General features: G+C 37.7%; 1 protein-coding gene and 1 non-coding gene across 5 annotated transcripts; both read left to right on the forward strand.

Moving 5' to 3' along the window:
- Positions 1-9,214: 9,214 nt before the first annotated feature.
- Positions 9,215-57,633, forward strand: Tsc22d2 (TSC22 domain family member 2). Of its 4 annotated transcripts, XR_006849073.2 has the most exons (5): positions 9,215-11,540; positions 22,699-22,770; positions 35,409-35,568; positions 54,303-54,354; positions 55,862-55,940. XR_006849073.2 is itself a non-coding variant. In XM_046431312.2 (4 exons), exons 1-4 carry the CDS (start codon positions 9,565-9,567, stop codon positions 56,120-56,122), a joined length of 2,361 nt encoding a protein of 786 aa, XP_046287268.1. In that variant the 5' UTR covers positions 9,223-9,564; the 3' UTR covers positions 56,123-57,633. The 4 variants fall into 4 exon arrangements, 2 of the variants coding, with proteins under 2 accessions (XP_046287268.1, XP_046287270.1); XR_006849074.2 differs by lacking the exon at positions 22,699-22,770 and having other exon boundaries at positions 9,217-11,540; XM_046431312.2 differs by lacking the exon at positions 35,409-35,568 and having other exon boundaries at positions 9,223-11,540; positions 55,862-57,633.
- LOC124084633 (U6 spliceosomal RNA) lies at positions 39,972-40,082 on the forward strand. The gene has a single exon (XR_006849173.1). It is a non-coding gene; the product is annotated as a U6 spliceosomal RNA (small nuclear RNA).
- Positions 57,634-72,089: the final 14,456 nt, after the last annotated feature.

Consider the following 72,089-nt stretch of genomic DNA (forward strand, 5'->3'; position numbering starts at 1 on the left):
CGGGCAGATAGCTCAGGGACTCAGCAGACAGCATGGCTAGCATAGAGGTTCTATGTGGGGTCCTTCAGTGGGGTGGAAGAAGAACAAGGAGACAGAGGTGGTTGGAGCAGAGGGTCATTGTCAGGGCTTAGGCCCCTACCCTAAATGAGATGGGAAAGACTGGGTATGAACAAAGTCGTGGGAATCAGAAAAATGAATCCCTTGAATGTATTATTCGCCCAGTCCTGGCAGGATATCGGAAGCACAGTTCAAAGGGGGATTTTGGACAAATTAATGAAAATAATAATCACAGAAATGTGGTCAGAGTTAGGAGATCCCACAAGGAACACTGAGGATGAACAAAAGCTGAAGCCATGGAAGGAGATCTGGTAGGAGCTGTAACTGGGCAGGGGCGTCACCCCGAGAGTCTCAGCCTGGCAGAGAAGAGGGAGGAGGGCAGGAATACCCACTGCACTGGGTGCCACTGCCCTTGATATCCTGCTAGCAGATCTCCAAAAGAACAAGAGCCCCTCAGTGATGAAGGCCATCGCCTCATTATCCCAGAATGCAGAGGAGTGCATCCAAGAGCAGGGCGAAGACAGGGAAGGGGCACCAGGCAAGGATCAGCTTCCTTCAGCTGTCACCAGGGCTGCGGCATAGGCAGTGTGTAGGCCCATTTATATGCTGACTTTCTCCTGTAAAACCAAAAATTTAAACATGTCCTTTGGGAATCTAGATTCATAAAATCATAGCACTAAAAATAGTCATCCTCTTGTTCAACCTCCTTACTTCCCAGTTAAAGAAACCAAGACCAGAGAGGTCATGACCTGTTCAAGGACATACATCCAGAAGGAAGACTGCCTACAACAGAACAAAGGTTTCCTGACATCCTATTCTTTCAACTCCACTTCTCCTATTTTAATGATTTTCTGTCCTTTATGCCCTCCTAATTCCTTGCTAAACTCTTAAAAGTTTCTCTGCATTAGTTTGATTCAACTGAAAAGGCATTAATCACCCTAATATTTATCTTTGATGGCATTCCCAAGGAGTGATTTATCCTTGGATAGCCTTTCTGAGTGCCATCTGCCACATCTCACTGAAACTGTAGTCTTGACTGTCACACCTTTACAAAATGCCTTTGATTTAGTCTAGAGTCTATAGATACATATTTTAGTATATATATATATTATATATACTATATATAATAAATAGAGTATAAAAATAGTCGAGAATTTGCAAAAATATTTTTTTTAAATAAAGCCCCAAATCTCATCACTCAGAGTTAACCATTATTAAAATTCTGGCACATTTTTGCCCACATTACTTTCTTGTGTATATGTGTACTTTTCTTTCAAAGGTGAGGCACAGTATTGTTTTCCACTTGGTATTCTTTTTTTTTTTTTTTTTGATATCTTTATTTGTTTATTTTTATGTGGTGCTGAGGATTGAACTCAGTGCCTCATACATGCGAGGCAGGTGCTCTGCCACTGAGCTACAGCCCCAGCCCCTTTCCACTTGTTATTCTACCATGTTTAACATTTTTTAAGATCTCATCAAATACTGAAAAATATTCACCTTCAAAATGGTTTTAATTTTTGAAAATAAGATTTAACTAGAAGTAAAATTCATTAATAAGGTAGACTATGAAGTTTGGGCAATGTTTGTCCATCCATAAGAAGTGCTATTGCAAGGTGATACGTTCAGTCTTTGTGAGTTTCACAATTAAGGTGCAAAACAAACCAAGAGTTTTAGAATGATACTTAACAAAAGTGCAACAAAGAAACATGTACACTTTTCAAAGAATCTGCACTGAAACTATGACACACTTCCCTTTTCATTTTCTAATCTTAATGCTGTATAATCATATGTGGAAACATCAACTTATCAAATTATAATCAACATATATTAAAAGTACTGGATGAGATAAGCAAACTTTCTTCTCCTTTCAGTTTGGAATGTATAGAGGCCTGTTACATTCCCACAGGGGACTATCGTACAGAGCATTGGGTGTCTCTTCTCCCACATTCCACTAGGAAAACAGATGAACCATGTGTGTTCCAGAGAAAATCACAGTCTATGCATCTGTCTCTACTGAAGCTCACAGACCCGTGACTCTCTTTGAGTTTTGCCTTGGTAAGAATAAACTGAACTTTTATACACTTAGGCCTGGAATTGGGAGGAGAGAAAAGGAGATGTGGACCAAGTACCCAGGTTAGTCCCTCAGAATGTGACCTCAGTCATAAAGAAATAGCCCTGAAGCCAGTGCCAACACCTGCTGCTCAGGTGTTCCTTCCAAGTGGTTTCTAAAAGAAAAGTGACCCAGTAACACCAAAACACGTCTCTGAACACTTCAAAGTGTCCCTGGACCTGTCTATATGTATTTTTATCTCATTGAAAAAAAATGGCACTTAATCCCAGCCTCCCCAAAATTAGTTCTACTTGTTGGAAGTTCTCATTAGGCGGTTCTATCACACTTATCTAATAATTACATTTATATGAAATGACTTATTATTCACTTTTTTATAAAGTAAGGCATTTTGAGGCTGGGGATATTGCTCAGTTGGAAGAGTGCTTGCCTCACATGCACAAGCCCTGGGTTCTAATCCCAGCACCACTAAAAAACCAAAAATAAATAAAGTAAGGCATTTCAGGCAGGTGTGGGTGGCACTGTAATCCTAGCTACTTAGGAGGCTGAGGTAGGAGGTTGGCAAGTTCAAGTTCAAACTGAACAATTTAGGGAGACCCTCTCTCAAAAATAAAAATGGATGGGGATATAGCTCAGTAGTACAGCACCCCTAGGTTCAATCCCTAGTACTGGGGGAAGAAAAAGCAGGACATTTTAATTTCATCTCAAGTAATCAAAATTGCTGCTTTTAACTTAGAGTTGGGGGTTTCATAGAGAAAAAGATATCTCTCCTACAGGTACTTAGTTTTGCTACAAAGTTATTGAATATTTTGATTCAAAATGTCACTTAGATTATTGAATATTCCTACCATTTTGGTATGACACAAATATTATGGCCCTATAAATATATTTAATATATTTTTAAAGATGTTTGACAAACATAATATAAAACATAGTATGTATTAGAAGATGACAAAGGATTCCTTTTAAATCCAAGTCAGATCACTTAATCCTCTGCTTATCCACCTCTGTGGCTTCCTATTATGTTTAAAATAGAGAACATGCTCCTTCTCTCCACTAACAAGTTTCACATCATTTTGCCCCTTCCTGCCTCTCCCAGTCCCTGCCCGTTATGATGGCTTCCACCAGGAGGCAATGTCCTTGCCAGTCTCCCTTTCTAAAAAGCCCCTCCCCGCCTACGGATGAGCCTGTCCTTGGATCAAAGAGCCCTTCCCAAGCCTACCTGTAGACACTCAGCCAAGGGGCAGTGCCCTTGTGTTGCTGTTCTGTTTCTTCTTAATACTTATGAATATTTGAAACTACTACATTTCTTTATGTCCTTGGCATTGATTTCCCCTCCTAAAATACTAGACCTATCAGAACAAGAACTTTTCTTGTCTAGTTCAGAACTGTTCACAACTGTTCTCACCAAGTCCAGCACATAGTAGGCTTCTACATGTATGATCAATGAATGAATAAGCAGAACTAGTATTATGTTTTACATTTGGTGCTGGTTGTTCAAGACATAAGTTTGGTGCTATCATGAGGTCTTTTTTACACCAAAATAAAATATTTCAAATGAAATATTGATAGGCAAAATTATTTTGATCACAGTGGTTAAGGAAGTTCATTGGTGAATACTTGAATAATATGAATGAATCATCTCCACATAATTTATCTTTCTTGAAAATATGTATTTTTATCAGAGGGGTTTATTTTTCTTCCTTGGAGGTTAGAACCATTGCAATATGCCAAGAAGAAAGATTAGTATCCAAATCCAGAAAAAATATGGGGCAAAAGATAAAAATTTTAAACATTAGAAGATGAAAATATATCTATATCTAGCCAACTTAGTTTAAAAATGGGAAGCTGTCACAAAGTGGGTATCAAAATAATACTATTACTATTACTCACTAGAAATTTGATGGCCCAGATTAGAATTTAAGGTTAACTTTTCATCTTGATTTTGTATTTCCCTCCAGTGTCTTCAGCTTAGTGGCTTCCTTCTCTTCTAAATATCCCAGGTTAAGGATGGGGAGGTGAGTATTAATTTGCTAAGAAGTAGCTCGTTATATGGCTATTTTAAGTAATACCCAAATCCTTATGCAAACATGGATCAGGAGTTGAGCTTTTAATGAGTATGAATGCTTTCAAAGTAGGATTTCATGTATTCTAAAGTTAGAGGCTAAAAGTGTTTTGTTTTCAGTGACTAAAGAGCTAGTTACTTTGGAATTAAAATGTAACTGGAAATACAGGGTAGTCAAGTCTATCTTTGCCTTTCAATACTTGGTACCTAATCAGCCAGGTTAGAGTGACCTTCAGATTATCAGTCAGAAATATCTGGACCCTCCTTCACATCTAAATTCAACTCATACAAGTTTCTACATTCAAACATGTTTTTTTTTTTAAAAAAAAAATCAGTGTAAGCTGATAATAATAACATACAGAAGGACTCATAACCCAGAAGTCTAGAAATTAGCAATGTCTTTCAATATTCTTCCATGAGTGCTGAAGTTACAACTTAAAATTACAGGCATACCATCATTGTAAGCAATACATAATCACACCTGTGAATACAGCAAATTGATATACAAGAATGAATACACAGTGATGCTTTGCTGTATCACAGGATATGCCATTGCAGATCTGCTAACAGCTAGCTCATCTATGACAGAACAACTTCTTCATACAACCACAAATAGCTAGTGACAGCTTTCTTTTTTAATTTAACAAACGGTGTTGAAAACGGTACTTCCATCAGCATCCCTTGGAGTTGTTATCTTTTCTTCCAAAGATAACAAAGCGCTGCCATGTGGCTTATTCCCCCCCACACACACTGTTTTGGAAGCTTTGTACTGGAATGCCTCTTCACTACAATACTATTTCTCTTTAGGAATGGGGACACTGAGGGGCTAAAAGACTCATCAGCAATCATGAAACAGATTTAGAGCAAAGCCAGAATTTGCTTACTTCTGATCTCTCCAATTAGGCCATGTAGATTTCTTTAATTTTATCCCCAGAGGTATCATACCTTATATGCAAAAGAAGAAGTACGGGAGTCATTAACAGATTTCTACTCATGTTGCCTTACAGGGAAGCATTTAGGATAGACGCTAAAGTCCTGTGGAGGACTAAGATTTTAGTTTTCTAAGATTGTAAACCAAATTTCATGATGAAATAAAACAGGCTGTAAAAGGACATTGTATTTTTTATTATTTCAAAATGCATCCTTTTCTTCCACCCAAGTGGTACATTTTGCCTGAACTTCAAAAGTCATGGGACTCAAGGAAATCTTCATCATTAAAAAAAAAAAAAGGACATCATCATTTCATAGTCTATCAAACTCTGAGTCTAACAGAAGTTTTCTTAAATGTGAAAATCTTAAACACCTCATTCTCAAGTAAGACTTTGCACACCTCCAACAGATTGCACTTTCCTCATAAAGTGGTCCTGGGGTTTCTTCAGCCTGCCTTCTCTTTCACTGCCCTTTTTTTTTTCCCCATTTTTGGATAATATCACACGATGGTCTCACTGCAAAGGTTTCTTAATATGATATTGTTCCAGAAATGGAACACCAGGAAAATCACAGAAACAGATCAAGTACTACTGATTTAGACAACTGAGATTTACTTCTAGCAATGCTTTTCAGAACCTGAAAATGACTCCTTCACTTTGTATTATTCCAACAATTTGGTGATGAAAACGTAAACTATTTCTAAACCCCAGAAAAACTTTATGGCCAAGATATAGGCCGCCCAGTTCCTGATATATGCAGGGAATGAACAGTAAATGTCACAGCGTAAGTGCTAAAGGTTGACTTCTCTTAGCCTAGCCAGTTCCTTAATTTCTACCAAAATAGTATTAGTTTCTTTTTGCTGGCTCAAGAGTGTTTAGATTAATATATCATTGTTATTTTAAATATAATAGGTATCATGGGGGCAATCAGGTTTTCTGTATCTCTATCTGTAACTCAGATTTCAGGATTTTGGGACTATAATTCACCATCTGGTACTGATATGGTTAGATAATAACCTAGTAGTGTAAGGGTATGATGTTTATGAATGATGAGAAGATCTTGCTGAAGTAGTGTTTTTTCATCAGTGAAAATAGTCCTTGGTTTTTTAGTGGGTTTTCCCCCACATTGTTCTTCCTAAATGTACTTCCCATAATCTGCTGCAATTTGAAATCTTTGAGGGAAGTACCAGATGTAGGACAAATGATCAAGCTGGGGCTCTGGAAACCATAATCAAGGATTTCCTCAGCTTCACCTAGGGTTTGTGGATGCAGGTATGAAGTCAGGGTAGCTGCATTAAGACCCTAGCCTTAGCGCTAGGGTCTTCAGGGACCTCTCCAGTTCTAGTGAGTCAGGTCCCATTGTACTTACTAACAACTATCTATACACCCAGCAAGGTACTTGTGTGTCCGTCCCACATTCTGTCATTTTGATTAGTTATTGAAGGTTTTTAGTTTGTTGTGGACCAACTATGAACTGGATGTTCTTTTGTAATTTGGATATAGCAGTACCACTTTTAGTCCTCTGTACATGATTTCAAACTTATTGTAACAATCAGAATTCTTATCAATTCTTCCTAACAGATCAGTGTAATAAATTCTCTACATTTTTTTTAAACCAGGGTTTTGTTTTGTTTTTTGGTTGGTTGGTTGGTTTTGGTTTTGTTAGTTAAGAGATAAGGTCTCAGTGTGTTGCCCAGCCTGGCCTCAAAAAGTCCTGAGTTTAAGTGATCCTCCTCTCTCAGCCTCCTGAGTTCTATATTTTTAAAGAACAAGATACAAAAGAAGGTAGGATCTTTAAACTTCTGGAAAACACTATGTTCAAAGAGAACTATTAGTTTACACACACACACACACACACACATGCACACAAATCCTTAAGTATCTATGTGAAACATTTAAATTTTATAATCCTAAAATGTCTTTTAACCTCTCTGTACCAGAATGGAGCTTACTTCTTGATCTTTCTTAAATTAGCTTTATCTTTACTTTCATTTCATAATAAATCCTATAGATAAATATTCTTTAAGGAGACATGGTCTTACAGATTACTTTTTTTCCCCTTTAAATGTGTGCTTTAAGAGTATCATGGCAAATAATCAAGAAGTTTAATAACATAATGTAATGGAACAAACAGGCATATGATATTTACTTTTCCAAAAACCTCCCAGTCAACACCACCCATTAAAAATCACTTTTAACAATCTGGTAAATCAATTCAAAATTAAATTAACTTTTTAATAATTTCATATAGGATTTAACCAGTTCATCTAATTTATTGATGAAAAATTATCTCTAACAATAAGTAAAACTGCAGATTTGGAAATGAAACATTCCATTAGCTATCTCTGCCACAATAGCAGCATAATGTTACACTTTGTCTCTTTACTCTCCTACCCCCTTAAGAAACAGGGATGTTATTATGTGGTCTTATTTCACATCCTGACCTCTGTCAGTTGGGTTTGAAGGGCATACTGAGTTAAAAACAAAAAACTATCTCTATAAATACATCTAAAGACTTTACAAATTCTGTACAAATTTAATTCTCAAAACATGTTTTGGGATAAAAAGTCTTTTTATTTTTCAAAATTATTTTTCAAAGAACTGATTAGAACAGTTGATGTACTGATTTATGTAAGTCTTGATTTGATTTCTGAAGCTACAATAGAGATGAACTCTTGATTTCCATCAAGCTTTCTTGGGTCCTACCTAAAGGAGGACTGCTTTGGTATGTCAAAGTTCAAGAGCTACCATTGTTTAAAAGGACAGCCTTACCACCTTCTTTTGCTGAAAGTAGCTATGAGATAATAGAATCACAGTACTTTCATAGCTGCTCTCTGCCAGGACAAGGAATAGTGCTGTCTGACCGTCAGGGTCAATTCGTGGCCCAATCCGGAGCCCAGGAGTTGAGAGTAAACAAAAGGCAGACCTGCGACTCTGAGCACTGCAGGTTCTGCGCCCACGAAACCCACAGCTGACTTCGTGCTGAAAGTGAAAACAGCCTCAGGAGTTGAAGTGGACTCTTCCCCCTGGAACCCAGCGGATCCGGGAACTCCCCGTCCGGGAATCCACGTCGCCCGGGCAGCGGCCCCGAAGCCACCGCGGGCGGCAGGCTTTCCAGCCCGAGGGGCCCGCTTGGGGTCGGTCTGGCGGGCTGCCGTCGGGCGACGGCCGGTGCCTCTGGCACTCACTTCTCAGGACCCTTCCGCGGAGACTGACGGGGCACACCCGGCCTCCGGCCTCAGCCTCGCCACCCACGGAGTGGGACAGCCGACGACGCGCGGGGCGCTCCTCGAGGTTGGGAATGGTAGCTGCCTCCGGCTCCTCAACTCTCAAGGAACCTGCGGCGCACGTTTTAAATTTAAAAATTTTTTAAATAAAGAAACAGCTCCCCTTTTCTAACCCCTGGCCCCGCCCACTGCCCTCCCCCGCGGCCTTCACGCGCAACTCCGCAGGAAACCGGAGGGGGCGGGGCGGTGACGTCACGACGCCGGTGCGTCACGGAACGGCGGCGGCTGCGGCGCTGGCGGCGGCTGCGGCAGCGGCGGCATTTTAGTCGGCGGCGGCGGCGGCAGCGGGCCTGCGGCTGCTCCTCCCAGCATCCCTGGCGCGGCCATTTCAGCCCCATCTTGGCCGAGGGGAGGGAGCTGCAGCCGCCGCTTCAGCAGTTTGAATTTCAGTTTCTCCGCGTTTCCGAGGCGGGCGCGCTGAGGAGGAGCCGGGAGGCACCGCCGCTCCCTCACGCAGCCCGGGCGCCTCCGCCCGCCGGCCCGCCGTCCGCCGCCGCCGCCGCCGCCCCTCTCTCTCCCGGGAGCCGCGAGGGGAGGCCGCGCCGCCGCCGCCCGCGGGTGGCTCCCCCGTCAGGGGAGGACCGCGCGGCCTCCCTCCCCCGGAGCGGGCTTCCGCCGGAGAAGGCGACATGTCTCTGGGGCCGCGCTCCGGCTGAGCCGGGAGGGCGGGCCGCGGCTCCGCGCCGCCCAGCAGCCCGCGGCTCCGCACTCTCCCGCCGACCCTCCTAAGAGCCGCCGCCGGAGCAGCCGGAGCGGGGCAGCGCCGCCCCTCGCGCCGCCGACGCCCGCGCCTCCCACTCCGCCCCCGCCGGGCCTGCGGCCGCGCCGAGTGCCGAGCGCCGAGCTGGACTGACCGCGGCGGCCCGCGCCCGGAGGAAGCCGCCGGCCCGCCCCTGCCGCCGCGCTCGCCGTCGCTGGGATTGAATTGCGGCGCCGCGGCCGCGGGACTGAAAGGAAGGCGGAGCCGCCGCAGGAGGCGAGGAGGAAGCGAGAGGAGGATGCCTCGCCCGGCGGCCGCAGCAGCCCGTGACTCGTAGGGCGGCGGGCCTCGCACCAGCGCGAAGTGGACTTTGTCTGCGGGCCCTGCGCTGCCCTCCGCGGTTTCCAGTGGGATCCCCGAGGAGCCGCGGTCCTCGCTGCTCGCCAGCCTTCTTCACCATGTCCAAGATGCCGGCCAAGAAGAAGAGCTGCTTCCAAATCACCAGTGTCACCACTGCCCAGGTGGCCACTAGCATCACAGAGGACACCGAGAGCCTGGACGACCCGGACGAGTCACGCACTGAGGACGTTTCCTCCGAGATATTCGACGTTTCCCGAGCCACGGATTACGGCCCTGAGGAGGTCTGCGAGCGCAGCTCCTCTGAAGAGACGCTCAACAATGTTGGGGACACGGAGACTCCCGGGACTGTCTCCCCGAACCTCCTCCTGGACGGGCAGCTGGCGGCCGCGGCGGCTGCGCCCGCCAACGGAGGAGGAGCCGTTTCAGCCCGGAGCGTGGCCGGTGCACTCTCCAGTTCCCTGGCGGCGGCCGCCACCTCGGCCCCCACCTCGGGGGCACCCGGCGGCCCCCCAGTGGCGGGCTCGTCCAGCGGACCAGGGACGGCCCCTCCAGCGCAGCCCCCCACCACTTGTAGTTCTCGTTTCCGTGTGATCAAGCTAGACCACGGCAGCGGGGAACCCTTCCGCCGCGGCCGATGGACGTGCATGGAGTACTACGAGCGGGACTCGGACAGCAGCGTCCTGACCCGCTCAGGGGACTGCATTCGGCATAGCAATACCTTCGACCAGACTGCTGAGCGGGACAGCGGCCTGGGAGCCACCGGAGGGTCGGTGGTGGTGGTGGTGGCCTCCATGCAGGGGGCGCACGGGCCCGACTCGGGAACTGACAGCTCCTCGACTGCTGTGTCACAGCCACCCCCGTCGGAGAAGATGAGCCAGCCCGCTCCGGCCGCGCCGCAGAGTTTCAGCGTTGGGCAGCCGCAGCCGCCGCCGCCCGTAGGTGGGGCTGTGGCTCCAAGCTCGGCTCCGCTGCCGCCGTTCGCTGGAGCCTCTGCCGGGCCGCAGCCCATGATGGCAGCCGCACCGCCGAGCCAGCTCCAGGGGGCCGGGCCGGGCGGCGCCCCTCCGGGGCCCGGGGGACAGGTCCTGCCGCCAACGAATGTAGCCCTGGCGCAGCCGGCTGTGCCCCTGCCTCCGCAGCCTGGCCCGGCCGGCGGCGCTTCTGCCGCGCAGCACCCGCAGCACTTCTCGTACCCCCAGCCTCAGATGCCGCCTGGGCACTTGCTGCCGGCACAGCCCTCCGGCCAGAGTGAGTACCTGCAGCAGCACGTGTCCGGCTTGCAGCCTCCGAGCCCCGCGCAGCCCTCATCTACCAGCGCCGGAGCGACCCCTTCCGCCGCGTCCAGCTTTCCCCTGGGCGCCGGCCAGAACCCCGCCTCGGCGGCCGCGCAGCTAGTGAGTGCGTCTCCTCAGCCCAGTGAAGCTGTGGCTCCGGGGCCGGGACCTACGCAGGGCGGGCAGGCCGCGCTTTGTCAGCCAGCTGGTGTGCCCCCGGCTGCTGTGGGAGGCGTGGTGCAGCAGGGCATGGGTCCTGCGGGGCCCGGGCAGTCCCCGTCGGTGCCTCCGCCGCAGATCGGTGGCAGTGGTCAGCTGTCAGCAGTGCCTGGTGGCCCTCACACCGTGGTGCCCGGAGTTCCAAACGTGCCTGCAGCGTTGCCCGCTCCAAGCGTGCCTAGTGTGTCTACCACTTCTGTTACTATGCCAAATGTACCCGCGCCTCTGGCCCAGTCACAGCAGCTGAGCAGCCATACGCCAGTCAGCAGGAGCAGCAGCCTCCTCCAGCATGTTGGGCTGCCCTTAGCCCAAGGCACTCACAGCGCACCAACAAGTCTACCACAGTCTGACCTAAGCCAGTTTCAGACTCAGACCCAGCCTTTAGTCGGGCAAGTTGACGATACTAGAAGAAAATCAGAACCCCTACCTCAACCACCACTTTCTCTCATTGCTGAAAATAAGCCTGTTGTGAAGCCTCCTGTTGCAGATGCCCTGGCCAACCCCCTCCAGTTAACACCTATGAACAACCTCGCCACCTCTGTGTTCAGCATAGCTATTCCTGTTGATGGTGATGAAGACAGGTATGGAACTCTTATTTTAAATATTGGATAGGAATGCTTGGCCAAACATCATAGCATAGGCTGCAGCTTTGGGAAATTTTCTTTTTTCAATTGAGGCCTCTTTATTTTTAAATATAAAATTTAGTTTAGTAAAATTGATTTAAATTGTTGAAGTAAATGCCTGTAATGAGAGAACTGGGCTTGTCATGGTTTCTTAAAAAGTTTCTTAAATGGGTAGGGATGCAACACTTTATTCAAATATGGATTTCAGTGTAACCTTAATAATTTAGGGGTGGTAGCTAGTATGCTCCCAAAGGATTGTCCTTTTGTTAGATATTAATCACACTTGAGCACTATGGCAGTTTTACCAGTGTGAATTTTGGTGCTGAAACATGAATTAAGTTTTCCATTCTGGGAAAGCAGACTGCCCCTCTAGCAAAAAAAAAAAAAAAACCAGGTAAGGAATGGTCTCCAGTGTATCTGGAAAGGCTGAAGAGAGAGTGAAGTGTCAAATTCAGCTTCAAAGATCATACTTAGTTCAACCTTTAAATAGAAGAGGGTTGTGAGACTTCCCAGTGACTTTTCTAAGATATTATTTTTTTGTTTTATTAAACAAAAAATATATTGGAAAGATGTTCTTATCTTCCATGAGTCCTTTTAATATAGAAAAGGAAAGGCCTGAAAATTCTTTCAACATAGTTAAAGAACATGTAGTTCTTGAAATTAGGAGTAATTTTATAGTGTAAATGTCAATAATTGGCTCCCTCTATGTAAGGGATGCTTTTTTAATGGTCTAAGTGAAAATTGTGTTGCTACATCATTCTACAAGAGTTGATGTTTAGTTATAGTTTAATGAGGGTTTTTAGTGGTTTTGAAGAAACATTGCAGGGAAGTTTGACATGCTACAAATACAGTAGATTTTAAAATACTTGTTACAACATTTTAAATTACATTTAAAAATTACAGAGTGAGTTCAGACATTTTACAGTTACATATTTATTTACAGAGTTTTTTGAGCCAGATTAATTTTAAACAAAACTATTTTTGTGGGTTTATGTAGAAAGATACAGTAAAATGTTAAAATTTTTTTCTACCTATGTTTCTTAGTTTCTTCACATTCTTTTCTTAACTTCCCATTTCTAATTAGCCTTGTATTTTTGCTATATACTTCTGTTGGTTTGAAAAATGCTCACTGAAATTCTTTTATCTTCACTACTTTTTGTAATTCAAAGTTCATCTTCTTTTATAGGTGACTTGCTTGTGGGGAGTCTTTCTTCCACTTGAGAACTCCACATACCCATAAGTGAGCTCAGCTAGCTAGTCTTTGAGAAATTTTACATGGGTGAGACTACCAAGTAAAGAAACTGATTCCACAAGCCACTTAGAAAAATCTTTCTCCTTTTATAGATGCTCCCATTTCCACATATAGGGGCAAACCTGAAATCAAATTGAGTCCATTTTTTTTTCGCCTTTGATAATAATTGACAGGCATCTTACCTCTTCTAGTTGCAAGACACCAATTTTTTTTTTCCTGATAAATTGGTAAATAACCTTTTAATTACCTCTGTTTCTGTGCACTGCCCCATATCTCTTCAAGAAATGACTGGTTTACCAACCACCCCTCCTTTCCATGCACAAGTATATCTATGAATGAAAAATACATCACACCTTTCTTAGTTTGTGAATATGTAATTATACTTCTCAGAACTTTAATGAGATTTTATGGACTGAAGCAGAGAGATCTGTTGACAGATCTCTGAAATTCTGAAATGTATTCTTTAGGGTATGATCTCAGAGATGCATTTGTTTGTCCTTACTGTGTTAAAAGTTGATCATCTGAAGAATCATTCACAGACTCCATGTTTGAACTACAGATACTATCATACATTCTTAGCAGTTTGCAGCAGTTAATCTTGTGCAAGGGTTTTGATATGTGTGTAGTCCTGTTTTAAACATGAGACTTCCCTCCCTCTCCCCAGTCTTTTAAAATTTGTGTTGCTTATCAAATGTGCAATTCTAATTTTTATTACAAACTTTCATTGGTTTTTAATTTAACATGCTAGTTTCCAAGATGTAATCTTACACATTTGACGTTTTATCACAGGACCAACACACCTGGTGAAGGATTGAATCCATTAAGTAGAAATAGTAATTTATTTTTTTTTTTAACCAAAAGCCTTTGTAAAAGACAGGGTATTTTAATGTTTTAAGGTTGAAATCATAGAGTTTTCCAGGCATAAATTAAATTATAAGATGACTGTTTTTAGGGATACTACAGTTTTACTAAAAAATCTCAATTTTAGTACGTTGGTTTTGGATTGCCTTATTAAATTCTACTCAGTTTTATTTGCAGTCATTCAAAGTAAAATAAATTGGAATGAGAGGTCCTGGGTAATTAAGACAAACTTTGTGACTAGTTGACAAATCCTTTAGATCCCAAGGAAATATTTGTAAATTTAAGAAATTTAGGATTTTAGTAAATGTAATAATGTAATCTTTTTTTTCTTTTTTTTTTTCCTTTTTCTTTTTCTTTCTTTCTTTTTTTTTGAGAAAAGGAGGGAAAACAAAAATTAGTGTGGGTTTTAGGCCGAAAACTCTTATTTTGTGATTTTTGGTTCCATTACCTAATATGAGACTCCATAAGTTCAATTTCAAGGTCATTTATATTGCAGGACCAGGCCTTATATTAATGTATCTTAAATGTTATACCTTTGAAAGGGCTGATGATTGTATTGCAAAAGTTCTCAAATTTCATTACTTGCTGACTATGTTATTAATTACCATGATATCTTTTTTAGACATTTTCGTTAAAAAGGCTCATGATTAGTTGTTGAGACTCTTCAAATTGATTTTATGTAAACTGGTGGATATACAATGGCTGAAAATATACTTTATAAAGAATTGTGTATCACTTTTACAGTGAATGGTACAGAATTTGTATTAAACTACTACCTATACATTGAACAGACTCCTCTAAATGGGGGAAAGTGTAAAATATTACTGGCCCTAAAAGGAACACAGTAGGAGATTGCTTTCCATAGATCATAGACCAGTGTGATCTCTATAGGCCATATTCCAGGAACTCCCATGAATGGCTGCAATTGTGAACTGTCAACTGCAGCTCAAGACTGTTAAAAACCTAATTGTAAGGATCCCTTAGTGGTGTGTGTGTGTGTGTGTGTATCTGTGTATCTGGTTAATGGTTTTTATTTTTGTAGTTTGCTAATGACTACTGATTGACAGAGTATAAATTGTGAATACTAAATGGTGTGCCCTGGTATGTGCTATAAATACAAATTTTGTTCATTTATATAAATGTGAATATGTACTTTTAATGGAATTTTTTTTCTTTCTTTTTTTTTTGAAGTTGAGAGGATTATATAGATGTATACCAAGAGGCAGAACTTTCTTTACTGTAAAACTTAAAACTTATAGGTACTTTTCAGAGTTGTATTACATGAAAATCTCACTGCACTCAAATCAAAAACATGGAAACTCCTTACTTGAATCTGTGTTTGTTGGGAGCTTTCATTTCTCTCTGTTTTTGCAGACTGGGTCTTATCCCAGGGCCTTGCACATGCTAGGCAAGCACTCCACTGCTGAGCACGTGTATGTTCCCAGCACTTCTGATTGTTTATTTTGAGTCAGTCTCTCTAAACTGTCCAGGCTGGCCTTAAACTTTAGATTCTCCCGCTTCAGCCTCCAGGTTAGTTGGGATTATAGGCTTGTGCCCACCACACTGGGCTTTACATTTCTTTATATATTGAATTTTAGAGGTAATTTTTCTCATCCAACTTTTCAGTTGATGTGTAAATCACATATTAGATGCCATCTTATGTCTACATAAGCCTTTGAGAGGGCACTTTTACCAAAGAGTAACCCAAGTATAAAATTCTGTGCATATGTGATTATATGCATATGTGTCATTGTTTAGTATAAAATGATATTTATTGGTGTATTCATCAGAAGTGCCTAATTACTAATATATATTTTAGTCATAAACATGGCTTGACGTAAAGAAAATTATAGATTTCCAGAAAGGCTGGATGATATTCTAGAGTACCTGAAATTTCTATATCAGTAGGAGTGTGACCTTTATAGTCAATGACACATATTGTTTAAAAATTTTTGTGCATTAATTAATATAGGCCAATTATTGGTTAATGTTTTTAGAAAACATAAGGGCATATCAGTGTGGGAATAAGTCATTTTATATAGGACTGGTAGTAGGGGTATGTATGTACTCCCTGATATTTATTCTTCTAGATTCTGATAGCACAAACTTGGAAATAGCATGATACTGGATTAATGGGTCTGGTACTTGGTAATTTCGAATGGAGTTTTTCTGTCTCTGCACAGAAGAAGAGAAGAGTGGAAGCAGTCATGCTCTCAGATCTTCTAGTACAGCCCCACCAAATGATAAATCAAAATAATTTCTTTCCTAACAGGAATGGTTGTTAGGAGAGTATAAAATAATTTTAACTTTCCTAAAATGATAAGGAGTTGGAGGCCAGGAAATATAAGTGATAACAGATAACCAAGATGGAAGAAAATATGGCAGAATAACATGTGACATGATCTTAGAAGGAATAGTTGTTAATAGTAAAGAATAGCGATTTAATTTTTTTCTGATTAAATGTTGCCTGAGTTCCCCAAGTAATTCCTTATGAATGGGGAAAGCAAATTTTCCAGTAAGAAATCTTAGGAAATGACAGTATTTATAGGGGATGTGCAGCAAAATTCCTAAATTGGAGTAAATCCTTTCAGTTTGTAGTTTTTCCTTATATTCAACCAGTGGGTTGTGATTTGAGGCTACTATTTTTGATGGCATAATGCTAATTACTGCATCCACAAATGTGCATACCTGAATCATTGATTTGATGTCTTTCCCACAGCAATTCTTAAAATAGTCTCAATATTTGCTATATTCTTTATCTGGCATTGTTCAGGGCCGAAACTTGGTTTGTCACGTAAAGATTTCAGAACAGAATCCAGTTTGCATCATTCCATGACACTAATAAATATACTTAAATATGTACATTTTGAACTTTTCTGGTAATATTTAAGGTATATTAGTTGGCCGCTTTATCTCTAAAAAAATGTTGGCATAATTTTTACTTTTCAGTCAGGTAAATTCAGTTTCACAAATGCTGCTCTGAACCTCTCAAAATTTAAAACCTCAAATTAGACTTAAGTATTTTATCTTTATTTCTTTGCACTTATACTAATAATTGTTTTAAAAAATTAAAAAAGAGATCTCATTCTTCTAGTTGTTTGTGTATAATAGGATGGTTAATGAAAATTTTACAGGTAATTGAGAGTAATTCTGTTAGTGGTGGCCCAGAACACACACCTACTATTAGAGAAAGCAGGACAAATAAGTGAAAATCACTTAAAATTTCCTATCCCATAGCTTTTGCTAGAATTTAGCTAGTGAATATTGCTTTGTCGGAGATAAATTTTGTGATAAATGTGTCAGTCATTTTAGTAATACTAGTGTTTGCAAATGTTATTTTAATGTTTCAGACTATCCAGCTTCATTATTTACAAGTAAATTGTTTAATCTGTGAATAAAGGATTTCCAAAGCAAATTTAAAGCTCAATAGTTACTAAAATAGAATTCAGTTTTACCAAGCAGTTTTGATTTCATATTTTAAGCCCAATAAAATAGATCTTATATATGACTTACCTTTTGAAAACAACAAAGACAGAAAAGGGGAGGGGGCTCTTGATCAAACAGAATCAATTTAATTATGTTTTAACATACCATGTAAGAGTGACCATTACAGTCAGACAGTGGAATCAGATGTAGTTGGACTGAAATCCACTGTTCTGCATATTTGAGGTATTTGACTTTAAAGTAGTTGCTTTGCCCTGTCTCTTGTTGCCCTGAATAAAACAGGATAATACCCATCTTGGAGGGTTTAAAGTATTAAATAATGGCTGCAATGATATGTTAATAATAATATAAGGCAATATGTATGGCAAGTGTTCATCACAGAAATATGAATATTTTTGCATCCAAAGTACTATCTGTCCAAATCACCTCTTGACATGCTACAATTTGTATCAGTAGTCTTCAATTTTGATTCTGCAAGTGTAATTATATGTTATGGATGTAGTCAGAGAAAGGGAGATGTTTTAGGCCAGTAAGGTCATGAGGTAGTAAGAAGTATAACAAAGTGTGGTGTTCTCATCCCCCCCCCTACCCCTTTTGGAACTGGGATTGAACCCAGGGGCACTTGACCACAGAGCTATATCCTAAGTCCTTTTCACTTTTTATTTTGAGACAAGGTCTTGCTAAGTTGCTGAGGCTAACCTTGAACTTGTGATCCTCCTGCCTCAGCCTCCCGAGTTGCTGAGATTCCAGACATTTGCAACTACATCTGGCAGCAAATTGTGTTCTAAACTTGGCCCTGCCACAACTTTGCTGGTTTCTTTGGTCAAGTTCTTTAACTTCTCTCAATTTTCCTCATTGGTAAAGCTAGACTTAAGGGCTCAGATTTTAAGATTCCTTCTAGCTCTATTGAGTTAACAAGATAAGCTTCATGAGAGAGCTGCTAGTTTAAACCTTTCTCTTATTTTAAACCTTTTTTTTTTTTTTTTGTCACAGGACCATTGTGTGATAGTAAATGAGATTTGCAAATATTCATTCAGCAGATTGAATGTCTAAGTAAACATTAAAGTAACAATATGTCAATCATTCATCTTTCATTGTATTTTCTGAATAGTAAGCACTGAGATACAAAAATAAGACTACTGTTTTCCAAGATCTCAGGCTATATGAAAGTGATTATCATATATATATATATATATATATATATATATATATATATATATATATATATATACATTGTAGACTAAATATAAGGTGCTAATGGGGACAATATAAAACATCAAGTCATTTAACAATTACGAGGTTATTAGACTAACTTCTGTTTATAAGTTATTCTTTGTATAAGTATATATTTATATAGTTCAAAATATACAAAAGGAAAAATTGAAAGCTCTCTGCCACCTCTGTTCTTCTGACATCTAGTTTGTGTTCTCAGAGTCAAATCATTATATGTGCATGCTTCTGAGACCCACTCTTGAAATCTTAAAAGGGTCATTTAGATTAGGTTACTGATAAGAGAAAGGGATACTTTTCCAAACTAAGGGAAAGGGCACCTTGTGCAATGACATGGAAGAGTAAGAATTTGTCATTTTGAAAAATGATTTGATTAACTTGACCAGAACCAGAATGAAAGGCTTAAAATCTTGATAAATTTAAATTTTTATAAGATTTTGGTTGCTATTAAATGTGTTTCTTGAAGCTTTTATTGTTCAAGTAATACTTATTTTGTAGCCATTTCAACTCTCCTTTCAGTGATCATTGTATTTTAAATTAAAATCTTGCAACAGAGTTATGTTTTGGGAGTACATGGAGATGCACTGAGTCCCCCAAATTAAAATACTCAGGGGAACGTGTTACATACTTTGGTACACCTAGTTCTAAACTTAACTATTGTTTGCCTGGGTATTACCTTGATGGAGATGAAACATTTGGTATATGTTAAGATACTCTACCAAAAGTTGTTTTTTTATACAACATAATTTGGAAACCATAGCCCTATCTTAAACACAAATCAAGCTTAATAGTGTCTGGCTCTCTGTATACATAATCTTATTTGATTTTTGCAATAACCTGTAAAGAAGTGCTTTCTTCCTCCCCTCCCCCTCGCCCTTTCCCTTAACAGATTAGGAAAGCCGAGGCTCTAGAAGTTTGAAACACATAGCTGTTAAGTGATAAAGCATAGTCTCTTGCTTGTCTTCAACCTCCACACTAGTGCTCTTGTGTGTTTCCAGAGTTGGAAGTTTTTGCTTTTATTACTTGGCAGAGGATGAGATACTGGGAGGAAGGGAAAGTTACTGTAGCCACTGAAGTGTTGTGTTGTAACCCTTTATCTAAAGGATATTTTTAACCATTTATAATCCCTAGATAGTAATATGGAAGTGGCCCTTGTTTATCATCTGCTTATTGTACTTCCCTGGTTTCTATTCAAAGAGTCTCTGAAGTTGAATTTTGACATAAATAAAAGAAAATGTTCACTGAGTTCAGGACTCACATATCCTTTGAAGCCTCATCAACTTTTGTAGCTTTGTTCTACAGTGTGGGTATATGTGTATTTTTCCCCTCCCTGTCATAGTTATCTGACAAAGATAGTGTCTTACTAAAGTGTTTTGTTTTGTGTCATTTTCTGATGCCCTATTTTCATGTACTTTGAATAGTGGTGATAGACCATGTAGTATATAAAGTCAAGGAGGAATATATTTTGTTCAGCGATTTTGAAAATGGCTCCAACTAGGAAATCAATAATTTCATTTAGGTGGTTGAAACACTGCAGTCATCCTAAGAATTGCTTGGTTGGTTCTGTATTTAGAATGGTTAGGAAACTGGTTTCAAATTTTATTTCTTGGACAGAAGACAATTTGTGACCAAACTATATAAAGTTCAATATTTTTTAAATAAATTTTTACATTTCAGTTACCTTTTGATGTTTTTGGGTTTAATAGACTGTAACTATGAAATGATTCTATTAACAGTTTTCCTTGGACTCTTAATCCCCTCATTTGGTTTTTTTTTTTTTTTTTTTTGACGTATTACCTTTATTTTATTTGTTTGTTTGTATTATGTGGTGCCGGAGATCCAACCCAGTGCCTCATGCATGCTGGGCAAGTGCTTTACTACTGAGCTACAACCCCAGCCCAAATCCCCTCAATTTTTATGCCATTTCAAAACAGAAGTCTGATGATCAGGCCTGTTAGTATTTACAAATGGTTCTTTTTCTCTCTCTTTTTCCCTTAGATTTCTTGATTAGCTAGGTCTCAGAGATTTGAAATCTTTTATCTACGCCTGTTAATATTTTGAGCTAAAGTGTTGCTACTTGCTTTAAAAATAGGAAGGGGGACACTCAGTTTATGGGTAACATTTTACTTGAAGTAGTATTCCAGGAACAACAACCAAAAAAACTTTTTTTTTTTTCTTTTTACCAGTGCCTGCTAAATTGTGCATGTTAGGCAAGCACTCTTGTCACTTAACTTCATCCCGTTCCAAAATCTCATGTCTCATTAGTAGGCACTCTAAATTTTTTATCTTTAGAATCTAGACTATTTTTAAGTTTTCTGTGGTATATAGACTGTATAACTCCAAATGCCTTCTTCATTTTGAGTATATATAGAATAAGTGTTAATTTTCAGCTTTTGCAATATTCTTGACATTTTAAAGATAAGTTCATTGATTGTATTTCATTTTGTAGGTTCTTTTCACACTGTAGATATGTTCTTTTTTTTCCACTTTACATTTAACTTATAAGAGAAATTTTACTGTTATGCTAAGAAATGCTAGAATTCCGTAATTTAAGTCATATGACTTTATTGAAACCAATTTATTTGGCAGATGAATTGGCCAAAATCTGAAGTGTTTTTTTTTTTTAAATGTCATCCTCATATTTGAGCATCTTTAAAGTTCTTGTTTGTGAATTTTTAATTCCAGACTTGGAGAGTAACTTCTAAGTTTACTTTGAAGGGAAGTATTTACTACCTAACTCTTTGAGTCATTCTGTCTAAATTTGGGGTCTCTAACAGACCTGTGAGGACATCAAACTAGTTCCCATATGGTCCTACACAGGCCTGGTTTAAAAAAGGGGGGGGGGGGGAAATCCCAGTTGAGTTTCCAGTTGTTTCAGCTGGTTTTCATTTGATTTGGCAGACTGACTTCTAAGTACAGTTACATTACACAACTTAATTAGCCTTCATCTGAGTTTTGAAATCAGAGTTCTGTTGTGCATTTGTCTTGATGATCACTGATACTTGAGTACTCTTGCAGTAGACCTTAGAAATAGTTTTCTAACTGTACCCATAATTCTGCAGACTTTCTAAATGCACATTATTAGGGCCTCAGAATTACATTTGTGTCATTTTGTATACAAAATGATAGCTGTTGAGCATTGACTGTATTCCAAGAGATTTAGGTATTGTCTCAATTCTTCAATCATCCTGAGAGGCTGTTAACAGAGATTTAAAGAAGTCAAAATTTAGTGCTGCTACATGTTTAACTTAGTGGTTTAAGAACATAAACTCTGGAACCAGATTACCTTCCTAGGTCTATGGCATCAGGCAGATTACTTCTGTTGGATCCAATTTTCTGATCTGTGAGATAGGAATATATAAATCTTAGACCTTTTAGGTAGAGCTATTGCAAAAGTTGAGCTAATAAACATAAAGCACTTAGAACGGGGTCTCTTGTGCAATAAACATTTACATTGTTAGATGCTGCTATTCTGCTGCAGCATGGATCAAGAAATGATGTGACAGATATTTGTTAGCTCCCCTAAAGTACAAGTTGGTGGTTAGAGAGACCAGAACCATGCTGAAGAGGAGGGCGAACTATTAAGAAGCTGGTTTGTCGAAGGTTTTGTTCCCTAAGAAACTAGTCCTGAAACAAGGAGAATCATACATACTGGGACTTGCCCAGGTGAGCCATCAGTTAGGATTCTGTGCTGTTAGCCAGAATGGTAAAAGTGAATGATAGTTGTTGTGAATAAGCTTTTACCTTTTAAAGGGGTGTTGTATTAATGCAAGCTAGAAAGCTGCCATTGCAACCAAAGTTTTTGCACCAGCCCAGAGAAAAACCACATGTAAATATGTGAATTCTGAAGGTAGAAATGTGTCAAGTCCAACCCAGGAAAGGACTCTTGTTCATTCTCAAATACTTCCCACTTCAGCATATTCTGAGAAATGTATGACTTAACATTTTACATGAACACTTAAGAATAGCTTTGTTGAACTGCTAGACTAGTAGATATTATATTTAAAAGGCAAATGATGGGCTGTAGACTAGTCACATTCGTATGTAAACACAATGTCACAACTGGATGCTAACATTTAAAGTTTTATCTATTACCCCTTTTAGAAAATTGATCCTGAATTATTGTTGGAGTCTATTGGATTTTTGTCTAGTTTTTAATTTCTTTCAAAGTGTTTTAACAACTTTATATGCTTTTTTCTTTTTATTTTCAACAAAGCAGTTGCACTGTATTAGAAATCTAAAATTTTCCTTCTTCTTTTTTTTTTTTTAAAGTAGTGATTTTACTGTATATTCTCAACCTCATTTCCATTTGATTCTCGGATCTCACAGGAATCCTTCAGCTGCTTTCTACCAAGCGTTCCATTTGAACACGTTTCAGGAATCAAAGAGCCTCTGGGATAGGTATGAATACTTGACATATGGAATGCATACATGCAAAAATGTATGCATGAATTGCTTTGCATAAAACTGATCTTTGCTGTTTTAAGAGGGAAAATCACATGGTATCTAGCATGGGACAAAGCAGCAAAATAAACCAAAAGGACAGTATATATATTTTATAAACATGTTTTTTTTTTTAAACTGAATTTTGTGCACTTTATATTTATTTTTTTTGAAGGATTTATATTTCTGTGTGTGAATCTTATATTAAATAACCACTTATTTTAATACAAAAACATATTCTATAGTAATTTTAATTTTGTGCTATTCTATATAATTTCTATATAAAAGCCATGATAACGTAAAACAAAATATTATTTCAAATTTTAAAATTGGAGGAAAGATAAGACCAAGGTATCAGAGTAGTCATTGTTTAATTTTTGATGAGACGTTCAGATATCCAAGTTGGTTCTATGGAGTTCATTAGATATACATTACTGATTTGCTAAGCCCCAAAACAGTTTGCTTTCTCAACAGAAATGTACATATTTTACTTTCAACATTAAAAAATACAGAATAGTTTCAGAGTTCATTTTTGAGAAAAGATACTTTGGTTTATCTTTCTGCTCAGCATATATTTTAAGTGAGTGTATGCTCTGTTCAGTTATTTTTGCTGAATATTTGTTAGCACTACATCATTCTATGTTTAATTAACAAAAGTTGAGCACAAGCAGTGTTTTTAAAATTCACACAAAGCTTGTTAGATTCTTTTAACTCTGCCTGGCAATGCATTTGTGTCTTTTGGTATAGTTTTGGATAACAATCTGCTCCCTCTCATTAGAAAAAGTATTGCTAAGTGCATGTACATATCATATTAAGACATGATCTATATTGCCTAAAAACAGTAAAACTTTCTTTTAATCCTTAGGCTTGATTTGCTTGTGTGTTATACTCTAAAGGTATTCTCTAACAAAGTACCTTTAGATGGTGTTTCCCTTAACACAAAAACACTTCACCAAAAGTGTTTTTAAACAGTTACTTTTTGAACTTTATGTTTAAAATTTGTAGCACCAAGTTTATAAAATCAGTTTTTAGGTGTTTCTGCTATAGCAGCACAAATTAATATGTAAATGTAAATTATAGCATGAAACAAGCATGAAGGTTTAATTATTCAAATATCTTACCGGGTGTAGTCAGAGTATCAATACTTTAGGATGCATCTATACTTCATCTGAAGAAAAAGGGAAAATAGCACTCTATTTTGAAATGTAGTAATAAGTTTTCAACTGTATTTCAAATATCTAATTTTGACAAGCTGCCATAGCAGCGTGAATACATACATTATTTTTTCAAAACAGCATAAAAAGATTTGAGCTTTATTTTGTATAATTCTGTTCTAATATTAAAAGGCTTCCTGTGTTTCATTGCAAAACAACAAAGAAGTTGACTGCTCATTTGTTGTTACAGCTAAATACTCCTTTATTTATTTTTGTTTTATAGATACCAGAAATTTTAAGGTGTCAGAAATGAGGCAAGTTGCTTTATCTGTAGTTTTTCATGAGTTAAAATATTTTCTCTTGTTCAAAGCCAAAGAAGCTAATGGCTACTTGTCTATGTTAATGCCAAAATATAATCAGCACTTACATTCTAGATCTTTAGATCAGCCATTTTTCACTATAAATTGGCCCATAATACCAAGGTGACAAGCCCAACCTAATGGAAATTGACTAATGGCTTCCTTTTGATTTTTCAACTAGCTTATTAAGTACTCAGTTGAGAAAAACTGTGGTTGCTAGATCCATTCAGAAGTTTAGGGGACTGAAAGTCCCTTACTTTATCTACTACATAATCTACTTATTTTAGGCATAAACTTGCCTGTCAGTATGGCCAGATATTATATTTCAGGCTTCAGTTTATGAGATCTTGGAATGCTTTTCAGTAGGGGCAGCCTTTATGCCAGTTTTCATTAAACATGCCCTAGATATCAGAAGATGTCCACTTTTGTCCTAACTTGAAAGACTGGTACTTTTGATTACTGCCCCCCCTGCCAACCCCCATCTCAAGGATTCCTTGAGTCTCTTTTTAACCAAAATATGAGTGATATATTTTTCTCATTGATTTAAAATTCCCTAATGGTCCTTCATTTCCTTTCCTATTTAAATTAGCAAGTTGAAAAGCTTTTCAACAACTCAGCTGCCTCTTCCTGTATTTAGATATTCTCTCCTGGGATATCCAGGGGTTTCCTAAATTGTACTAATATTGAAGCTCTTCTCAGCTGCCTTTTCCATCTTTCTGTATATGCCATCATAGTTTCTGACTTCCCTACTTGTCTGTTGCAGAATCCTCAGGGAATCAATCAGTAAAACTATCTTCAAGTATTCCGACAGTCAATACAGATAGCTCAAAAATAATCGACCTCTTGTTAGGAATGCCTACTTATTATAGTGAGTAATGTAGCTACATGATTAGCTTTCTAGGAGATATATCTCGTCGTAAAGTCAATTTTTTAGCAATGTTCTCGTGTGTGTTTCAGAGCAGTAACTGTAAAATATGACTTTTTTTAAACTTTGTGAATTTAATTATTAGCTCTCTTAAATCTACAGAATTAATTTAGAACCTATCCTGCTAGTCACTGAGGATCAGGCTCTCATTGGGAACCTATAAAAGCAAACAGCTCTCAAATATAAAAGCAAACAGCTCTCAAGGTCAGTAAGGCTGAAGGAGAACTAGGGAGAAGAAACTTTAAAGGAAGAAATTAGGTAGCTTGTAAGAATTTACTCTCATTGATAAGCACTTGCAATGTTTTCATGTTCATGAGGAAATTGCATAAATGTAGCAAGAGTAGCAATTGTTAGGTACACCATCCCCTTGAGTCTGCTTGTTCTTTTTTATGGTAGCACCACTATTTAAAGAGAAATTATTGGAGAGTAGAAGAACTGGGTTATTAAAATGAATGTCTTAAGTAAGTTTATAGAAAGTCTTTTAGTAAATATTTGATGGTTTTTGTTAAAATATTTAGATTATTCACTCACATCTAATTACATCTGGTTTTTAAATTACTGGCTAAAAAAAAAAAAAAAAAAAAAGTATGTCCTTAACCCAAGTATTTGTGTTAGAAAAAATTTTCATTCTTTTCATTGTACATTATGAGATTTCATTTTTGAATCTAGAAGTGAATTAGCACTAAATGTTTCTATATCAATAACATGGGTACTTTATAAAATAATTTGTTTTGTTCTGTTCATCCTCCAAGAAACTTGGGTCTATTTTTAACGAATACTTGTTATCCCATATAATAGAACATGTTTCACAATTTGGGTAATCTAATTTTTGAATGCTCAGTAATAGGAATCTTTAAAAATCTTTTTAATGAACTGCAACTTGTATCAAAAAAGTACACCATTTATAAATGTACAATTTAAACTGAAAACACATGTGTAACCAGCACCAAGATCAGGACATAGGATATTATAGCCCTCCTTCATGGCCTCTTCATACCCGCTTCTAGTCACCTTCTCCCTGTCCTAACTTCCGATATGCTATGTAATTAGTGTACTTCCTATACTATGTTAGTGCCTAGTGTTATGTTTGAGATTCATCTGTATAGTGGGATACTTGTTGGGTATTGGTACTGGTTAAATGTTCTCTCCCAATAATTATGTATAAGTACCTTAAGAATATAGAACTGACTGAACCATGTTGTAGCACCACAAATAGAGTCCCTGATAATTTGTCCTTAGTACTTAATAATTTATCTACATTTCACTTAAGGACATCTAGTAGAGGGTAGTCCAAGAAGCCAACAAGGACAGGTTTTTAATGACCCTTTAGTGTTCTTCACCTCCCTCCTTTTGATCCTTCCCCTGCCCCCCCCCATTTATTACTTTGAAATAATTTTAGATTTAAAGTTGAAAAAATAATGCTAAGGGTTCCCGTGTACTGTTTACCTAGTTTCCCCCAGTAAACATATATTCAGGGTAACATATATTGGTCTTAATTGGTGTGGAGATTCAGTTAACTAAGTATACTTCCAAATTTCCAGGTTTTCCTTCAGTACTTACTAAAGTGGCTACGCTCACAGGACTCCTTTGTATCATATTATATAAATGTTTTTGTCGCTAGCTTATTCTGTAGTTTTTATGTAAGAGGTGAGCCAAGGTAGGACAAGCAGATAATCAGTAATACTTTGAGGATCAGATGAAAGCTATACATATTCTCTTCAAAGCTCATTGTTAGATCCCAGATTTAGATAAAAACTTAAGGACATGCTTATAGAATGTTCAGATGACATTAAAGCAGGCAAGTAATAAAGTTATTATTGAATGATGACATTTATTCACTAGTCTAAGGCATGTACCGAAATTGAGAAATTGAAAGAACTGAATATGGAAATTCAGGGAAGTTGAAATCTAGGTTGAGTAAGTAGGTGGAATAAAAAATATGTACAGATGTGTTATTAGTTGACAAAATTTTTGTGGTATGAACAAGTAACAGGCATAAAATATTAATGTAATTTAGGCAGTATTTGTAGAATAAAATAGGACAAGATAATGACATTGTATTATATTTCTGTAGACTAGTAAATCTAAATAGAAAGCATACTAAAGGCATATGTTTGAAATTAAAAAAAAAATAAAAACTAGAGAAGTTACTTTCCTTATTTTCTACTTGGATAGCCAGGAAGGTGTTATGTTAACAAGCAGGCTTGGGCTTACTTAAAGAAAGTAAATGGGGCTCCTGGGAAATAGTTTTGCCCTCACTAGAAATAATAAATCTGTCTTCATGTGTGTTAATCAGGAAATTGACTTTTTTGAAATTTAGATTCAGTTACCTTTAAAATGCCTACTCCATTGAGTTTGGTCCCCCATGTAGTTCTAAATGAGAAAGGAAAAAGGTAACTGTTGGAATTAAGCTCCTTTACTTCTCTTTTGTCATTGTTGGCCTTATCAGCAGATCTTAAAGAGCTGAGTATTTGCTTAAGGAGTGGAAGGCTAGCAAACTGCTGTGCCTCATTAAGAAAGAGCCCCTTTCAGACATAGCAAGTGGGGGTCCTGAATAGGGAACCAATGGAGCCTCCTTCTGACAGTAAGCTTATTGGAAATGAGAATTGCCATGGACAGTGGTAGTAAATGAAGCCCTCACATATCACAGAGCAGCAGCATATTAAATACTACAGAATTCTTCATTTTGTGGTGCCAGACATTGGGAAAGTAACTTTGGGGTGGGGGGTACTTATGTGTTATAAAGTTAGAAGTTTAAGAAAGTTAACTTCCTTCAAGTCATGAATCATACATGCATGGACATACATGCATGAATCATACATGCAGTTCATAGTTGTAGGACATAAAAACAGCTCTTCCAGGGGCTGGAGTTGTGGCTCAGCAGTAGAGTGCTCCTCTAGCAGGTGCGAGGCCCTGGGTTTGATCCTCAAGCACCAAAAAAAATAAAAGTATTGTGTCCAGCTACCACTAAAAATAAAATACTTTAAAACAAACAAAAAACAACAGATCTTCCAAATTTTTAAAAGCCATGTACATGGTTATCAAAGTGATGCTGTCAAGATATAAGTCAAATTCTTGTTATGTAAAAATAAGAACAGTATGTAGAAAGGAAATACAGTTATATGTAAAGATGGTGAATACAGGTTTGGGGGCTTTTAGTGAAAGATGAGAGAAGACCACATAAAACTGTGAAAACCATGCTGCAGTGTTCTGAAAACAAACCTTCCTACAAATTTCAGTAAAGTATTAGATGTTTGGTCATTGCATACAGTCAGTCATCTGTATCCACGGGTTCTTCATCCTTGAATTCAGCCTACCTCAGAAAATAATTTTAATTGCATCTGTACTGAATATGTACAGACTTTTCTGTCATTACTCCCTGAACAATAGAGTATAAGAACTATTTCTAAGTATTTACATTGCATTAGTATTATTATTAATCTAGAGATGATTTAAAGTATACAAGGGAATGTATATAGATTACATGCAAATACTGCTCCATTTTACAATAGGAACTTGAGCATCTGACTTGCAGACATCAAGGAAAAACTGGCAATAAATACTTATCCCAAATTATAGACAAAAATACTTATCCCAAATTATTGACAAAAGATTTTCATGTTGCCATTTTAAGTGTCTTCTGAGAGATCACCTTTCCTAACCAGAAGACTAAAGTCTTAAAATTTCACTTTTGCATAATAGTACAGAATGAAGCTAAGGGAGAATATCAAGAGAAATTTGCAATTCTTTGACTCAGCAAAAGTTTATTGATTCCTAAAAGTAAATGCTGGGAGAGAACAAGATTAGGACAACTCAGTACTGACCTTGATTAGCTTGGTCTACTATGGAAAAAGATGGGCAAATACATTATCACATGATTAAAAGTGATCTGTCTTGTAGAATCAAGCATTTTGTCTTTCAAGAACAGCTGGAGGGATTGGTCAAAGTTGCTTCAGAAGGTGACTTTTTAATTGGAAACTTAAAGGTGGGTAGAATTTGGTCTTGGAGAACTGAGGAAAAGGGAACAGTCCAGTTAGAGGAAATACAGAACCACTGCAAAAGGACAGAAATGTGGGATAAGAATAGTTCAATTTGTTGCCTAATATATTTGAAGAGAAGCTGAATTGGATAGAGACCAAAAATACTAGAAAGGTCCCCAGATGAAGAAGGAATAATTACCAGAGAGAAGGAATTATTAGGTTTTACAACTGCTTGAATACTATAGGGAAGCACCCAAACTTGACTTCAAAATGTCAAAAACCCTAACTGGGAAATTCTGGTACTATTAGAGAGTATTAGTGAAGGAATTAGTTTGGAAAGAATAAAGTGATGAGGTTTTTGTATTTAACTATTTTATAGATAAATTGAGCTGGTGGAAATATTCAGGGTGCACACAGCTGGGTGGAGAAATTAAGACTAAAAGAATCTTTTGTTTTACTTTGTTACTTATTTTTAGAGTTCAAGTTTTAATAAAGACCAAGATTTGGAAGAAAGAAAGTAGGGTAAGAGGGTCAAGCCAGGACTTTGAGCAACACCACTGATGTTTAGAGAACAGGATCAAGTCTGAAGAGGATAAGTGATTTTAGAGACGAAAACACCCTGGGAATATGTTTTCTAGCCAAAGAAGGGAAAATATTTGAATCTTTATTTTTTAATAATTTTAGATTTACAGAAAAAAAATGTAAGAATAAAACAAAGAAATTTAATAGTCTTCATGCCAAGATTCATTATTAGCATTTTATTATATTAGCTTTGCCATCATAATATTTAGAAACCACTTAGTAAGTTGCAGTCTGGGTGTGGTTGCACATACCTGTAATAATTCTAGTGGCCCAGGAAGCCGAAGCAGGAGGATCGCAAGTTCAAAGACAGTCTTAGCAATTTAGCAAGGCACTAAGCAACTCAGTGAGACCCTGTCTCTAATAAAATACAAAATAGAGCTAAGGATGTTGATCAGTGGTTCAGTCCCTGGTACCCCCACTCCAAAAAAGAGTGAGTTTCAGATATCATAATCATTTGATCTCAAATACTTCAGCATATGTTTCCTAAGATTATTCTCTTACATACCAACAGAATTATTACCAAATTTAGGACACTTGACATTACTATGCAGTTTCTATTCAGTTTCTAACAATTGCTCCCAAAATATTCATAATCATTTTTACCTGATCCCAAAGCCAATACAGAACTATAGATTACATTTAATTATAAAGTCCTGTGTAACAGGTATTTCAATTCTGTTGTCTCTTATAGGATTATTTGAAGTGTAAATATTGATCCAAAAAAGACAGTGCTACTGTTCTGGATAAAATACTAGGGGAAAAAATGTATCTGCCTAGCTAGTTCATATTATTTGGGGAATGGAAGACAAGTGAATACTGCCAGAAATCTAGATGGAACAACTAGGATTAGAGAAGTTTTATAAGGAAAGTTCTATTCTCAAATTTGGGGGAGAAATTTCAGAGAAGGAGAGTATGTAGATGTTAAAATGAATGTATCCTTTAGAATAGCAATAGGTATATTCATGTACTTTAATTTCCTGTACATGGTGACTTTCTTGCATATGTATTAAGTTGGTAATTTTAATTATCTTGAATTGGAAAAAGAAGTATAATTAGAAGACATTTTTTACATCATTACTTGGGTTTACAAATTATTAACTATCATTTGTATTCTGTCCTGTCCTCTTAGTTTAATACTGATACTTAGGTGGTTTGTCTGCTGCCAGATTGTTAACCATAGATCTTACGTCTTAAATAATGAGATCTTATCTCACTATTTGAACTGGTATTATATTGGTTCCTTGACATTTCTTCTCTTAGTTTTTCTGTAACTAAGTGAACTGGTACACCCAACACACTGACAATCGACTTCCAGCCCATTATTAAACTTCAGAACTGACAGTGAGAAATTATTCCTTTACTGTTTCCCCATCATTACATGTTTCTGTGTATTTGCTTACCACCATCACTATTTAATAAATATCTCTACCTGAGTCACCCCAATCTACTCTGAGAGGTCATTACAGTTATTTTCAGGGTGAAATTTAGATCAGATGAGAAGGTGGTAAAATTTTTGTTTTCATTAAGATTTGGAGTTTCAAGTAGTTCAGGAGAAAAATGCCTCATTTTCTAGTATAGCTCACATTCTGTAGGTATATGTGTGTGCTCATGCTCCTAGAAATATCCCAAATGACTCAAATGAGGGAATATCTTAGATTTTTATGATGGGTATAAACCTTTTAAATTAGAAATTAGCTTCTGTGTTTAGGCTTTACTTGACTACTTCTAAAATATTTTTCATATTGGACAGAAATAAATTTAAATGATAATAATTTAGAATGTATACCCAATGCTAAATATCCTCAAGAAAGAGCATTTTTTATGCCAGTTTATTTCTTTATTACTTTCAAAGTTTAAAGGTTATTGATTACAAATACTAAAAGATTTGGAAGATGCCTTTATATTTTTCGGTTTTTAATTTGTAATATTTGGGCCAGAAATAATGGTGTCCTCAGTATGTTACAAAATGTGTTCAGGCAGCGTGACTCTCATCTGTTCACAGTTACTAAAGTCCACAGACTGAGGATTTTTTTTTTTTCCAACTTCAGTATCAAGACTAATAGTACAGTTCACAGTGTGTATTTTTTACCTATAGTAAGCTGTTCTCTATGTACACACACAACACACATTTAGGAATACAAATAGAACTTGTCCTAAAAACCAAAAACATCTTTCTGTATGTACAACTAGTAATTAGGAAAAAAAAAAGGAATATTCTCTCTAGTCCTACACACTATTGGAAGTGGAATAAGAAATAAGGAAAAGAGTTGTAACTAATCCTTGTTCTGTTTACAGTGATTGTTAACCCTTGGTCATCACAAAATTTCTATGTTTATTTGCAGCAGATGTTTCTACTTTCCATGTGCCAAGTCCAGGAAATATTGCTAAGTATATATCTAGGATGGTCATAACATACTTTGTCTCAAGAAATTAGATACCACTTCTCAAAAGCATAATGTGTGATATTTCTTAATTTTTTTTTTCCTACATTTCTTTTCCTTTATGTTGACTATTACTAATAAGCTCTAAGTTTTTCTGTTAACAAAGTATGCAGGTCCTAAGTGCATATTGAGAAATATGTATATGTTTTGTATGTGTTTCTACTACTTTTGAAAGGACCAGCAGTATAATTCATTTGTCAATAAACATGAACTGTTAATAACAAATAGCTTAGAGCTTAATGAAATTGTATTTTGCATATCTTTCACCAGTAGGTGCATTTGATATGCAGCCTAACACTGTGCGTGTGTGCACACTCCCAGACAGATATAGCTCCGTCAAAGAGCCCCTGCTAGCATACCCAAAGCCCTGGTTTTGATAACCATTACCACAAACACCAAGAAAAGATGCATGTTTTTAGTTTTTTTTAGTATAGCTAATAGTTGTCTCTTACATTAGATCTTGGCTCAACCACAGATAACATGAGCTTTACAGTTGTGTGTCTTTTTATACATTTACTTCATGGAGTATAACTTTCTTTCCAGTGTTGTTATTTTATCATGTACATGTGGACTGATTTTTTTAAAATAAGTTCTATCTTTGATATTTCTTCTACAGTGATTTCCCAGTACATAATTTATGGAACAACTATGTTTAATGTATTTGGGGCATACAGAAAATGCCACACTTTCCCCCTTTCTCCACTAAAAAGTAAGCATTTCAGACCTTCAAGAGCAAGCATTTACTATGGTTAGGCTTTTTTTTTTTTTTTTTTTTTTTTAACCCCAAAACAGTGTAGTGAACTTTCTTGAACAGCAGGGTGAAATGTGGCAAAATATTAATAGATTGTGTTAGATAATTTTTAGAATATTTTTAAAGAAATATAGCTTACCAGGGAGCTGGGGATGAAGCTCAATTGGTAGAGTGCTTGCTTTGCATGTACAAGGCCCTTGGTTCAATCCCCAGCACCTCAAAAAGAAAGAAAGAAATGTTGTTTACACTTGAAAGTAAAATTTGATATTCAACTAAGCTAAACACATTCTGGTAGAATGTTTGCCCAACGCGTGTGATGCCTTGGGTTAAATCCCTACTATGGCACCAATAAAAGGTTGGGGGTAGGGAGGATACTTTTAGGAACTCTTAGCAATTTGATTTTGCATATCACTCACTTTTCAGATAATCACTTGGAAATGGCAAATCATTCATCTTTTTGCCCTCCTGCTTACTATTTTGTCCTATTGATATAGATTTTCCATGAAAGAAAGCTAGCTAAGTGATGACAAACATAAGCCTAGTTCTTACTGAACTATAAGAACGTTTAATGGCACATTGTCAGTTAAATGGGATTTTTCTTCCTCAAAAATGGAAAAAGAATGAAAACATTTCAGTTACCCAGTTTCATTTCAGATTTTTAATAAGAATTTTCTTCAATTTGGAATTTAGTGATTAAAACTCTTCAAATATGACCCCTGTACTTGGTAACAACTAATTTTAATAATAAATATTCAGGAAAATTTTGATATAAAAGTTTTGTGTCTTTTTAAATAAGCTCATAAGCCATGTTCGTATAATGCACACACCTTTAAATTTTCTTCTATAAGTTTCATTGTAAAATAACTGAATGCTTTCATTCTGGTGTAATTCTGTCTTCCAAAGGCTTTCCAGGCATTTATGATAACAATGCATGTTTGTTGGCAAGCCCTTTAACAGAGGGTCAAACATTCTGCCCTTTAAATTACCAATTCATCAAAGCCTTGCACACAAGGAAATGACCAGTATTATTGACAGACATTTCAGGAAGAACTGATTTTACTAAATGTGACTGCATACCGGATCTTCTCATGGAATTTGCCCCACAAATAATAAATCATCAAAAATAAACATTTTAAAAAAAGTTTTTGGTAATATTTTGGTTGAGAGGAAGTAAGAGCTGCATAAAACCTTTCTACAAATATTTGGTAAAATGTTAATGAAATGACCAGAACTTTAAGCTGTTGTTTATCCTCATAAATATGGATTTTTGCCTTCACCAGGTGATTTCATTATAAAACTGTGCTTTGAAAAAAGACAAAATGTGTTTGTATGATTCTGTTGAAGTCAAATGTGTTGTGAGATTACATTTGGAAAGATCATATTTGTAAATAACCAAGTGTGACAGAAGAGTTCCCTTGGAAGTTCAGGTCTGCAACAGCATAACCCAGTCCATACATGTGGGTCAAATCTATCTTGAGATAGCTGCGGAATTTACTTTATAATACTCTTGAAGTTTTCTATAACTTTGTACATACTGATCTTCCTCAATAATGGCCTCTTTCTTTCCCCTTTCCCTGTTGCCCCATTATATATCATTTTATTTAGGGGGCTAATTTAGGTAAAATATGCCCACAAATATGGGTTGTCTTTTCCATGAATTACTGGCAACTAAAAGTGTAAATGTGCATTCATATCAAACAGTGTTTTTAATGATATTATTCTTCAGGGATTAAAAAATATGCGCAGTTGAAAACTTTCTGGTGAAAATTTAATATAATTTAGGATGATATTCTTAACAAGGTAGTATTTGTCATTATTAAATCTTTGTATCCCCAATTCTCCATTGCCCGTACTCGGGACCACTACTGAGTAGAATACATTATTATGTCTACTACATAAAGTACTTAAAAATTTATTCATATTAACATGTTGTCTATTTTAATAATTGGGCAGTGAAGACAGATTCAGATTTAAGAATAAAAATCAAATGCTATTGTAAGCATTTAATGATTCACATATATCATAACTGATCCAGCTCTAATTCTAAAATCTCTTCTGTGGATGTGGACCCAAAGTATAACTCAAATGCCATTCTATAGGACCACAAAACTTTCTACATCAGATTATGTGGTATTAAATCATAATTTCTGGATCATGATCTTAAACCTTTAATTGGTTCCATTTCTAGTTGAGTCTTCACTAACAAGTATTCCTGATGGCCTTGAAAGTCCATGTTGAAATTTAAAGTTCAGAGTAACCAAATCAAATACGAAATTACTTTACATTTAAAAATATTAAGTACAAAATATCAGTTGTGTAATCATGGTAAAACATAAAATTTTGCTATAAAAGATTTTTAAAGGCTATTTTATTAAAACACTTATTTACTTAAACTCTTTGCTAGAATTTTTTTTAGAATTCAGCATCGGAGGAGGAATGTGACATAATAAATGATCGAAAGCCGAAAGTTTAAAAGTTGTGATGCCCTCACATGGTTGGAGGGTTATTCTAGCTTCTAAGGACTGAATGTTGTCCACAAGAGTGTCTCATCAGGTCATAAATTGGTAAGACTTAACGGATTAGATTTTATGTATTATACCTGATGTTATTGTATTAACATGACTATTTATGAACAAAATGAGCACATTGTATTACTAAGAGTATAGTATTAAATATAAGTTAAAATTTGAAATTTTAAATACTTGGAGTATGTAATCTTTATTATATGAGGCTTAAGGCCATATCTTTGCAGTGGTGTTCAATAAATACATCAGTTTTTAAAAGAAAGTGAAATCCTGAATTACATAAAAATTTTTAAATGTTGTTGTTGGATCTGTTGTAGATGCTTACAGCATAGTGAAGAGCCCAAAATACTTCGAATTATTATTCCAGGAGATATTTGATAAATAATACCATTTTTCTTTTAAAAAGTCCATTTCTTCATAAAATATAGCTTAGATTAATTTTATTAATGCTTTTGGGGATTTTACTTTCTTGATAAAAAGACAATTTTCTTCTAAATGTTTCTAAAATAAACCCAAAATTTTTACATCAAGAACACCTAAGATACCAGTGTCACCTGAAAATGATATATTAGAAGTCAATACACTTTTTTTCGTATACCCTAAAAATTAATTCCTCTCAGAATTGTACTCTGCCTAGAAAAAAAATAAATTTTAACTTGTTTTGTGTACATTTTTATTTTGCTTTTGTTTACACAGCTGTATGAGGGGGGTGCTCTTAGAATAATAGAATTTAGCTCAAGATTTAAAATTTTAAACTGAAAATCACCATATTTTGCAAATGAAGAAAAAGAATATGGGTTAAATTTTATGTCCAATTATTATATATGTAGAATTAATATTACTAAAATGTGGTTACCATAAAAAATTATTTGAAGTTCTTTATTTTCCAAAAAAAGCCAAAAAGTTCCCACCATTATGTATATTTGTAATGAACCAGTAAAAAAATAGGGGTGGGGGGCAAAAGGCCTGCCCAGCTAAACAGGCAGTATGTATTTCAAACTTTATCCTTAACCAGAGATGGGTTATTTTCTTCCTTATATGCAGTCATACCCATTCTATCTTTTGAATAATATTCTAAATTATTTCTGATATAGTATTCCATAGCTTCATGTTTATCATATTCTCTAAACTAAAGTTTCTTAAATTAGTATTTGGATCAATTGAAGTCTGGAAGGAAATACAACAAACCAATAAGTTGTTTCTTATCCTTATACTTTTCTGTTTTCTTTATTTTCTATAACAAATCTACATAAATGATTATAAGGAGAATAATTTCTCTAGGATATCCATATTTAATAGGGCTTCAGGATTGGAAACTCTGGAATATGCGGCAGCATTTTTGATGTGTTTAGGTTTCTGTGAAGGGTTCAGAGCATTTGTCAGATTTTCAAAACACTTAATATTGCTAGGGAATATTTTGTGCCTAAAAGGACAAGCCTGATTAGGCACTCACGTAAGTGGTATATGAGAGAAATTTTCAACAATTATAATGATTCTTAGTGATATTTATCCAAGACTAGCTTATTTTAAGTAACCATAAGAATGATGGGACAGATCAGAGCCTAGCTGCTTCTGGCTTAGGAATTTCATAGTTTCAGTCCCTGTGCTCAAGTGTTGATTGGATTTCTCCACAAAGGAGTTTCGGTTTTGCTACTGAGTGGTTATTATGTGTCAGGCACTGTGCTAAGTATTTTTGGCACATTTTCTCATTTAACTTTTAGATACTATCAATATCTTCAGTTTAACAGAAAAGGAAATCAAAAGCTTAGATAGGTTAGGTAACTTGCTCAAGTCACGTGGCCATTGAGTGGGAGCTAGGATTCGGGTCTGACTTTCTGACTGGAGCATAGACTCTCAGAGTGCTTATATGCAGAGTGACCCTGGCTTACTTGAAGTGATAAGACAAAGGATTTTATATTTTATGAAGGTGTGAATAAATTTGATTTACCTTGAACTTAAATAGCAATGAGTCATCCTCTACTAAAATGTCATCTTTTAGAGTGTTGGCCAAAAATACATGTTGTAAGTTGCTTACTATTCAAAATCATTTTGTGCATTAGAAAATATGTTCAGAATTAATATTTATGGTTATAAGCACAAATGTGTACTAGATATATACATATTTTTAAGGTCTAGTACTTACTAGAATAGTACTATAGTATTAAGTATTATATTAATATTATATATTAATGTTATTAGTATTAAGTATAACCATTAAGGAACTCACCCCTTAATATTCAGAATTTTTAAATAGCAAACGCTAGTTGGCATTTTAAAAAACTTCCTTGAGCTGCCAATGTTCCATGTAGAAGTTGAAAATATTATTAGATATAAAACTCCTTACTGAATTCTTCATGAGAATTTCTCATTTGTCCTTAGTTTTGAATAATTATATTGAGAAACCTCTTTTATGCCTATTTTAAGAATTTGAGGGGGGAAAAGAAAGAATCACTATTGATACATGAGGTTTTCTTACGAGAATCTTTGTACATACCCTTTGGGTTGTTTAATTTTTCTCTCATATGAGCTCCAAACCTTATAACCTGTTACCTATATTTAAGTATTTGTAATAAGGTTCCTGTGTGTTCAAATAGGGTTTAAAGTTAAATCTACAGTAATAATACTGCTTAAAATAAGTACAAGTGAAAACCGTAAGAATTTGTTTGCTTTTCAGTTAAATTGAATTTGTTTGCTGATAAGTAGAAACTCAATTTTTTCAGTGCCATGATTAAGAATATACAAATAATTTCATAAGTCCCATCAGAATATGAAAATCATAGTTTTATTCTTCTTGATAATGCATTTGTATCCTAACTTCTTTAGTAGTAATATATCTGACTTTTCAAGATTAAAACTATGGAAAGTTTGGACAATAAGACCAAGTTTTCAACACAGTTACTATCTCAGCATTTGTATCCTCCTTTCCTGACTTTGTAAACATATATAATGTTCATAGTTGGAGTTGTGGTTGATAAGTAGCTTTTCAATAGTTTTAAAAATGCTTAATTAAAAACTAAAGTTAATACTGATAGGTGAATGGTTTGTAATTTGGACTGATGTGTGATACTTTGACATCTGTGATACTGTCCCTTCATATTTTTCTTCCTGCACCTTGTTGGTAGTTTCTACTCAGACTCCTTGGCAGGCTTTTTTTCTGTTTGTCCTTCTAAATAGTTTTGGAGTCCTCAGGATGCTGTCCATACCTTCTTCTAGCATTGTTCCTTATTCCAAGAGCACATTAGTGCCTGTGTTTATCTTCATGCTGTAGGCAGATGTGTGTTCTAGGCACTCACACCTGTTCCCTGCAGCCTAGGGCTCTCCTTGAATTTTCATTTCCCTGATCTCCCACAGCTCTCTGAACAAAGTGCTGCCAGTCTGCCAGTCTGATGAGTGTTTCTTCATCCTGTCCTATTTCCCATCCCCCTGTTCTTTCTACTTGGAACAATTTTTTAAATGTTCTTTTTTCTCCACGCAGCTATGACACTTTCTCTATTAAACATTTTTTCCTGACTCTAGATATTATTTGTTCCCCAAACATCCTCTAAAATCTTGCCCTATCTTAGCATTTGCCATATCTATAATTTGTATGTCTTCTGTATGTAAAATGTAAGCTCTAACCCTAGGGTTATATTTAGTTGATATTATAACTGCAGTGTCTGGTAAATATTTAAATATATTAAAATCCCTCTGAATGTAGCATCCCATAATTCAGTATCTGTAAAGAATATCAGAAATTAAATACAATTAGAAGCAAGAAACAAATGTAGAAATTGATCACCTATTCTAAGTCAGTTCATGATGTTTAAATTTTGGCCACTGTAATTTACCACTACAAATTATATAGGTAACATATTAAGTGTTTACCATGAGCCAGACACTAATGCATTATCTCCCTGAGTCCCATTACCTAGTCTTGTTTTTATCTCCTGAGAGGCCGAATAGCTTGCCTGAAGTCAGTATCTTTAAAGTGATGGAGTTGAGATTCAAGCCTAGATGTGACTCCAGATAAAAAGCCCTTTTATTCATTACCACCTCTCACAGCTTACCTTGAGTCTAGAATTATACATTTGTGTTGGAAGGGAATTTAGTGGCCCACTTGGATCATGTCAACAGTGTACCTTGCAACTTGTCATCTTTGAACACCACGTTTACCTTGGTCTCATGGTCATTTTTTAAAAATATCAGTTTCATGTTTAAACCTTTTATAAACTCTTCCTGTACGACAGAGAAGTTTAAAATGTGAAGCAGAAAACTCAGATGATTGCCATCATTTGAAGTACATTAAAGAATGTTAGCTGCACTACAAATTCTGTGGAAGGGTTGAAATGGTACATTGTCTAGTTACTTCTGTGTTTTTAGAGCTGCCCTAATAAGTAATATGGATTCCAGTTATTGGCCATGTAAGTCAACAATAAAAGTTATTTTTCAAAAATAGATGAGGAGTGCTCGCTTCCGCAGCACATTTACAAAAATTGGAACAATACAGAGAGAGAAGATTAGCATGGCCCCTGCACAAAGATAATAGGTGCATTAGTGAAGCATTCCATATTAAAAACAAAAATGGATAAAGAGAGCTGGGTGCAGTAGTGCATGCCTGTAACCTCGGGGGCCTGGGAGGCTGAGGCAGGAAGATCATGAGTTCAAAGCCAGCTTCAGCAACAGTGAGGCACCAAGCAACTGTCTCTAAATAAAATGCAAGATTCTGGTGAGAACAAGGCTCAGTGGTTAAGTGTCCCTGAGCTCAGTCCCCGGTAACCCTCCCCATCCCCCCCCAAAATAAGGAGACATTGTTTAATATCTTAGTGATCATGAGGATATCTTCTTCACTTCTTAATTATTGTAACGATGTAATGTCCTCATGGGAGGTCTTTATTTGTGCCCCTATCCACCAAATAAAAAGTGAAGTATATCAGAATTTCTTCAGACTCCCATCTAGTACACCGAGAACTTCTACTTTTTTGCTGAAACACGTGCCAATTTGAATTATCTTCTTTATTAGACTAAACCTGCAAGCCTTTTTGGCCTTTGGTTCCTTTCACTTTCTCCTTTTAGATTGAAATTGGTCCACTCAGAGAACTCATAGATAGATTTACAGATGACTCTTCTCTAAATCAGTGATTCTTATGTGAAAAAGTCTTTGTCACTGTTTTTATCCAGAACATCAGTAGAATTTTTTTTAAACTCCACTTTATTTTCCATGAAGTTTTCCACTACTTTTACTGTGTTCCAATGGTAACTCTTCTGTCAGTTTCTAATAGTTTAAATCACTGTTAATTTCTTAGATCATTGTCCTGCCATCATAAGCCCAACATAACATCAAATCATGTCAAACTTACTAGATGCAACTAGGTAATAAAATATTATTACCTGTATTAAATATAAAATATTTCCAAATATTATGTCATATTCAATATTTTTCTTATGAGTTGATATTGAGTAATATATTTGATATTAACTCATATCAAACATGTAACTCATGCACAGTGTTATAATGTAGACCCTTGAGTCTTTAAGGTTTAATTCAAGAGAGAACATCTGATAAAAACAACAAAAATGTGGAAGACTCAGAGAGGTGATGCCTATTGGCAAGAAAGGAAGAGGGCCAAGAGAGCAAATGAGGCATACCATTTCAGATGACAGTCTCCATCTGGCCTCTAAATTGATTTTAACAAACTCCAGGTCATGATAAAAATTAAGACTTAATCATAAAAGATTTTACACAGACATATGCACATCATTGTAAAATTCAGTCATGTCTAAACTGTATAGTTGTTATTCCTATAAGAAATCAAGGACATGGATCTAAATTGAAATGAGAAAAGGTTGTTAGCTGTTAAAAACTTTTTGTCACTGATAGTATATTTATTACAGTTCTTATTGAGTGAAAAACTATTATAGTAGTCCTATTTTATACTTTATTGTTTACACCATAATCCCTTTTTGACATAGGTAATTGTAAAGCAGTGATTGACAAGGACAGGAAGTGGTTTAAAAGCAAAACAATGCTTTATCCCACAGTTTTTTATTTGCTTTCAGTTGGAATTTGTTGAAATTTCACATGAAAGTATTACCTGGGATATTTTAGTTACACAATTTTTTGGAAACTTTTATGTTGAATTAAATTAATCCAGATATGTTTCAGCAACCTATGAAAAAATTTCCCCAAGTAAGTTAAGAATATTTTATTCTAAACAATGCAACTTTGAGACTCTAGAGGATCAGTAAGAGCTTTATTAATGTTCAGTCCACATGAATTTTGTGTTTACTAAGTCATGTTATTAATTTAAATCTCAGGTTGAACAAATTTTATTAGCATGCATTCTGTGACTGTATTAAGTCTTTAACATTAGACTAATTGAGTACAAAATATCAAGTAAATTTATTACAGCATAACTTGGATTGTTTAAATCTTTTGGTGAGACATAACTATAAAACCTTTTTCTCAGTACTGATTGATTTGTATTTATACCTTGCTGCCTCGGGAGCTTGACTTTTATTTAACTTATAATTTAAGATACACTGGGGAAGTAGCCCTTATAAAGTGTCAGAGCTCAAATTGATACAAACAATAGAAGAAACCAGTTGAGGTTTGTTTCCCATGGTAACGGCCTCACTAGTCCTTAACAGCAGTCCTTCAGGTATATAAAACTGTGACCCCATTGTATATATAGAAACTTGTTAGGATCACCCCACTAGTGAGTGGGTAGGGTTTGGATTTTAAAGCAGCTTGTCTTCTTTCAAAGCCTGTGCTTTGAAATACTTCTTGGAGAATTCAGCTTTTTTACTTAGGCAACTTCTGAGCGGTTTTATCTCCCAGAATGTGTGACCCCAGCATGAAATAGAGAACAAAGGGGACTTCAACCAAGTGGTAGTAAGCTGATGACCTAGATAGCTTTATGCGTTTCAAGGCATACATTCACCACCAAGGCATACATTCACCATGCTCTCTTTATGTTTTTTGGAAGTGATTCTTTGCTGAGAGCTCTAAGTTGGTAAGATTTTCTTTTAAACATTCCAAATGCAAAACATTCATGGATTTATTAAAAGTAAAGGTCAGATTTTTCCCCAATACAGTATTCTCATTGTATTAAGGAGCAATGACCATGCTTGATGCTGTGCCTTAGTCTAAACGAGAATCAAGCAACTGTCTCTTTAAAAACCTCTTGTTACTGTCTTATTCTGGGTTTAACTGTTTTGAAACAAATCCCTTGACAACCTTCATTTTATTTATTGCCATCCCTGGACAGTGAGGACAGATTAGAAAGGAATATAAAATAGCAAAGAAAAAACAAATTAACTTTGGAACCAAAAATGGGCTTTGGTTATTAATCCTAATGGCTAGTCTTAATATAATTTTACTTTCTCATATATATTGTCCATAAAATTCGAGGTTTTTTTTTTTTTTTTGGTACCAGGGATTGAACCCACAGGCTACTGAGCCACATCCACAGCCCTTTTTTTTTTTTTTTTTTTTAGTTGTTAATGGACTTTTATTTTATTCATTTATTTATATGTGGTGCTGAGAATCAAACCCAGTGCCTCACACATGTGAGACAAGCACTCTACCACTGAGCTACAATCACAGCCCCTCCACAGCCCTTTTAAATTTGAGACAAGGTCTTTCTGAGTTGCTCAGGGCCTTGCTAAATTGCTAAGGCTGGTTCTGATCCTCCTGCCCCAGCCTCCTGAGCTGCTGGGATTGCAGGCATGAGGCACCACACCTGGCTAGACTTTTTCTTTAAAGCTATTTTAAATGCCATCCCTGTACCTTCAAGAAATAGGCATAAAGGAAATTGTTAGCTAAAAAATGACCAGAAGCTATTGATATGCTCTTCATTGGTATTTGGATTTTGGTATACAGTGGAATAGTCTTATATTCACTTCATTCAAGTGTCATTATATAAATGTAATTGAGAGGATTTCTTTGGAAATGGCTGCTTAGTTGAAAAATGCTACGACTATGTAGAATGCTTAAGAAAGAGGAGGCAAATACGAGATATTAGATCATTAGCTTTCCAAAGAAGGGCAGTTTCTTCCTAACCCCGTGTTTTCTGTATTTCTTCTTCACATGTTGGTTTTTTCCAGTGGCCCTACTTATCTTCTCCTATGGTTTTAGCCACCTGCCAAATCTAGTCTTTTAGGTTGAGGACAAGTGCTAGATACCTGTTTCTTATAGCTTCTTTCGGTAGTCCTCCACCTGGATCTCTATTTCAGATGGAACATAAACGTCGTGTTCTTATCGGTAAGATTCCCAGGTTTCTCCACTATGCACTCCCCCCTTATCCCACCCATATCTGGCTGCCTCCATATTAGGACACACTGACCATCTCCCTGCTGGTCATTGCTCCAGCTCAGAAACCCCAGTCCTCCTTGGCATTTTCTTCATCCATAGGTGAATCCCTTTCCTCCACCATCTCTCTAACCTCACAGATTCACCATACTTCTGTTGTTTAAAAAAAAAAAAAAAAAAACTATTCTCCTTGACCTCAGTATAGCACTTTCCCAAACTGTGATCATGCATTTTTCAGTGTTCTGCTATCCGCAGTTCTGCTTTCCCCTTGTTTACTTCAATAACTTTTTCCCAAGACTTATCTTGAATATGACTACTAACTTTCCTCTGTCCAACTCTAACCCTGAAAAAAAAGGAATGAAAAATAAACTATTTATATGACTCCATTAAGTTCCATAAAACTCTGAAACTAAATGATTAAAAAAAAGTCCATACAAAAACAAAGACGTTGTGTCCGCCAAAAACTAAAAAATAAATATTTTTAAAAAAAATTCTCTCTCTCTCTCTCTCTCTCTCTCTCTCTCTCTCTCACTCTCACTCTCACTCTTTAAAAGAAAAAAATTTTTTTTTTTTTTAAAAAAGGACATATTACTTGAGGTGAGGCCAAGCTGTAATGTGGATTTACTAATTCCACATCTAGTGATCTTTCACTAATGGTTACTGCCCAACTTAATATTCTTGCAGCCAGTATTTGTTGAATGTCAGTCATTGTGTAGAGAATACTGAGTGGCATCTGTCATTTTTTTTTAAGATATTTATTTTTTAGCTGTAGTTGGATACAATACCTTTATTTATTTTTATGTGTTGCTGAGGATCAAACCCAGGGTCCCGCACATACTAGGCAAGCACTTTACCTCTGAGCCACAAACCCAGCTCCAAATCTGTTATTTTTATAGGAGTGTCACCCAGAAAGATAAATGCTACTGAGATTTGGCTATATAGGAGATAGGAAGTGAAGTTTGTGTACAATCTAGTCCACCGTGGTGGTGCAGATTTGTAATCCCAGCAGCGTGGGAGGCTGAGGCAGGAGGATCGTGAGTTCAAAGCCAGCCTCAGCAACTTCAGGGTCCTAAGCAACTCAGTGATACCTTGTGTCTAAATAAAATAGAAAATAGGGCTGGAGTTGTGGCTCAGTGGCCTAGTGCCTAGTTCAATCCCTGGTACCCACCACCCAAAAAAGGAAATAAACATTTAAATAAATAAGTGTAAAGCTAGTTACTGATGGGGGCTATTTTTATGTCATTACTAAAGAATTTTGAGTTTTAGAAAGGTTAAGTGGATTTGGATATATCTAAGGGTGAAAGATTATCCAATGCTTGTTGGTTTCTGAAGTGAAATATAAATCTTAATATAGTTTCACTTTTTCGTTTTATTTTCCTTGACATTCTTTTCTATCATGTTCTTTCTCTAATTTTGTTCATTTTTATACAATTACATCATGAAAATTTCCCATGTTTTTCAGGTGATTTAAATGTTATTTTTCCCTTTAGTTAAGGAAAGGAATACTGTAATTAACCTTTTAAAGGAAAATTAACGTTAACTACAAACTATAAAATGGTTGTTAATCATAGTCCTTTCATTGGAAGTCTATCTTTATCCTTTTCCTAAACCACCTAAAATAATTTGACCTCTTATATTCATGCAAACTAAGAATTTTTGTTGGATTTATCTCCCTTTTTTAATTTAAATTTTGTATTTTCAAGGAAAGAGTCCCTTAAAATCAGTATTGAAAAATGCTTTATTACATTAAGGTTTACTTTAATCACTAAATTCTGATCTGAATTTTTAGAAGCTTGGTTAGCTATCAGCTTCTACCCCAGCAGACTAAAGGAATGGTTTTAGAATATCTAGAATGAATGTATGGAACTGTGTTCTACTTGTTCCTTTTCTATATAATTATAGTCAGTTGCTGTGAGCTAGATGTAATTCAGCAGAATTTAAAACCCTCTCTAATTCCTTTCCCGTTTTTCTCTGAGCTACCAATGTACCTCTAAGTCTAGGTGACTGTCAGTTGTGTTATTTTCTCCATCTCCAGGGAATGTTTTACAGTGCTCAGCAATGTGGTGTTGGATTCTTAATTTGACTTTAAACCTTTGTTATGTTTCCTTTGCTCCTCAGTAATTGAAATGATTCAAACCCTTTAGTATGTATCCATTACTCTCTAGTAATTGAAATGATTCTCTCAAAATATCATAACTTAGAAATGTAGAAATATAAACAGACGTGGAAAAATAAGGTTATGTTAATCTCATCCTTACCTTCTTTGGAAAGCATTTTTTAGTGTAACATCTAAGTTTATGTAGCCTGTTATATCATAGATGCTTACCTTAAATTTTGTCTATTTACTTATCATGTTGAATTTGAATAAATAGACATAACTGAGCCAGAGGCACAGTGGCACATACCTGTATTCCCAGTGACTTAGGAGGCTGAGGCAGGAGGATTGCAATTGGAGGACAGCCTCAGCAACTTGGTCTCACTAAATTGCTTAGGTTCTAGCTATCTCAAAATTAAAAAGAAAAAGGGGTAGGAAAAGGTGGTAAAACACCCCTGGCTTAAATCCCTAGTCCCAAAAGAAAGAAAGTGAGGAGAGCCATAGTGGGAATAATAAACATGATTGGTGTATTTTTAGGCAGCTATAAATCACCCTAAACCAAGGACCTGAATTTTACAAATCACAATATCACTTCTTGATCATTGTTTCCAGTGGTAAATATAGTACCTTATCTTACAGAATGAAGTAGCTCCTGGAGAAAGAGTTTATATCTCTTCCCTCCTTTTCCCTTGCTTCTGTTTCCTGTTGTTACTTTTCCTGTCTGCCATTTGTTCATGTCTTGAATATATGCTGCATAGAGTAATGACTCCTTCATGAGTTATTTTCATTTTGAATATATTTTTCAGTATTTCCCAAAAATGTGATACAATTAGTCTGTCTTCTCTATTCTGTCCTCCATTTGTCCACCTTCCCAACAGGTAAACACTTAGCTCATGTGTGTTATTTCACAGTTTATGCACATAAACGCAAATACGATATATATTATCCCTTCATGTAACTGACAATATATTGAGCATATCTCTGTACCTTTACTTAAAGATCTCCAGGTGTGCTGCTGCTCCCATCTCAATACATAGAAAAACATCTTCATGTTTTCAATAGGTATATACTCTTAAACCCAGTAGATGGCTGAGCCATGATTTATTTAACCAGCTTCCTGTTGACAGAAACCTTGCTGTTCTAAACAATGCTGCAATGAGTGTCCTTATAAATATGGTGTTTCCTGTGTATGTAAATATCTGTAGGATAAATTCTCAGATGTAGGATTGTTGGTTTAAGGGCGGATGAGAGTTGGGTGGGGAATATGTATTGGAAGTAGTATTGAATTATAGTTTTGATCTGTATTTTTATCATGTTTGAAATTATTTTTTCATGTGTTTCTTGTGGACTGTCAGTATGAATTCTCCAAATTTTTTGTTGGGCTCCTGGTCTTAGACTTCTAGAAGCACTTTATATTTTAGGAAAATTGCTGAAGAAGGTTTTTATTTTTCTATATTTTCAGGAGTATATAGAGACTCTGAAGTATTAATGAAATGCTCCTTAATATGAACAATATAGTTGGATTTGGACCAAGGGGATCTGAGGTAGAAAAGCGACTTTGTGTTGATGCATACTTTTTAAAGTATACTCTTTGATGTATTTTTTACCATGAGAATGTTCTTTTTTGAAAAAAATTTTATTTTGAAGTAATTGTAGACTCACAAGAAATTGTAAAAAAGACAACAATGGGGTAGAGTTTTTGTACACTCTTCTCCCAGTTCCTCTCACTGATAACATCTTGCCTGACCACGGCACAGGGCCAGACCAGGAAGCTGATATTAATGCAGTCCACTGCATGTGTCCTCTTTTCACGTGTTTCTTATTTCCACCTCCTGACCAGAAATTTGGCCTAAAATTGACTGGATGAATATAAAATATGCTGAAGGCATCGGTGACCAGTGTTTTTGTAGAAATGATGACACTATCCATCATTGCATAAATATTTAGCCTTTGTTTGTTTGTGGTGCTGGGGGTCAAACCTAGGGCCTCGAACATGCTAAGCAAGTGCTCTGCCACTGAGCTACACCCCAGCCCCCCAGCTTGGTTTTTAATCACTTTTTGGTAAACACTTTTCATCATACCACTGTAAGAGTGGCTACTTAAGAAAATACTAATGTAAGGTTTGTAAATAGCCATTTACCTGCTTGCTCAGGGTGAATAATTTCTTTAAAATCACTTATCTTGTGTTACTAATAAAAATCATGGGGCATTTTTGTGGGGGTTTTTTAATCACAAAATTAAGCAGATTGTTTTACATTAGTAGAATTTATCTTCAGAAATCAGAGTACATAAATTTTTTAAGTTCTTGGCTTAATTTACTGTTAATTTCATCTAGTAATTTATTCTTAATAATAGAAGTTTGTGTTTTGCCAGAGGTTAATTCTGTATGAATTAAAATTAATCTAGATGCTTTAGAAATAAGAATTTCTATTTTCTCTTATATTAAACTGTAAATATTCTGTAGTCCTCTCTTACAGAAGAGGGGTGAATTTTTTTAAATTATGTTTAACTTTCACAACCTTGCTGAACTATACATTCATTAGATTTACTTTTTATAATCTGCAACTTATGACTTTTTCCCCATGGATTTTTTTTTTTTTTTTTTTTTTTGGAGAACAGGCAAACTGTTACTCAGGTTAGAATTACTGTTTGCCATTTGGTAGTAATGATGTATTATTATGATTGTGATTCATAGAAAGTTTAGAAGGGTCTTTGAGTGAAGCAGGATAAATTTTTTACAGTTTTATATTTATCTGTCTCTAGCTTTCTGACAAACCAGAACAACAGTTTGCTTCTTAATGAATAGGTAAACTACACTGGCTGTGCAAAGACCATTGAGCAAGAGCCTTTTCTAAGAAGTTTCCTCCCTTATCCTCAGAGCTGAACCTCTTCTGGGAATGTGCTAGATAAGATAAATGGTATTACAAATGTGGTTTGATCTTTGGATCTATGCTTATGGCATCACAGTTCATATTTGGTGTTTAGTTAAAGCATTCTTCATAGTATGTGTGACTTGGGGTCTATTCTAGGTCACAGAGCGCTGCTTTCCTTCTTGATAGCCTTACTGTTTTAGAAGGAAACCTATTTTGACATTAGATCTAGGTTTGAATTCTGTTCTTAGCAGTGTGTCTTTGAGCAAGTTACTTGGCTTATTTGTAAAACAAGAATGTTGCTCAGGCTTAATCATAAGAATTAAATAATTTGTGCCTGCCATAAAATGTACAGTGATTAATTATTATTTTCCTCTACCGTATTGCTTTGTTAATTAGCATTTGTATAGAGAAGAGGACAGAAGACAAAGTAGTCAAAATATGTCCACTTGGGGAAAATTTTGCATTGGTCTTATTTTAGACAAATAACTATGATTATCTGTCCACATCACTACAGATAAAGATAAAAGTTGATTTCTCATGAAGAGTTTTTTTTTTTTTTTTTTAAATGTGAAATCAAGTTAGATTATCCTTGCCTTCACTGATTTTAACTTGTGAAGTAGAGGTTCTTACCTACCCAGCCGCATTTCTTAGTGAGGTTGCAAGGGCTCTCCTAAATATTAAGGAGATCTCAGAAACAAATCTATGGTGGGAGCCAGTGGGATAAGTTAGAAGAGCACAGGAAGCTATGCTGTCTTCTCCCAGCATTGATACCTTCAGTTTGACTTCTCCTGTAAATGTGTTGGCAGTTGGCTTTATTTACTAAATTCAAGCTCATTTGGTTCTTATAGGGCAGTTCTCGTAAGTAAAAAATTATCATATAAAAGGTAATACATTCATTCTTACTATCTTTGCACAGTTCTGTTTTTCTGTTCATTTCTTCCATATCTGCAAATTTTAATTTATGTGTAAATGCTATCAAGGTCCATAGTAAACAGAAAGTTTCTTTTTTAAAATTATCCTTTGGCTTTATTCAGCACTTACAGTGTACATAATAGTAGTTTAAAAGGGAAGATTCTAAACTCTTCATGTTCCCCATGCTTCTGAGGCAGTAATTATAGCACTTGGTTTGAAATTTATTTGTTTCAATTTGAGTATGGCTGTACATATGCACACCATTTCATCTAAAGCATACGGTTTATTCTTAACTGCCTTTGGGGTACCTAATTGTATACTTGGTATATGTACACTCTGATGAGAGTACTAAAAAGAAAGACAGGAAGCCTTCCCTTAGGTACCTTAACCATCAAAATATGAAACTGCTTAACCATCAAAATATGATGTGATGAATACAATAATAAAAGTTGTGATACTATAACATTAGGTGAGGAAAAGAAACTTGAAAAGGAGTTATTCATTTAGTTTTATTAATCTTTCTCATATTAAAAACTAAATCACTATTAACTTTGAACACCATAGAATACACCTTTCTACCCTCATTGATAAGGTATTTTTAAACCTTACTCTTGGATATTGAAATATAATAGTACCCTCTTTTTGCTAAAGAGTGCCATATTGATATCCTTATTATAAATCTTCTGTTTAAAGCAATGGTTCTCAAACATTAGTTTATCAGAATCACAAGGAGGGTTCCTATCAGTAGCCCCATCCCAAGAGTACCCAACTCGGTAGGTCTAGAGTAGATCCAGGTATCTCCATTTCTAGTGAGTTCCTAGGTGATGCTGATCCTCTGATCTAGGAGCTTCACTTTGAAAACTATGGATTGATCAAAATTCAAAAAATTGGCTAGACCTGGTGGTGTGCATCTGTAATCCTGGAGACTTGGGAGGCTGAGGCAGGAGGATCACAAGTCTGTGGGACCCTCAGCAATTTAGACCCTGTCTCAAAATTTAAAAGCGGAGTTAGGGGGCTTGGATGTAGCTCAGTGGTAAAGTGCCCCTGGAGTCAGTCCCCATAACCCAAACTAATAAATGTTTTTGGATGGCTTCCCAGTGTCATCCAGTGTTTGTTTCAGATCTGATCACTACCATTTCTAATTACAGCCAGTATACATTTGAGCTCTTATGTGCCAAGCACTGTATTCACATCTTCACAGAAGTGAAGATATGGAACCTCCTGAAGAATTTAGCCAAAGGAACCACACATGATAGCACATATCTATAATCCCAGCAACTCAGAAGGATGAGGCAGGAGGATTGCAAGTTTAGGACCAGCCTTGGCAATTTAGCAAGGCCCTTACGCAACATAACAAGATCCTGTCTCAAAATAATAATAGAAAGGGATATGGTTCAGGGTTCAGTGATATAGTGCCCTGAGTTAAATCTCCAATACAAAAAAAAAAAAAAAAAAGGTGTGTGTGGGGGGGAGATCAGCCTAACAGGATCAACGGTGGCAGTATTATAGTGGTAAAAATAATCATTATTATGTATTGAATGCTCAGTGTGCTAGGAACTATTTCAAGTACTACTAAAACTCATTTAATCCTCACAAGATTTTCATGAATTAGTGCATATAATCCTTATTTTAGATGAAAAAAATTGTAAATGTTAAATAATTTCTAAAAATTCACACAGTGAGTATATGGAGGAGCCAGAATTTGCTTTTCTACCTTCCTGCATTGCAAAAAAAAAAAAAAAAATGTGAATATTGGTGGACTGCAGGAGGAATGGAATAATTGACTCTGCTTAGAAAAGGTATCAGAGATGGCACTGGAGAATCTTAAGGAATAAGTGGAAGACAGTTGCACTTCCAAATGAGGGAGCATTTTCTTCAAAGCCAAAGAAACCTGAGAGAGCTTGTATTCCTCAGATTGTAGGTAGTTATATAAGACCATAATGCAGTAGGCCAGATGGAGTGTAAGAACTAAAAAGAGACCATATAAGGCATAGGTCAAGGTCATGAAGAATTTTGTATACCAACCTTGAAATTTTTATATTAGAATTAGGGATATTTTTCCTCCCCCCCCCTTTTATTTTTCCTTCTATAACTGTCATCTCTGTAAGCCAGTGGTTCTCAAATATGGTCAGGTAGCAGAATCAGCATCATCTAGAGCTTGTTAGAAATGCATATTGGCTGGGGATATAGCTTAGTTGGTAGAGTGCTTGCCTCGAATGCATAGGTCCTGGGTTCAATCCCCAGCATCCCAAAAAAAGAAAGAAAGAAATGCATATTGCTTGGTCTACCCTATTCCTGCTGAATCAGAAACTGGTGGGTGGGCGGAGCCCACTAGTCTGTTTTTACCAAACCTCCAGATGACTGTATGCTAGCTTGAGACCACTGCATTAGGTTACTGAGTAAAGTAACAGCAATCAGAGTAGTCACAGGTCATTATAGTATTAATAATCATGTCTGTGACTGATTTAATTCTATTAAGAGTACAGCACTCAACAGACTAGAACTACTAACCCATAAAGTCCCGAGTTTTCAATTCTGTAAATATTTCCACAGAATTACACATGTACATTAAAAAAAAGTGGCAGTAATATTCTAGAGCTTATAAATATTATATTAATATTATAATCATAATTACATTTTTAGTAGCAGAATATATGATCACCTATCATATACTTAAATATATACAGCATTTAAGTTTTTGAGGTTTTCCACATCTAGTACAATGGGACAGAATGGGTTAGTACCTTTCAAGGGATATGTACCTATAATATTATGCATAAATTAGGATATGCATCTATATACCTACAACATTATTCATATCTTGTAAGCCAGTTTCTAATGTGAAAGAAATCAAGGACAAGAGTTTTTAAATTAACATTCAAAGAATAGCATGGTAACTATTCCTTTGCTACAGGATTTTAATCATTTAAAAAGAAGCAATAAACCATTTTTAAGAGTTTTTTGAGTTGTTTAAAACTGATATTAAGCTTAACATATCGAAGTATTTAAATAAAATATGTCAAAGGAATAGAATTAATCGAATCTTTCCTGGTAGAAATAAAAATATGGAAAGTATAATTAGAATTCTCAAGCAAATGCTCATCTAAATCCCTGTCACCATCTTTTTTTTGCCCAAGTATGGTTGGTTCTGGCACTGAATGTTACACTATATCCTCATAGTGTATATACTTCTGTAATTTATAGTTGCATATAGTCTTATTTTACTTTGTACAGCCCTCTACAAGCATTTAAAGCCCACTATGTATAAAGTATTTGTTAACGATCTGTATATCCTTTCCAGTTATTAGGTATACAAAACCCTTTTCATCTTAGAAATGGCAACAGCAATGAGTGAAACATTATGCTGTAATCAATGTGGTTAATGCTCAAATAAACAAAACATAGTGTTTTCCGTGTATTAATTCAATTTCTAAATCCGAGAGTTTCAGGGATTTAGAAGTGGAAAGTTCATTAAAGTTTTGACACCAACACCTTCATTTTATGAATGGGGATACTGAGGTCCAAGGAAGTTAAGTAGATGATTTGCTAATGGTCACAGGGGTGGGTAAGTGAGTAGCAAAACCAAATTATAACCAGATCTTCTTTGATCACAATCTAAAAGATACAACTACTTTGAACAATATATTTCTGAGGCTTAATCTGATATAACCATTTAAAGTAAAATAGTATTCTGGTATTTTAGTACCAAATTCTTCTGACTTTGTATATTTAGAAATGTTTTGTATAAAAATTATTTTAAAGACCTTTATATTTACATAATAAAGTTATCAGATGTTCTTTTACAAGAGTGATTTTTTTAAAACCTACTACTGTTTTTCAAAATTAATAAAAATACCAATAAGAAAATATAGAGTCTTCCTACTTTTATTACTTAGTACATGGGAGACTATAAACCACCAAAGAGGACAAATATTCAGCCTTCTAAGTCATTAGCAAACAAGTGCTGAAATAGCATTTGAATTTGGGATGTGTACGTCCTGGCTAGACTGCTTTCAGTTGCTTCCAGGAAAAACTGGTCTAACCCACATGCCTTATTAGGTGATTTTTGCCAGCAGGTAACCTATAATCAAAGCATGTAGGTCTACCAGAATGTTGAGTTCCTTGTTAACCAGCTGTGCCCCCAAAGCCCTCTGTATTGTTTTTAGAGGCCATCTCTAAATCATCATCTGAGTTTTAACACAACAAGTAATCACTGGGATTTCCACACGAGAGGGATGAGACTGATTGTAGAGTGAAGTGTAAGAGATAAAAGGGTACTACTCATTCAGACTATCCTTTGAAGACCACTGAAATGAGATCTTCTGAATAAAATTGAGAGTTACTTTTAAGGCAGCATATGCATATTGTAGGCAAATTATAAATGTTGGAACTACAAAGGAATTTGAGAAGTCATCCATTTACTGAGATCCTCTCTTTAATAGAACTCTGGAGTTTTGAAATTGGGAGAATAGACTTATTAATAAGCTATTTTAAGCAATCATATTTGGTTTTAAATAAAACAAATGTCTTTTACATTATTAAGAGTTGGAAGGGAGATTAAATTTTTTAGAATAATTTAATGAAATATTCTAATTTTTTCCAGTGCATCTGGGGGAGGTGTTGTAGCCATTGACAACAAAATAGAACAAGCAATGGTAAGTAAAAGTTTATAGTCCTCTAATTTCATAGATTGTGTGTCCTGTGAAACACTTTGTACTTATCAATTCTAGATAACAAAGATCTAATTTCTTAAAAGTTGACTAGATTATATTTTTTGGTAATGAGATTTAATTGAAAATGTTAGAACATTGAGAATTTTTAGTCTAAAGATACAAGCTGAGTAAATATTTCTCCCATTTGGACATGTTACATTTCATGCATCACGGTTGAGGAAGGGCCATTGGAAGGGACCAGTGAAATCACGCAGCTGAGCATGGTGATTTCATCAAAGGCCATGTCTCCATGAGCTTCAATGAGTGGACTGGTTTCAGGTTCTGGTTTCTGCTATTGCCATCATTTTTTTGGAGGGGGAGGGTGTTCCCTTAAAATACATTGATTCAAGAATATTTAAAGTAGCCAGGCATGGTGGCCCATGCCTGTAATCCTAGCAACTTGGTAGGTTGAGGTAGGAGGATCACAAGTTCAAAGCCAGTCTAAGCAACTTAATGAGATTGTCTCAGAAAATACAAAGGGATAGGATATATTTCAGTGATAAAGCACCCCCTGACTTCAATCCCAGCACCACAAGGAAAAAACAAAAAAAAATCATTATAAGTATAGATGAGCTATAAATAAGGACTCTTGATCTCAGACTGTTAGGAAAAATAAATTCTAAGATTTTAAAGTTGGAAATTACATTATCCATATCTTGTAAGCCTGTTTCTTCTGTAAAAGAAATCAAAGACAAGTGTTTGTTAGATTAAAAAATAGCATGGTATCTATTCCTTTGCTACAGGATTTTAATCATAAAAGAAGCAATAAACAATTTTTTTGAGTTTTTTCAGTTGTTTAAAACTGATATTAAAGCTTAACATTTTGAAGTAGTTAAATATGTTTAAGAATAGAGTTAACTCAATCTTGCCTGGTAGAAATAAAAATATAGAAAGTATAATCAGAATTCTCAAGTAAATGCCAGTCTAAATCCCTGTCACTTTATCTCTCTCTGAAGTAGTTCTGCGGCTGATTTAATATCATTTTTTCATTGGAGCATTACTCCAACATGTAAGCATGTGGTTTTTTTTAAACATTTTTTTTTTAATTCTAAGCTTAAATTGATTTGGTGGAGTGAATATTATTGGAAATCACCCAAAATTATGAAAAGAAGACTTTGATGGTGCATACATGTAATCGCAGCTACTTAGGCTGAGGCAGCAGGAGGATTGTAAATTTAAGGCTAGCCTGGGCAACATATCAAGAACTTGTCTCAAAAAGAAAAAAAACTGGGGACTTGCTGCTCTAGTTGAGAACTAGATTTTACTCAACCCATCACCCATAGGCCTAGTCATGATATAGCAGGAACATTAAAAGCAAGAGCAGTAAAACATATAAAAACACTGTGTTTATAAAAAACACTTTGTGTTTACAGGGCACCAAGTAGTCTAGAACCAAAAAGCAATGCCTTTTCCTTTCTATTTTTGATATTCCTAATTTTGTTTTTCACAGGATCTGGTGAAAAGCCATTTGATGTATGCAGTAAGAGAAGAAGTGGAAGTTCTAAAGGAACAAATAAAAGAATTAGTTGAAAGAAACTCTTTACTTGAACGAGAAAATGCACTGTTAAAATCTCTTTCAAACAATGATCAGTTATCCCAGCTCCCAGCCCAACAGGCCAATCCTGGTAGCAGTTCTCAGCAGCAAGCAGTGCTAGCACAGCCTCCACCGCCTGCGCAGCCTCCACAGCAGCCGAATGTCTCCTCAGCATAAGCTTTCTTAAGCCTCACTAAGGAAAACACTGACAGCAATCCATCTGTGTGCCACTGCTGTTCTTCCCACTTTATACGAAAGCAAGTAGCCATGCTTTGGTTGTGTGTTTGGCCTTTTCAGTATTAGACAATCATTCTACAAGAGCTTTTCCTCTCTAAGATGTCATGCAGCGCTTTCGATGTCCAGTTCTATGTCATCAGTACACACGGAGAATAATAGATGGGGTTTTCTAAAGCAAGCAGAAGTCTGCATTTCACCTGGTGCGCATGAGTAGGGTCTTTAAGAGTTTTGGTGGCTCTCCATGTTTCCTGTTACCATGGATTTACCTTGAGCCTTCTTACCACATTATAAGTAACAGTTCATCTAAAGAGCCACTTTTCTTTCAACATCAGTAACATTTGCCTACATAAGTTTTCATTTATTTGTGTTTTATTTATTACAGGGCTGCTATTTTCATAATGTACATGAACAATGTCACAGAACTTTTTTAATTTTTTTGAATAATTATAAATATCAGTAAAGGAATTGAAAGACAGGATTGCATTTAATAGATAAAACGTTTAGGCAATAATTGAACAAAAGAATCCTGGCATATTTCTAACACTAATGGCAATTTAGCTTTGGTATTTATTTTCAGTAGTAAAGACCCAGCTTGAATGTAAATTTTGTATAGTGTAAGTATGAAGAACGTAGTGCAGCTGTACAGGTAGTCACCAGTTATTGTGATATAATAAATAATTGGGCTATTTTGATGAAGAAAACTTTGTTCATTTGTTTCTACTTTCTAATAGAGAAATTGCCACGATTCCTCTGCTTTCTGACATTTCGTATGACTTTTCTTTTGGTTGGGAATAAAAAGCTGTGAAATTGTTCAACCTACTTTGTAACCAAAGAAGCAAAGCTGTGTAATGGAGTTTTGTTTTTTGATTTTTTTGTTTTTTGGGGTTTTTTTTGTTTTGTTTTTTGTTTTTTTTTTTTTTTATATATATATATATAATGCACATTCTTTATGTATTTTTATTTAGTGTTTTCTCGGTCACAATTTTCTTTGCTGTCTAGCATGATCTGCATGACCTATAATCTTTGAACCACTTTCGTACCTCATGTTTTTATCCAGCACTCTTATTGTAATATGTACTAGTCTGTGAACAATGTCAAATAAAAAAAGAACGAACAGGTGGTTTGGTGGAGCTGAGCTAGTGTGCAAAACGCTAGTTGTACAAAAACAAAAATGAAGTGAGCCATCTTTTGTTCATTTAAAATGGTGTTTTGAATTTCGTATGCAGAAAACGTTTTGTTACATTGCAGATTTTAATGTATTTAATAAATGCAACATGCAGATTAAGTGCAGTGTATACTGAGTATTTAAATTAAAATGTACATTTCATAAATACAGTTTCAAGAGAAAGCATCATTTTGTGTATACTAACACATTAAGTGTATGTCAGAAATTGATGTATAAATATATATTTTAACACATTTTCTGAAATTAAACTGCAGTTTTGTTGAAATATGTGGCTCTATATGTGTTCAAAATTTGACTAGATTTGTATTTTCACAGTTCAGAGTATTCCTTAAATGTGAAAACCTGTGTTGTTAATGATTTAATGATAGTTCTTAAATTTTCAAAGTAAATAATTTGAAGATTGCTAGAATGGTGAGCAATATTTGTACTCAATAATCATATTACATTAAGTAGGAAATCCTTGTCTACCAAAACTTTTACTTGAATTCAGAAAGGTGCCTGTAGAAATTAACGTGCTCTATCTATAGCCAGTGAACTAATCAGGAATTAATGAGAAATGGTAGTTACCTCTCCATGTTAAAGAGGATAAGTGTTCTTTATTTGAAATAAAAGCTTAATCAGATTATCCACAAACAAAAGGCATAAAATTGAGATGTACATGGGATTACCAAATATTTTATATTCTAGTTGTGCTGCAGGATGTATTTTCAGCGAACACATTTTTAATGTTAGTTCCTTCAAATATTTCTAGTTATTATCTATATAGGCTTGATAGTCACCCTAAGAACGTGAAGTAGAGCCACAGTGGGTGAGATAGAATGCGAAGCTTTGCTGTGGAAGTGTTAACCAAAAGATGTGCTGCGTGCACCCTTCAGTGCTAACAGTGAGTGCTTCACTCAGTCAAAGAAAAATATGCAAGAAAAGCTTGGAGAGCTGGGAATGTTGTCAGTGGGAGAGCACTTGCCTGGCACGTTCAGGGCCCTGCAGTTGTTGATCCCCAGCACTGGGAAGGAAAAAAAAAAAAGTTGCAATTTTCGTGAAAGTAAGAGATAAATTTTTGGTTCTGGGGACAGAAATATTTTATAAAGGATAGTAGCTGTGATCAAGAAAATTAATATGTTAAAGTTTAAAATGGTAACAGCAGTCACTACTAATGTTAAAAAGGAGAGGAAACCATTCACAGGAGAAATAAAGTGGTTTCTGAAGTTTCAACCTCTAGTAACCTAAGAAATACAAGTTAATATTTTTAACCAGTTGTTGTGTCTTTTAAATAACAGGGCTTAATGTAGTAAGTCAGGCTTTTCTGTGTACTTGAGAAAGAAATTTGGCAATAAGTATCAAGAGCCTTAAATACTAATAGTCTTTTCAGTTCAGTGATGTGAGAACTCATGGTGCAATGTCAGAAATACAAAATTATTGTGCCTGCCCTCTGCTTACTTTCTCCTTCCATCAGGACTCAAAATTCTCCCTTTAGCCCGGCACCTCCCACCCCCACTAAAAAAAAAGCTGCAAAGAGAAGTCCCTACATCCACACCTCCCGTGAGGCACACTCCGAACTCTAAAGTTGGGGATAAAGTGGAAAAGCTATTAGACTTGTATTTGGAAGTGCTGAGCATTCCCCCCAATGGGTTAGTTTGTTTAGGATCTTGAGTAACTTTCAGTTTTACCTTGAAGCTTTGGGTCTCTTGCTCCAAATAGAATATTAACTGGTTGAAATTCCAATTTGGGGGCAGTCTTATAGGTATGTCGTGTATCTCTAATTTCTCAATGCAGTGTCTACAGACTTGGGTGCTACATAAGTGTTCTGTTGGTTTATTTAGCCAACCAGGAATTCATAAAGTAGAAATTTTTCTAATACAGTTATATGTGTATAATTCAAATCTGATCTTCCCCAAAGAAAATTCATCTTATGTAATTCCAGTGTGATGTTGGAACTTGCAACATCTCAAAAAGACAACACGCCAAAAAAAAAAAAGTAGGGAGCTGAGATTAAATATTTAGTTATTTTAACTCATAATTAAGTTATAAATGAAGCTATTTAGCCCAGTGGTTGATATGATTGAGTTCTCTTCAATAATACTGTTAAAAAGACAAAGCTTAGTCCTCAAGATTTACAGTTTAAGGTTACAGACAACAGATACAAAGCAACAGTTGGGGGGAAAAACCTTACTTGGTACTTGTACAAAAGATGGCTTTGTCAGAGTAGGTTTCCTAAGAAGTGATATCTGAGTTTTAGGTTACAAGAGCCAAGTGGAAAGGCATTCCAAGCACAAGAAAACAGTGCTCAGGGGTTTAAAGCAGAGAGCATGAATAAGAGTCTTAAGTGAGCCCCAGAATTTCCTGGGAGACAGAGTGGCAGTGATGACCCCACTAGCCCTGGTGGTCTTGGCACCTATTCGAAAGCAAGAATAATTTATTGAATGGTTTTAAGCAGTATGATATGCTCAGATAGAGTGGCAGATGGGAAGTCGATTGCGGGCTGAAACTGGAAGCTAGGAAATAATTTTGGAGGGACAACAGGAATCCAGAGAAGAAATGATGAAAAGGCAGAGTTGCACAGGCAGTTCCTGTGAAGCTGGTGGAGGAAGTTTGTGTCGGGCCTTTCTGTGCCATTTTTCAATGGATGTTCCATTCCCAACATCAGATGTCTTGTTTCCTTGCCCTTTCAAGGAAAATCAAAGAGCCCCAACTCATACTTGAAAGTTTGAGTCCGTCTTTTATGTCCAACAGCCATATATTTCATATATCTATGAAATCAAAGTCTTTGTTTCCTGTTAAAAGAAATTTCAAGAATCTAATAAAAGAGTGGGGGACATGGAGGAACCTTGATGATCAATTTCTGCCTCTGTCAATTCAGCCCTAAAGGTTAATAAAATTTAATCCTTTTATGGTGACTAGGATTAGCATAATTTCAAAGCCTTTCCCTAAAGAGATGTTTCTTGCTCTCTGAAAGGATGAATGGCTTCTGGCTCCACTGCAGGTCCTGGTAACACTAGTCAGACTAGATTTTGCCAAGTTTTAGCCTTTTGTCCTTTGAGGGAGATCAATCCAGCAGACTTCTAGATCAGTCCCCAGCTCAGGCAGCAGCCCCCTACCACTGCCCTTCTCCAGCCTCCTAGTAATCCATGTTTTATTTTCTAGCAATACTACTCGTTTATTATTCTGTGAGGTACATTTGCACCAGCTTACCTTTTTTTGACATTCCAGAATATATCCTTGTCTCATTAATTCTGTACCAGGTCACAGAAATCCATACCGAGATCTGCTCTTCAAGTACATATATTCTCTTTGTAGGTGGAAGGATCACCTATATAAGTGCTATGGTTACTATTTCCTGAGTGGGGTACAATTGGTATGGCAGAGAGAAAAAATGCTACGTGAGGCACTGTATAAAGCAGGTTCAAGTTCACAGACATCTGCACTCCCCCTCCACCCCCGCCCCTTAATGGAATCATCAGATAAAGAAACTAAGACAGCTTTTCAAGATTACTGATGGCAAAGCAAAGTAAGAAGCTGGTGTTTTGCACTGGCACAGTCCACTTGGTCAATGAACCTTGTTCATTGGTTTAACATACCTGGAGGGTGAGTTAGCTTTATTTTTCTTTCTCTGCACAGGGAAACTGATAGATTAGGCTGTTTGAAGAATTTTCCTGCAGCCTAATGTCTCAGATCCAGAGATTTACAGACTTAAGACATTGTCTACAGAAGCCATAGTTACCCCTCAAAAAAGGGAAGGCAAAGGTATGCTAACTTGGAAAAAGAACTGAATTTTAAAACAAGACAAATGCAACTCTTCAACTCTCCCATGAAAAAAATCGAGGCTACCTTCTCATTCCAGCCTCCAGCATGCCTGCAATGTTCCCATGTAACAACAAAGTGCTCTTGCCCGCTGCCATCCAGAATGTTTTCTAGATCACAGTTCTGCTGTCATTCACAGGCAAGCAACGTATCTATAGGTAGATCAAACCAGAGCAAGTCCATACATGTGCACGAGGTACTATCAGGTCAGTGTCTAGTTCTAGTATTACTACTAGAAATAAATATACAGTATCACTTAATCAGGTGGCAGACTTGCATAGACAAGAAAAAAATGTATAAATTATGAAGCAGCCAAAAGTGAAGTTCAGGAGGAATTTGGGTTACATTGTTTTGTTTTACAAAAACATTGTAGAAATGTGATTCCATTCTCTTTTAGTGTAGGTGCTGTGCCCTGTACGAGACATTTGGGGATAAAAAGATGAAAAGGACATGATCCGTGCCCTCCCAGAGCTCAGGATCCATGGACAGGCCAAAGCTGGAGCAGCACAGTGCCAGTTTCAGGTTCAGTGTCATGGTGTGTGGACCTCAGACTTTATTAGATGAAAGGTTCATGTATATAACAGTGACATTGCCATGTCATGTGAAACCCTGTGCCTTTGCCAGGAAACAACTTCAAATCACCTAAGGAGCTCTAACATTAAACAATGCTTTTAGAAAGAGGAACTGGTTAAAAAAAAAAAAAAAAAAGCCTCCCACCTCTACTTGGAGGCTATGAGATACTCCCGCAAAAGAGAAATTAGCCTGTGATAGAAGTTTACACATTTTTTAATACCCTAAGTTTTTAGTAGATAATGAAACTGATTTAAATCTAACTTGGCTAGAACAGGATTTGTGTGTCATGAATTATATTGTCTATTGTCTCACAAAAAAACATATCTTGGCTGACAAAAGCAGCTACCATTCAGGAACCAAGTTAAGAATAACTCAGGTGCCTGATGCCAAAAACAAGTCTCTATTAAGAGCTGAGAATCCATAAAGAAACACAAAGGTATACTGAGTAAATGACAAAAGTGGCATTTCAAGTCAGTAGGGAAAAGAAGGAATTAGTCAACTAGTACTGAGACAGCAAAGCCATTTGGGAAGAAAGCAGAAGGTTTAGATCTCTCACAAAAACGGATTCCACCAGAACTAGCAGGAAGCCTTCTGCTCTTTCAGTCACATATCCTTTGTAGAAATTGAACCATGGAAAAGCAAATAATTACAGGAAGAGAGAGTTGACCTCAGCAAAATAAGGAAAATGCAGGTGAAAATACAAGAAACCATCTCAGATCCAATGGGGCAAATATTAAAAAGAATATAAATCTGTAAATCAAGAGCTGGCAGGGTGTGGAAAGCAGGAATCCCACCTTGCTGGTGGGTGACAGGTTGTTGGCCCAGTTATGTTTCAAAGCAATTGGGTTGCACGATTAAACCTTAAGATTCACATGCCCTGTGACCCGGCAACTCCAGTTTTTAATATATACACAAAAGAAATGCACGTGCTCACAAGGCGGCTTACACAGTAATGTCATTTGCACCTTTGCTTGTCATAGTATAAAACTGGAAAACCCAAACACCCATCAAGGGAGTAGAATACAGTACACATCATAAAGTACCAAGTACCAACGAAAAACGAGAGACCTAGTGCACCATCACAGAAAGATCTGGGATACAAAGTTAAGTTGTGAAAAGTTGTGGGAGTAAAAACTGAAGAGCAATACATGTAACCCATGTGACACCATTGTCAACACACAGCCCCATGTTCCCACGCGCGGATGCCGCACAGTGTACTTCCAATGTGTGCACTAGTGTGCCGGGCACACACTCAAGGCCCCGCAGGATACCACCGGACTGCCAGCAGGAGTTTGGTGGCGTGCGTTAGCTTTAACTGTAATGTTTCATGTTGATGAATATGCATTCATGTACTGTTTGTGTAATGGCAAATTAATAAATTAGAAACAAAATAAAATAGAAGGCGTTTTTTTCTTCTTGTCCACTCTCTCTGCCCCCACCCCAGTGCTCTGGGTCTTGCATCTTCAGTCTTCTCTCCCCAGAAAGGTTTCTGTCTCCACCATATTTTCTACTTCTGCCTTTCCTCTGCATCTTCACATAGAAATTCCTTCAGGTTCCACACATAGATCAAGACAGACGGGTGGCCCTCGTGGCCTGCTAACACACATGCCCCGTGCCTGCTTTTCCTGGAGACGAAGCCCGGCTATGGCTCCCACTGCAGCCTGAAGCTGCCCCTCACAACACCACTGGTCATTTGCTGCTAATCCTACTTCACATATTTCAGTTCTTACCTGTTTGAGCTCTTTGAACCTCATTTCTGTTTATTGCCATGTAATTTTCATAGTAGATGTTTTCTATGCCTTTATTTTCCTTTTTAATTTTTTAAAAGTTCTCTGTTCAAAGTATAACTGAATGTTTTTTATTTTTAGCCCGATCTGTATTTTAATAGACAAATTTTGTCCATTCCTATTTATTATTATTACTAGAATCTGACTTCATGTTCTCTCCTTAAAATGCTTCCCAGGCCCTTCCCATTTCTCCCCTCCTACCTTGTTCAATTGAGGGCTTTGTTCATTTTGGGCCTCTCTTATGGTGAGGAGGTTGTACCTTCCACATCCTTTCTTCTGGTGGCTATATTAAATTCTTATATTAATTTTTGGACATTTTTAACCCTATGCAAAAGTGAAGTGTAATGAATTCCTGTGTCCCATCATCCCCCCAGCATAAACAGTCATCTATGGCTGAGCTTACACTCCTGCCCATTTCCCCTATGATCCTCTGGATTCTTTTGAAGGAAATCCAACATATCGTAAACTTATATTCGTATATATGTGTATTTCAGCATATATCTAAAATATAAGAATTTTTTAGAAAAAAAGACCATAACTATTTTCCACCCCTAAAGTAATAGTAATCCTTTAGTGTCACCAAACGCCCAATGTCCACGTTTCCCTGCTTGTCATAAAATTCTTAGCATATTGGTTAAAGTAAGGGCCCCATATTGGATTGGCTGGCACGCCTCTGAATGTTTTATCCATAGGTTCCCAACCCTGCCCCGCTTTTCCCCTTGATATTCTTCAAGAATCTGGGTGGTCTGTCCTGCTGCTTTTCCTGAAGTCTGTGTTTTCTGGACTGCAGTCCTGTAGAGTCCTCCGTGCCTTGTATTTTCTATAAATTAGATCTCTAGCCTAATCAAATTCGGGTTCCCATTTTGTCAAGATCAATTCGTAAGTAGTGATCTACACTCTGTCACGTGATGTCTGGCTGCCCCTGTCTGATGATGTGGGCAGCACTGATGGTCATTACCCAGACCCTTCAGACTCCTAATGCTGTTATTCCTTTTCACTCGTTGCCGCAGTCCGGCTGCAGCAAACTAAACGGGGGGGGGGGGTGATGAACAACTTGTGTACGTTGATACAGCAGGAGTGGGAGCCGTGTATTGCAGGACAACAGAGGTATTTATACATTCCACACAGCTTATCTAATTAACATAAACTAGATACATCAGTCAACCAATCAGGAGTCTCCACACTTAATGGCTCACTTTTGTTACTTCTCAAGCCACTCCCTCTGACATTTTGCCAGCACCATCCAGACTTGTTTACGAACTCTAACATTCCCCTGGCAAAATGCCAGGTGTTATTTTGACTTGTTTACAGACTCTAACAACTTGTTAGCAAAACACTGCTCTAAAGAGAAACGTGTCCTTTTCAACTGTCTAGTTACCTTGTGGTTTGGTTCCTATAAGGAAGGCAGGGACCTGATTCTCCCCGTTTATTTCCAGTCTTCAAGTAACAAGTTGAGTACCCACAAAGGAATCCATGTGGAGTGATGAGGCAAACGGACTCTGATAGTTCACTCTGGGAAGAAGGAACGGAGAAGGCAGGGAGTTGGGGAGCACACTCAACCCCAGGTGTCTGGAGGGAGGGGCCAGGGAACAGCACCGAAGCCACAGTCTGCAAGGTGGCCTGCACCTGGGAGCAGGGGAGGAAGCCCATGCTGCAGGAGCCACAGCTGTTTCACAAGAGCCAGGAAAACACAGCCTGAGTGGCCTGAGGACCTATGGAGTGGAGTTACACAGGTGAGGAGGCCTCACCAGTGCATGTCCACCCTGAGGGGACTGGACGGGTGTCCTCGGAGTTACACAGGAGAGTAGACACAGTCCTCGGAGTTACACAGGTGAGAGGCATTGCCAGCGCACGTCCACCCTTCAGGGACTGGACAGGTGTCCTGTCCTCGGAGTTACACAGGGGGACTGGACGCAGTCCTCAGAGTTACACAGGGGACTGGACGCAGTCCTCGGAGTTACACAGGTGAGAGGCACCACCAGCGCATGTCCCACCCAGTGGAGACTGGACGGGTGTCCTTAGAGTTGCACAGGTGAGGAGGCCCTGCCAGCACACGCATCGCCAGCGCACACAGGGACTGGATGCTGTCCTCAAAGTTATATAGGTGAGAGGCATCACGAGTTCATGTCCCACCCTTGAGGACTGGACGGGTGTCCTCGGAGTTACACAGGGGACTGGATGCAGTCCTCAGAGTTACACAGGTGAGAGGCATCACCAGCACACGTCCCACCCTGGGGGGACTGGACAGGTGTCCTCCGAGTTACACAGGTGAGAGGCATAGCCAGTACAGGTCCCACCCATGGGGACTGGATGCAGTCCTCAGAGTTACACAGGTGAGAGGCATCACCAGCACACGTCCCCCTGCGGGGACTGAACCCGGTCCTTACAAACTCACAAGGCAGAAAGCTTCCTCAGAGAGAGATGGCCTGGTGGATGACCTCTAGGGAGCAGCATTCCTCCTGGGCGAGGCACCCCTGGCATCCCATGCGAGATGGCTGTCAGCCACCGGGACTCTGTGAAGACACCCCCTTCACCCTCCATGCTGTCCCTGACACAGGAAGTTTCAGTGATGGGACATTCGCTGGGGACCATGAACTGTGGGGCACACCTGAAATCCCAGTTGCTTTGGGGGCTGAGGCAGGAGAATGGCACAGACAGGGCCAACCTGGGCCACCTAGGGATACCCTGTCTCCATAAGGAAATCACAAAGGGCTGGGAGGTGGCCCCATGTAAAGGGCCTTGGGCTCAACCCCTAGGGATCCCAGCAGAGGGGGTCTGGCGTTGGCACAGGGGGCTGGGTCTCAGTGGCCCTCTGACAGACCACTCCTTTCACCGTCTTCTGGAGCAGCACTGCCTCCCTCCCCCCGCCCCCACCCTGCCCCTGTGGCCCATCCTTGCTAACGCACTCACTGAGAAAGACCGAAAAGGAGTCCCCAGAAATATCAGCCTTGGTAAAACGGGACTCTTACCACTGCCCCGTCCTGCTCCCCAGAGGATGACCAAGCGGAGACTTGGCAGCAGTGGTGGAAACCTGGCCAGCCCCTAGCTTGAAGCTGAGTTCCAACCCTGTGAGTCTTGGCTCCTCTGCTGACTGCAGCTTCCATGACGGTCCTGGGTCAGCACTAGGTAATGACGGCTGCCTGACTCATCTGGGAAAGGGCTCTCCTGCAGGCCTCCTCCAGGATCACACCCTGGGAGGAGACACTGGTGGAAACAAGCTTCCACGCTGGCCGCTTGAGCCTGTGGGGCCGAGGGTGGGGAGGCCAGGGCAGGAGAAGGAAGGGCATCGGTGTCCCTGGACTGTATGGGGAGCGGCCTAGGAGACCAGGGCCCCAGCGTGCCAACACTTGGCGCAGAAGCTGAGTGCCAAAACAGGGTGAGAGTTCCCCTTCGCCCTCTGGAGCCAGGAAACTTCCCACCAGGCCCCTGAGTGAGGTACCTCTGTGAGAGCAGGGACTCCTAGTGTACTGCTGGACTTCCTGGCAACTAGGACTTATTCAATGAAAGAACAAATGAGAGAAGATTCACCTCGATCTCCATTTTTTTAATTCATGAGTTTTCCCATCAGTAAACTGTAGCCTGAGACAAATACACCATAGGATTGTTGGGAGGATTAAATGAGACAAAATATGTCAGTTAACAGGGACCAGGCCAGCGTGAGCACACTGGGTGCCCGCTCTCACTTTCCACGTGACCTCTTTGGTGGCATCTGGTGAAAGCCAGGCTCTCTCTCCTCACTACTTTTTGAACAGAAGCTCTGGAAAAAAGAAAGGGATATTTTCTAGGCCCTGCAAATAGCACCTCTGATAAATCAGGCCAGCTAGATAAATTCCGCACCTTCTCCAAGTAATAACACACCCACATTTTACAGTATTTCCCACAAAACCTGCCCTGCCCCACATCCCCACCCCGTCTCTGTAGAACCTCACAAGTGCACTAGGGAGACCTGGGAGGGCAAGTGTGTGCTCACTGGACAGGTGTGGAAACAGGCTCAGAGAATCCAAGGAGCTTGAGACCTGCTCAAGATCTCCGTCTCCTGGTGGGAGAGCTGCACTGTGGCCAGGGCGGGTGCGCTCCACTTCTTCCATCCTGATGAGATGGGTCATAGGTCACAGGAGGAGGCACTCCTTTGCTGGAACAAACTGTTGAAGCTACACATGGTTCATTCCCAGTGATTTTTCTGTGTGATCTCATTGAGGTGGCTCTGTGAGTCAAGAGATGGCCACATGGGATGGGCCAAGTGAGAGCAGATGGCTCCTGGGAAGGGTGACAGGTAAGTCTGCCTCCAAAGGAACCTCAGTCCATGCCCGGAAACCAGTGCAAGGAAGGTTCCGAGTGTGAGAAGCATGTGTTTTCTTAATAATAGTATTCATTGGAAATGAATAGTATTCATTGGAAAAATCTAATGAAGAAGGTGTTGTTTTGTTCATTTTAAAACAAAATCTGAGTCTGGGGATGTAGCTCAGTGGGAAAACGCATGCTCAGCATGCATGAGCTCCGAGTTTGATCCCCAGTACTGCAAAAACAGATTTTTTTTTAGAAAGAAAGCAAAATTTCTCCTCCTCACTCACCCTCAGTCCTACTCTATAGAGTTAATCTGTGCTAACAATTCTCTGTGTTTAATTAAGATACACATACATTTTGTACGTTTTTTTAACATAACTGGGTCATACTAAACATATTCCCCTTCAACTTACATTCTACAAATCCACAGTAACTGTGGGCATCCTTCCATATTGTGACTGGGAGACTGTCTTTAGCTTTTTAAATGGCTGTGTGTTACTGTACAAAAAGCCACCAGCACGTGGCATTCCCATTTGTGGGCATCTAGATGGCACTCTGTTTTTCCTATAAGGGAAACTGTTTCTCTGTGCATCTTTGCCTAGTCATATAGGAATTTCTTTAGGATGAAATGGCCAACGTTTCTTGTAGTCCTTTGGCTTCGCCTCCGTGGCTAAGAGGAGAAGCTGGCAGAGCCATGAGGCCATTTCCCCGTAGAAAAGCAGAGGACTGAGGTTCAGAGAAGGAAGTTTGGGTTGGTTGGTTTGTTTAATGTGTAATTAGGGTAGAAAACTCCTTGCTTAGTTCAAAAACCCAGACACCCAAGATGTCAAAGAGCTGTTTCTTCCACTTGAACCCTGTGCCCCTCTGTTGCATCTAGCTGCATAACTACAGCCTCCCCTCCGGGGAAGACCTGGAGATAAGGGTAGGAATGGCCAGGCCCTGGGTGTTCCAAGAAAACTAATCAAAGCAGGGAAACACTCAAAATATACCTTAAGCCGATTTTAACCAATTTATTGAGATATTTTTGGTACACTAAAATGCACCATTTTAAATAAACGGTTTGATGAGTTTCTATATTGACGTAGCCAGGTCACCACCACCACAGCCAAGGTGGGAGCTGTGCCCTCCGGCTGCCACCCATCCTCTGCCCCAGGTGGTTTGGTCTGGTACTTTAGCTTTCTCTCTTCTTGGATTTCACATGCATGGAGTTAGGCAGAATTAACCTTCTGCACCGGCTGACTTCCTTCACTCTGTGCCATGTTTCAGGAGATTCATACACATTGTGTGTATCAGAGATTCGTTTCTCTGTGCAACTGAATATTTCATTGTAGAGATATACCACAATTTATGCAATAGTGTTGATGAGTATTTGGGTTGCTTCCATTTGGGGGTTACTTTGAATAAAATTGCATGAGCATTCACATGCAAGTCTTTGTGTGAGATACTATTTTGACATCACGTGGATAACGAACTATTAATGGTTCATGTAGTAAGTGTACACTTAATTTCATTTTCCCCTAAAGTCTTTGGAGAAGGTGCAGGACTGAAAGAGAAGAGTTTGCACCAGATTTGTGGTGCTTTATTATGGCAGCCCCAGGGAAGAAATGCATATTGTACATATTGGCTTTGCCTTTTTTCTCTGCTGAAGTGTTTTAAAGCAAATCCCAGCTCTGATATTATCATTTACCCTTTTATTCTCTTCTCCATTTCCCATAAGTAAGAGTTGCCTCTAGAGATAGTGTCTGGACCCGTCCTACAAGCTGAAAGAGGTCCAGCAGCTTAGCTTCTGTTGCACTGTGACCAGCACCAACCTCAGAAGCCCTGGGGAGGACACCAGGACACTCCAAAAGCTGGAAATGGACCCAGTGACCTGTGGGGACTTGGCTGAGAACTCCACCCCAGAGAAGTGGGCTGGGAGGGATGCTTTGCAGAAGAAGTTGGAAGAGAAGGGACATGGGAAGCCTTCAGGCAGCTGGGCTCCACAGGGAGAAAAGTAGGCCAGAATGTTGAAAATGACGATAAAGATTCCAGAAGAAATCTAAGGTAATTGCACTCATAAAAAAGAGCAATGTCGGAGCTGGGGATGTGGCTCAAGTGGTAGCAGGCTCGCCTAGCATGCGTGAGGCACTGGGTTCGATTCTCAGCACCACATAAAAATAAAATATTATGTCCACCTAGAACTGAAAAATAAATATTAAAAAAAAGAGCAATGTCCTTTCAGAACCTTGGAATGACAGCAGATTTTCAAAAGATGCAAGTGATGTAAATAAGCCTATTTCAATATGATTTAATCCCAGGCAGTTTCCTTCCAAAATGCACATAGGTTGATCGACTATAATTGGGATATCTGAGCTGGGTGCAGTGACTTGGGAGGCTGAGGTAGGAGAATCTCAAGTTCAAAGCCAGCCTCTGTAACTTAATGAGACCCTGTCTTAAAACAAAAAGGACTGGGAAGTGGCTCAGTGGTTAAGTTTCTCTGGGTTCAAACTTGGTATGAAAACAAACAAACAAACAAAAGTACCACCATAATTGGAATATCTGAAATCCTACAAAGTTAAATGATCTGGTATTGGGAACACCGGGAGCACTGATATGCTGTTCCAAACTCCATTTGTTTCACTGCTCTTCAAGTACATGGAGAAACTCACACTGCAGAGACCCTCCGTGTTCAAGCGACATGGGAAAGCCTTCTTCTAGTTACTTTCACAAACATTAAGACCACACTGGAGAGTAACCCTAAATACAGAATGTAGGAAAGCTTCATTTTCACAGGACTTTTCTAGAAAACATGACTATGCATAATGCAGAGAATTCATATCAGTTTGAAGCATATGGGAGTGTCCCTGGTCCTCCTGGTTCAATTCACAGATGTGAAAGAGCACTCAATGGGGAGAAACCTTGAGAAGGAACAACGGCAAAGGACAAGTCGGTCCAAGGATAGGAATGCACAATGGGTCGAGATCCTGCGTTTGCGAAAAATATGAGAAAGTTGTCATTGTAACTAATGGCATCAGTGAAAATTGCTCATGTAGTGGAATCCTGTAAACGTAATGTGAAGAACTGCATGCAAATTTGTATAGAATATTTCAGAAAATACTCAAGCTAGAGGAAATGTACTAAAAGCTATAAATTCTTTAAAAAAAAAAAAAGTTACCTCTAGAGATGTGCTTAGGGACAAGCTTCATCCTTTGCCCAGAGCTTCCAGCACAATGCCTGGGCCTCCTGCTGAATCACACCAGCAGGCAGTGGGTATCCAGCTGTTCCCTGAAGCCTCCTTAATGAGAGCCAGTTTTCAAAAAAATTACACAACCCTGCTTAAAGATAATTTCTAAACTAGTTTTGAATCAGCATTTTAAGTGTGTATTCTTCAGGTGTAATGATTGTGTTTCAAATAATATCTACTCTGAAAATATTCAACTACTCCAATTTACACTTCTCAAAATCATCCCCAACCTTCCTTGCTTCTAGTCCCAGATTACATGTCTCTAAGTGTCTGTCTCCAGGTCTCCCTGAGTAACTACCTATGTTTGTCACAGGGCCAGAATCATCAAACAAACTAGGAGCAAAAGAGACAGTTATCAGTAACTTAAGTTTCCAAGAGAACCTACATTTGACAGTGCACAAGTCGGGGTCCTCATCCTTCGTCTCCAGCTACGTTGCACTGATACGATAAAGACTGTGTGTTGTTTCTGGTCATTCTTCTTCACTTTAGCACTTTACTTTTACTTTAACGCCCCCTGGTTTCCTCCTGAAACTCCGCTATTTAAAGGGTTACTTCTTTCTCTTATCCTTCACCCCAAAATTCAATGCTGCCAGCCACCAACCTAGCAGAGGGGAGCTGAACCCAGGGTTGGTGCTATGGTCTAATATCTCAGAACATTATTATGATTATTTATGATTAGTATGATTATTTCAAAATAAGAACTTTTTTATGTTATAAGAAAAGCATACTGGACGGAGAGTCCAGGGGCTGAGGTTCGAGCCCCAGGCCTGGCTCTCTGCGGTGTAAAACATTCTTATGGGCAGTTACCACCTGAGTGGGGTACAGTTCTCCACTGTGTGGGATGACCTTAGGTGATATGTAGACATTTGCCCAGCAAACAAATAACATGGACTACGTAGAAAGCTATTAAAATCTAATTCACTTCCAATTTGCCTGATTTTCCTGATTAGCTCAAGGTAACTACCTCAATTTTATCTTAATATGCTTTTAACATCTCTCTTGACATTGGCTATACTGTTTTTTTTTTTTCTCAATTGTGGTAAAATACATAACCTA

Source organism: Marmota monax, unplaced genomic scaffold (assembly GCF_021218885.2).
Source record: "Marmota monax isolate L192 unplaced genomic scaffold, Marmota_monax_Labrador192_F-V1.1 WCK01_AAM20220418_F8-fsc00022, whole genome shotgun sequence".
NCBI classification, from domain to species: Eukaryota; Metazoa; Chordata; class Mammalia; order Rodentia; family Sciuridae; genus Marmota; species Marmota monax.

Coding starts and splice junctions, on each gene's coding strand:
- Tsc22d2 (XM_046431312.2), top strand. CDS start 9,565: ATGTCCAAGATGCCGGCCAAGAAGAAGAGCTGCTTCCAAATCACCAGT. Junction 22,771..54,302: donor TCAAAGAGCCTCTGGGATAG/GTATGAATACTT, acceptor AATTTTTTCCAG/TGCATCTGGGGGAGGTGTTG. Junction 54,355..55,861: donor ACAAAATAGAACAAGCAATG/GTAAGTAAAAGT, acceptor TGTTTTTCACAG/GATCTGGTGAAAAGCCATTT.